Source organism: Doryrhamphus excisus, chromosome 12 (assembly GCF_030265055.1).
Source record: "Doryrhamphus excisus isolate RoL2022-K1 chromosome 12, RoL_Dexc_1.0, whole genome shotgun sequence".
Lineage (NCBI taxonomy): Eukaryota > Metazoa > Chordata > Actinopteri > Syngnathiformes > Syngnathidae > Doryrhamphus > Doryrhamphus excisus.
Genome location: NC_080477.1, coordinates 9464698 through 9536786, shown reverse-complemented (window position 1 = coordinate 9536786; position 72089 = coordinate 9464698). Strand labels below are relative to the sequence as shown.

The 72089-nt window shown below is 40.9% G+C and overlaps 4 protein-coding genes across 5 annotated transcripts in view; 3 read left to right on the top strand and 1 right to left on the bottom strand.

Annotated features, from left to right (window-relative positions):
- Nucleotides 1-14671: 14671 nt before the first annotated feature.
- On the bottom strand, nt 14672-18621 carry psmd14 (proteasome 26S subunit, non-ATPase 14). The gene is made up of 11 exons (XM_058089108.1): nt 18494-18621; nt 17864-17919; nt 17725-17796; nt 17528-17647; nt 16412-16482; nt 16121-16271; nt 15936-16043; nt 15618-15692; nt 15358-15483; nt 15027-15089; nt 14672-14838 (listed from the first exon to the last, which is right to left on the bottom strand). The coding sequence occupies exons 2-11, from the start codon at nt 17909-17911 to the stop codon at nt 14740-14742; spliced, it is 933 nt and encodes a 310-aa protein (XP_057945091.1). The 5' UTR covers nt 17912-17919; nt 18494-18621; the 3' UTR covers nt 14672-14739.
- Nucleotides 18622-22482: 3861 nt separating this feature from the next.
- On the top strand, nt 22483-41907 carry rbms1a (RNA binding motif, single stranded interacting protein 1a). Its single transcript, XM_058089514.1, has 14 exons — nt 22483-23034; nt 24377-24519; nt 27721-27779; nt 29052-29143; nt 30948-31105; nt 33589-33668; nt 33756-33856; nt 34130-34179; nt 34263-34353; nt 36355-36405; nt 37064-37165; nt 37279-37347; nt 38266-38340; nt 40043-41907. Exons 1-13 carry the CDS (start codon nt 22984-22986, stop codon nt 38332-38334), a joined length of 1116 nt encoding a protein of 371 aa, XP_057945497.1. The 5' UTR covers nt 22483-22983; the 3' UTR covers nt 38335-38340; nt 40043-41907.
- Nucleotides 41908-47373: 5466 nt separating this feature from the next.
- Nucleotides 47374-62129, top strand: itgb6 (integrin, beta 6). Its single transcript, XM_058088508.1, has 16 exons — nt 47374-47479; nt 49898-50099; nt 52249-52328; nt 52408-52606; nt 52677-52923; nt 53517-53682; nt 53747-53908; nt 53982-54077; nt 54166-54255; nt 56062-56196; nt 56897-57314; nt 57390-57612; nt 58892-58986; nt 60363-60476; nt 60545-60711; nt 61593-62129. The coding sequence occupies exons 2-16, from the start codon at nt 50039-50041 to the stop codon at nt 61689-61691; spliced, it is 2352 nt and encodes a 783-aa protein (XP_057944491.1). The 5' UTR covers nt 47374-47479; nt 49898-50038; the 3' UTR covers nt 61692-62129.
- A 227-nt stretch (nt 62130-62356) lies between these two features.
- Nucleotides 62357-72089, top strand: part of pla2r1 (phospholipase A2 receptor 1) — a 22350-nt gene continuing 12617 nt past the window's right edge. Inside the window, exons 1-12 of one of the 2 annotated variants that reach the window (XM_058088507.1) lie at nt 62357-62848; nt 63882-64262; nt 64339-64512; nt 65712-65876; nt 65964-66077; nt 67228-67377; nt 67991-68185; nt 68255-68418; nt 69169-69279; nt 71231-71343; nt 71602-71771; nt 71870-72078. In XM_058088507.1, the coding sequence (XP_057944490.1) occupies nt 62719-62848; nt 63882-64262; nt 64339-64512; nt 65712-65876; nt 65964-66077; nt 67228-67377; nt 67991-68185; nt 68255-68418; nt 69169-69279; nt 71231-71343; nt 71602-71771; nt 71870-72078 (2076 nt within the window). In that variant the 5' untranslated portion in view covers nt 62357-62718. The remainder of the gene's footprint in view (nt 62849-63881; nt 64263-64338; nt 64513-65711; nt 65877-65963; nt 66078-67227; nt 67378-67990; nt 68186-68254; nt 68419-69168; nt 69280-71230; nt 71344-71601; nt 71772-71869; nt 72079-72089) is intronic. The other variant, XM_058088506.1, reaches the window with a different exon arrangement.

The following is a 72089-nucleotide window of genomic DNA, read 5'->3' as shown; positions in this document are numbered from 1 at the left end:
CTGCATTTTGTTTTCAGTTGTATTGTCATTTCAAAAATAAAACAGAAATCCGGAAGGTGGCAGACATTTCTTTCAAACCACTATATCATTAAAACATTACTTGGGTTGCGCCGCTGCTTCCACATTCACACGTTCATTTGATGAATTATGTGTGTAGAAACGGGGAGGAAAAGAAAGTAAAAGAACATCTAAATATTTGTACACACAAAGAGAAAAAGAGTTCTGACAAGAATGGTGCATTTGGGGGCATGATTTGGATTCCTGGCCTGGAAAGTATCAGTATCAGATTTATGGTGTGTCTTTTGTCCGAGCATCTGGAAGCTTGCCTGGTTTGTATCACTGTGGTTATCTGTATCGCTCCATGTAGCTGTTTTATGTTTAAAACATTCCTGTTCCAACAACAATTATGTCCGCCGTGCCTCTTTTCTCAACGGTTTTGCAGTTTAGTGGACTACAATATGATGAATGTGACACAAAAATATAGTGCTGTATGTATTTCAATATTAAATAATACAGAAATGTGATAGCAGCCACAATTATGAGCTGCAAAAGTTGTCATCAAAAATTGTTGAAATTGCATATACTTATCGTGCTGCATGTGCCTGCCTACATGCATTCTTATGCAAAAGGTGTCACTGAAGTGAATATTTATTAGGCTGCAAAACATATTTTGAGGTTGTCAGCATTCGCGCTGCTTCTCGTCATCTCTTTCATTTGAGTCAGTCTGGATTTTCTGCACAGGATGTGAAGGAGCATCTGTTGTTGATGTGTTGACGACAAAGGCTAGAGGTCTCTGAGAGCGGGCACAGCAGCAACATGACTAAGCACTTGCCTAAGATTCCACAACACTGTGCTACAATACAGAGTTACCATGGAAACCTGATTGAGAAAGTGACAATAAAGGTTATGACTGACAAATGATGGGCAGTGGTGGCAAAGGGGGAATGGACAGTAAATTACTCGCACGTTAAGACTGCTTGTAAGCATGATCTTACCGATATAAAACATGTTGTCACGAGCTGGCTTGCGAGCTTTAAAGTTCGACCCCAGGATGCAGAGAGCAGGACCAAAAGTGTAGGAACAATGGATTTAATGGCATTTAAGCAATGTGGACAGCAACCACAGGCAAACCAAAAACAAAGACAGCAACTACAGGCAAACCTAACAAAGACAATGAAGCCACAAACAAAAGAGCACACACCTGAACTAAATAGGGAGAGTGGAAATTAGAGACAGGTGTGTGAAATGAGTCAGAGAAAGCAGAAGGGAACAAGAAAGGAAGTAGTACCAAAATAAGGGCATGAAAACCAGAACAGAGGCAAAGAAGGAAACTAAGAGAGCTGTCACGAGGGGGTTAAGCCCGCTCGTGACAGTACCCCCCCCTCAAGGACGGATCCCAGACGTCCAAAAAGTCCACAGACCAAGAGGGATGGGAGGCGGGGGGACCGGAGGTGGGTTGCTGGCCGGACCTCTCCGGAGGTCGGCCAGGGTGGCAGGGCCACGCAGGAGGGCGGCCTGAAGGGTGAGCAGCCCGAAGGGAACCGGGCTCCTCTGGAGGACGCCCATGACGGCAGGCCCAGCAGAAGCCATGGATGGACCCCTCTGGGGGGCGGCCAGGGTGGTGGGCCTGGCAGGGGAGGCCAGCCCGCCGTGGAAGAGGTGGCGCCGGAGGAGGCGGCGTGGCGTCCCGCCGTGGAAGAGGTGGCGCCGGAGGAGGCGGCGTGGCGTCCCGCCGTGGAAGAGGTGGCGCCGGAGGAGGCGGCGTGGCGTCCCGCCGTGGCATCGGTGGCGCCGGAGGAGGAGGCGTGGCGTCCCGCCGTGGCATCGGTGGCGCCGGAGGAGGAGGCGTGGCGTCCCGCCGTGGCATCGGTGGCGCCGGAGGAGGAGGCGTGGCGTCCCGCCGTGGCATCGGTGACGCCGGAGGAGGAGGCGTGGCGTCCCGCCGTGGCATCGGTGACGCCGGAGGAGGAGGCGTGGCGTCCCGCGTTTGTATCGGTGACGCCGGAGGAGGAGGCGTGGCATCCCGCCGTGGTGTCGGTGACGCCGGAGGAGGAGGAGCGAGTCCTGGATCTTGGCTGGACTGTGGAGCAGAGGAACAGCAATGCGAGTCTTGGGCGAATGGTAACATACCGGACAGCACATCCCGGTTAGCTGCTATAACTGGTCGTGCTGGAGGTCCGGTGGGCTGTTCCTCCTCGGGCGACCAGCAGAGGGCATCATCCCCACACTCCACGGACAGGGTCTGATGTGCGTCCTCCGACGCACTGCTGGTCCTACTAGCCCCCCCTTCCGAAGGCGGATTCCAGACGCCGTATGCTGCTGGATGTGGAACCAGGGACGGGAGGAGGGGGACCTGGAGGAGGGTCTTGAGTTCAGCCCGCTCTGCTGCCCGGACCAGGTCTACAAGGGACCTCAGGCGGGGTTTGGGCTCTGGAGGGGTCTGGGGCATCAAGCCGCTGGACACGAGAGCCAGGGGATGCTGGGGCTTGGGGCTGCGCGGCTTGGGCACAGGAGGAATCCGGGGAGTCACGCCGCTTGGCACGGGAGCCAGGGTTTGGAGACCCTTGAGGCTGCGTGGCTTTGGGACTGGAGGAATCTGGGCCGTCATGCAGCTTGGCACGGGAGCCGGGGTTTGGGAACCCTTGAGACTGCGCGGCTTGGGGACAGGAGGAATCCGGGGCGTCACGCAGCATGGCACGGGAGCCGGGTTTTGGGAAACCTTGGAGCTGCGTGGCTTGGGCACTGGAGGAATCTGTGGCGCCACGCAGCTTGGCACGGGAGCCGGGGTTTGGGAACCCTTGGGGCTGCGTGGTTTGGGCACAGGAGGGGAACGTGTGCCGCGGTCCTCTTCGTGTTGCATGGGGGGCAACAGGGAATCTGAAACGGTAGGCGGCTGGGGCTCAGCGGGCTGTCGTAACGGGGGCACCATCAATAGTGGTGTGATGGGCCGGCACACAGAGACAGCATGGGGGGTTAATTCCGCCTTGGCGTGGCATGGCGTGGAGGAAGGGGGTGCCCTCACCTTACAGCCACGTGAACCTTTTGCGGAGGTCGGCCGAGACGTGCGTTGGCGTCTTGGTCGGATAGGCTTGTCCATTGCGGGACCCGGATACACCCACGCCGTGGGGATGAGCGTGCCGTCCGGCCCCCAAACCATATCCTCCAGCTCCTCCGGGGTAAACATGGTTGATTCGTTCTCCATGGCCTTGAAGATCTGCCAAGTCCAGAAATCGCTCTCCGCGAGGTCGTCTTGTGGTGGCTTCATTCTGTCACGAGCCGGCTTGCGAGCTTTAAAGTTCGACCCCAGGATGCAGAGAGCAGGACCAAAAGTGTAGGAACAATGGATTTAATGGCATTTAAGCAATGTGGACAGCAACCACAGGCAAACCAAAAACAAAGACAGCAACTACAGGCAAACCTAACAAAGACAATGAAGCCACAAACAAAAGAGCACACACCTGAACTAAATAGGGAGAGTGGAAATTAGAGACAGGTGTGTGAAATGAGTCAGAGAAAGCAGAAGGGAACAAGAAAGGAAGTAGTACCAAAATAAGGGCATGAAAACCAGAACAGAGGCAAAGAAGGAAACTAAGAGAGCTGTCACGAGGGGGTTAAGCCCGCTCGTGACACATGTGTCTTTTTGTAGTACACTGGGGAGCAAAAGTGCTTTTTAAAAGAATAAAATGTTCTGTTGTACAACATGTGTTAGTTGTTTAACCGTTGTTGTGGCACAGCTAGGTTGTCCTATTTTCACTGTAATTAAAAATATGGCTCCTATATCCGTAGGAGGCCTCAGAACCTGCAATGTGCATAAATATAGTGAAATAATAATCCATCCGTGTGATGGACTATATACCCACTAATCCCAACAAGAAAAGGCAGTCTGTCTGTTAGTCCTCACTGCCATCTCAGAATCTGGTGTTGTCCCGGACTGGAAGCAAGGACTTCTTGTTCTTCTCTCCAAGAACCAGCAACCTTAGCAGTCTGTGCTAAGGTAGCAGTCTGTGCTCTCATGGGCCACATCCTTTTAACTGTGCAGCCATCTATGATGTTTGAAGTCTTTTGAGTGTTTAAAGAAGAGAAAAAATTCAGAAAATATTAATGCCTGTCTGAGTGTCTGTAAGAAAAACATATATAATAATTATAATAATTGACTACTTGTGGGGGCGGCACGATGGTCAAGTGGTTAGCGCGCAGACCTCACAGCTAGGAGACCAGGGTTCAATTCCACCCTCGGCCATCTCTGTGTGGAGTTTGCATGTTCTCCCCGTGCATGCGTGGGTTTTCTCCGGGTACTCCGGTTTCCTCCCACATTCCAAAAACATGCTAGGTTAATTGGTGACTCCAAATTGTCCATAGGTATGAATGTGAGTGTGAATGGTTGTTTGTCTATATGTGCCCTGTGTTTGGCTGGCGACCAGTCCGGGGTGTACCCCGCCTCTCGCCCGAAGACAGCTGGGATAGGCTCCAGCACCCCATGAGGAAAAAGCGGTAGAAAATGAATGAATGAATGACTACTTGTGGGTTGTTTTGGGAACCTATCCCCTGCAAAGTTGTATTTGACACTGATTTCTTTCATTTTTGTTTTATATCAGAAATATATATTCATAATTCTGCACACTAATCTTCATGCACACTTACTGTACTCAGGATGAGACATGTTGGACTGAACAAGAGCACTGTAGTTCAATAATAAAAAGAACACTATAAATAAATATGTGCACACAGTGTAGGCTATAAACCAACCATTAAAGGCTACAGACTGGGAGATTGAGTATTTAAGAAGTCCAGGCTGCCAATGCTTTCATTTTTTAACACATCGTGCAGGAAAGCGGAATTAAAAGCTTTTTTTTTTACTTTTTAGGCCAAAGAACAAAGGCCCAAAGACCAAATTTTACAAAATGTGTTTTGGAAGAAGCATACTAAAAAAAAATGTGTCCTGCAATTGCTTTCTAATGATGCACACACAGTTTCCATGTCGGGTGGGAAGTATCATTAACTGAGTACCTCCTGTCACCATCGCCCTTAGTCCAGCATCACCGTTAGTCACTCAATCCTGTCTAGACACAGTGAGAGTGTCAACTCACCTGGGGCACTGGAGGAGGGCCCATAGAGAGGCGAGGTCTGCCTGCCTCATCTCAGGTGAAGTCAGTATCATTTCGGGAAATATGGGAGCCACCAATCTTTAGGATTTTAGGATCTTTTGTCGATTGAAGCCTCAAGCTTGTGGTTTCACCCTGATTAGGGAAAGTTCTGGATGGGTAGGTAAGGTAATGGATTAGAGTGCTCAATTACACTGCCCCACACACTGTCAGAAATTTCCAGAAATGTACATAAATACACTCTTGCACCAACACAGACGTTGACGTCTCGGTCACCCACTCAAGGCTCTTGTAAAGGAACCATGAATAATAGAAACACCACAGTTTTTCATTCCCACTTCACCAGAATCCATCACCTTGCAGACACACTTGTGTTAGTGTTCTGTTTTAACACCACCATTCCATAGCACCCGTGCCAGCGGGAGCACAGCTTGGCTGGGGAGGCTTGAATCACAGGGTGAGTAGGTGGGGCGGAGGGGGGGTGTTGATGATGGATGAAGAGCCGGTGTGCTGAGTGAAGCATGGGTCACAGTTCACACCCACACAATGATTTGCTGGTGGCTGGCCGGAGGTGTACAATGGCGCTGTTTCAGTTTTCGTATGAAGGTGACAATGTGGGTGCTGTAAGTGTGTAAAGGCCTTGATATGAACAGCCAGTGCTGATGTTAGATTCTGCAGTGCCAACTTTTTACACAGGAGTACTGTGCAGTTAAGTTCAAAATGAAAACTGCAGTTTGACAGAAGTGGACTAAGAAAATCAAATAAGAATTAAATCTTCTTTACCGCTTATCTTTTTCTGTGTCACATATAGCCTGTCAATAGCCAATCACAGCACGACTTTGACATGGCCAATCCAATACTGAGTCTAATACTGAGTCAAATTCAGGCCGGCATTGATAATACCAATCCAAACCAATAGTGGTATATTTCAAACCATTGCATGGCTCATAGCATAAAAATACATCAGAGTATTTTTTTTTATTTAAAACTCTGAAGTACAATATATTGATGTAGCAGCGAGATTTGCAAAATTGTCAAGCTAGTATACAACAACAGAAAAGACAGAGGACAAAATAATATAAAATATATGACAAAAACAGACTGGGATTAATTAACGGAGGAGTCTTCTTCTTTCTCTTTGGGCTTTTCCCTTCAGGGGTCACCACAACAAATCAATCTCCTCCATCCAACCCTGTCTTCTGCATCTGTCTCTCTCACACCAACTACCTGATCCTATCCATCCTGGTCACTCCCAATGAGAACCTCAGCACCCTCATCTCTGCTACCTCCAGTTCTGCTTCCTGTCTTTTCCTCAGTGGCAATGTCTCCAGACCAAACAACATCACTGGTCTCACCACAGTTTTGTATACGTTCATTAACGGAGGAGTCTTCTTCTTTCTCTTTAGGCTTTTCCCTTCAGGGGTCACCACAGCAAACCAATCTCCTCCATCCAACCCTGTCTTCTGCATCTGTCTCTCTCACACCAACTACCCTCATGTGCTCCTTCACTACATCCATAAACCTCCTCTTTGGTCTTCCTCTACGCCTCAGAATCAGAATCAGAAAAGGGTTTATTGCCAGGTACGATCAAACACATACTAGGAATTTGTTTTGGTGAAGTAGGTGCATACACATCTATTAAAAAAGAATGAAAAATACAAAATATACAGAATACACAGTATAAATATATGTACACAGTCTGTTTTTTGTTTGTTATTCCGAAAGTGCAGTCTGATTGTTTTTCACAAGAGTCCAAACTGGGCGTTAATGTAACGCATATAGTGAAAGTGTCAAAGTGGCAGGGTGAGGCAGGGGTGGGGTGTGAAGAGTGTCGGGGGGGTTCCAAACCTTGTTGATGAGGCCGACCTGGCAGCTCTAAACGCAGCATCCTTCTATGAATATGCTCACTATCTCTCCTCTGGACACGTCCCAACCATCTCAATCTGGCCTCTCACGGCCTCTAACATGTAATGTCCCTCTAATGTACTCCTTCCTGATCCTATCCATCCTGGTCACTCCCAATGAGAACCTCAGCACCCTCATCTCTGCTACCTCCAGTTCTGCTTCCTGTCTTTTCCTCAGTGGCAATGCCTCTAGACCAAACAACATCACTAGTCTCACCACAGTTTTGTATACGTTCATTAACAGATGAGTGTTTCCGCATTAAGGGGTGGCACGCGGTTGAGTGGTTAGACCTCACAGCTAGGAGACCAGGGTTCAATTCCACCCTTGGCCATCTCTGTGTGGAGTTTGCATGTTCTCCCCGTGCATGCGTGGGTTTTCTCCGGGTACTCCGCTTTCCTCCCACATTCCAAAAACATGCTAGGTTAATTGGCGACTCCAAATTGTCCATAGGTATGAATGTGAGTGTGAATGGTTGTTTGTCTATATGTGCCCTGTGATTGGCTGGCGACCAGTCCAGAGTGTACCCCGCCTCTCGCCCAAAGACAGCTGGGATAGGCTCCAGCACCCCCCGCGACCCTCGTGAGGAAAAGCGGTAGAAAATGAATGAATGAATGAATCTCTATGAAGGTGTTATATCTGATGAGTCATCCTGTCGCAATTAAACGACTGATGCTCGCTAAGCTTCATGGATCCACTGGGAGCGGCAGACTTAAAACAACAGGTTTTGGTGAGCATGTGATTTTTTTCTCTAAAATAACTAAAGTCACTCGTAATACCTGTCAAGCATGGAAATAATAATGTTTTGGCATAAAGGGAAGCAGTTACATCCCAGCAGTCTCATCAAATAGCAACGTCACATGGGTGAGATTATCACCACCATTTCACCACCCCCGTGTTCCGATACACTACCTTTTTTGGTCTCGTTCTTTTCTCTCCCTTCAGCTTCTTGTGGAACTGACGTGATGTGCTAGCGTGATGTTGTCTTAGGGAAATGTCAGAATGCTCTGCAGTCCGTATCGCAGTCAAACTTGAATCTGGCTTTTAACAGTTTATAGTACATGTTGGATTTCACTGATGAATAGTTATTGGGCTTCAACAACCCAGTCCAGGTTGACCGTGACTCACATGAGTGGCGATGCAGCTAAGAAAAAAAAAGCATACCCTAACAATGAGAGAATGAGTCATGGCCTGCTGGAGCACAGACATTATTGCATTACATGACTTCCCAGCAGAATACTATTGTGCATGGAGAAAGCATTAGGTACGTGCAAAAAAAAAAGAGAGCGGACTTACATGTCTAATACAGCACATGGTCTTGGAAACCATCAAGAAATCATCTCGCACCAGAGCTGGAATTACTGGGTGTATCATTACTCAGTAGTTCCAGTAAGTGTCTGATCTGTGCTGCGTTTACGAGAAAATTCAACAATCCGACAATTGACAGCACCGCTTGAAAAATTGACACTGGCACTCAATGAGACACCTCATAGCTACTTATGACCTCTGACTCAGAATGACTTCAGGTCACGCATGACAAACTGTCAGCTGGGGCTCACTCTGCAATTTTGACTTTGACATTGTTGATGTTCCCAGGAAACGAGCGTGGCGTCATCACACATGTGCACACATGTGTGTCTATCTGTTTTTCCACTGGTTTAACAATCCGAATTAAATGGTTCTTGGTCCCCTGAGGGCGTCCATCAGATATCATCAGGCAGACATAAGTCAGCCAAATTGGCTGGAACATATTCACGTTTGCACATTCTAGAGGTTTATGCAATATGTTGTTAGCTCCTTGTGTGGCTCACTGGAGAGTATGAGCCAACGGTATGTGTGAAGTGTACATACAGGTAAAGAAAGTTGCATATCAGTGATTTACCACAACGCACAGCTTCCCCGATATACATACACTTTATCATGTTGAACTGTACTTGAACTACTGAAGCCACAACAAAAATCTGGCACCTTGTAAGAATAGATTTTTAGTAATTATGCAGGAGCCTGCCCTAGCTGACTTGGGGTGAAAGGCATACTACTGGTGTTCACTGGTTATCAACTGTCAAAGTCAACTATGTTGCATTACCAATGGCCTATTTAAATATGTTCATCATGAGGGGTGAAAAGAGTACTAAAATACTGGGGTAAAAAGTAAGTAGCAGTAAAAATACAGATCTTAAAATGCACTCAAGTAAAAAAAAAAAAAAAAGATTTGAAATCTACTCAGAATAAGAGGGTTATGAGTAAAGAGGAAGAAAGGAAATGGTGGTACAGGTCTACAATATCTTTGATTTAAAGTGCACAGTTTCCTGTCCATCATTCACTACAGTTTCCAGCTGCCTTTTCCCATGTGTTTCTATTATAGTTTTTTTTTTAATACTGAGTAAATGAAAAGGGAAAAAGTAAAAAAGTACAAATAAAAAAGAAAAAAACTGTGGCGTTTCCACCTCTGTGTAACAGATAATGAAAGGTGATTGTGAAAGTTGATGTTTGTTGTGGAGATGCTCTGGTCAGCAACGAGTGTCAAGAGGGAAGTGTGAAGGTTTTGCTCCAGATGAGACACCACATTGTTGGACTGTGTCGACTAAAAACAGGAAGTAAAAGTTGTATACTATAAATTTCATACAAGCAATGCATGATCAGCAGGTATTTGCCCTCAAGTCATATTTCTCCTGGTGGTGTTCAAGATTCTTTGCTAAATATAAGTATGAAGAGTCTTGAACCAGTCATGATGTGCTATACGTATATATCACTATATTGACACTTGCTATGGTACCCATTATGTCATTAAAATCTAAATAAAAATCAATAAATAAATCAATAAATAAATAAAAGGGGCAGCACGGCGGTCGAGTGGTTAGCTCGCAGACCTCACAGCTAGGAGACCAGGGTTAAATTCCACCCTCTGCCATCTCTGTGTGGAATTTGCATGTTCTCCCCGTGCATGCGTGGGTTTTCTCCGTGTACTCCGGTTTCCTCCCACATTCCAAAAACATGCTAGGTTAATTGGCGACTCCAAATTGTCCATAGGTATGAATGTGAGTGTGAATGGTTGTCTGTTGTGCCCTGTGATTGGCTGGCAACCAGTCCAGGGTGTACACCGCCTCTCGCCCAAAGACAGCTGGGATAGGCTCCAGCACAAAGCGGTAGAAAATGAATGAATGAATGAATTAAAAAATTTAAAAAAAGAAAAACAAACTGTATTATGGAAAGCAGGAAGTGAACAAATGTAACAGTTACTGATTGTAAAAGTACCAGATGGAGGGGTAGGATTTAATAAGCTTTGCTTCTTCCTACTCCTTTTGGACATGTGGAACTGTGAACTGATTATGGGATGCATTCAATTGTAATCTGATGCATGTTCAAATGAAATAAAACCATTACCATTACCAGATTCCACTGTAAATGATGATGATGATGATGATGGCTTGTTGAGGAATGGTGGAGACAGGGATCTGACCATTTCTGAGCCTGGTGATGTCATAATATGCACATGAGGTGAGTGAATTTGCTCCCTAACATGCATTTGTTTGGTTTGTGAAAGGAAGCTGGATCCCCAACAACATGATTACAATAGTACATTGTTTTAGTGCAGCACACACTATTTTTGATGACTTTGAACTACACTCTCACACACCTACTCACCCCTCCACACGGGCTCTCTGCTGGGGTGGAAATTTTTGGCATGGTGACATCATAATTCCGAGACCATGGGGATGAAATTAGCATGTGGATGAAGTGGACATGTAGTCCTGGGCAACAGGAAATATCAAAATACCAGACATGCTGTTACCGTCATTACTGGTCAACTGTAAAAGCCACAATAGTGGAAACAGACAGAGTAGAAAAAGTTAAACGTGAATTTATCTCATCTGCAATTACAAACCATGCTTTTTTTTTTTTTTAACTTGACCTTCCATCAATCCATTATCTGTCATTTGGCAAACATCAGTGAGGGGGCTCTGGCAGGAGGCGGGGAGCTGGTGTGTTTATCTGTGCTTTGAGTGATAAGAGTTTCTGGTAAATTCTTTGCTTTGACTTGCGTGCAGATAGGAAGCATATGGTCGCATTGCGTAACAGACAAAAGGAGAAAATGTGAGGGAATGATTCAATACAATTGTAAAAACTGCAGCGGTGTGTGACTGGTAACTACACACTTAATTAATTTCCCTGGAAAAACAAATGTGCATTGTTTTTTTCTTTTCCAGGAATGTGTTGTTAAATAGAGTTAGGAGTTACATTGCTGATGCTCAATATGCATGCATTACACATGTGCGCTGTATGGCGGTCGAGTGGTTAGCGCACAGACCTCACAGCTAGGAGGACCAGGGTTCAATTCCACCCTCGGCCATCTCTGTGTGGAGTTTGCATGTTCTTCCTGGGTTTTCTCCGGGTACTCCGGTTTCCTCCCACATTCCAAAAACATGCTAGGTTAATTGGCGACTCCAAATCGTCCATAGGTATGAATGTGAGTGTGAATGGTTGTTTGTCTATATGTGCCCTATGATTGGCTGGTGACCAGTCCACGGTGTACCCTCGCCTGAAGACAGCTGGGATAGGCTCCAGCACCCCCCGTGACCCTCGTGAGGAAAAAGCGGTAGAAAATGAATGAATGTAGTAGCATCCATTAACTACATATTGATATTGTCAATGAGAACAAGCCATTATTATTGACAAGACACTGAAATACTTAAACTCCACCTGGGGCAGGACCTCATTCCCAACCCGGAGGGAGCACTCCACCTCAGATTTGGAGGTACTGAGTCTCATCCCAGTATACACCTGAAGAGGCCATCAGGACCACATCGTCTGCAAATAGCAGAGATGAGATCCTAAGGCCCCCGAACCGGACTCCCTTGACGCCTTCACTGCACCTAGAAATTCTGTCCATAAAAATTATGAACAGAATCGGTGACAAAGGGCATTCTTGGCGGAGATCAACATTCACCGGAAACAGGCTCGACTTTTTGTGAGATATTTCAAGTCCTGCAAGAACAATTTGCATTCTCCCCCATGTTAAGACCCACACTTACAACAAAGCAGTAATGGTCTCCGTTTCTCCTGTTGTAGATAAAAGTACTTGGCAGAATCTATGCTGCAGGTCCCAGCTGCCCTTCAATTGTATGCTTAGCTCAGCAGAAGAATTGAGAGAGAATGTTCGCAGGTAAAGGGCAGAAAAGGGAGTCAAACTACGTCCAATTGATGCACATTAAACTGGCCTTAAGGAAAGGTCAACAGTTAAAGCGAAGATTTCGAGTAAATGTGGAATGCTTTGCAAGGGGGACAAAAATATTAACATGAAATGCGCTCTATGTGAAGGTTCATAACAGGGGACATGTTATCGTCCATTCATAAACACACGTAAGATAAAGGATCTGTGGTCTCAAGCAGACTTGGTCCTGTCCTTGGTCCTTCCTGTCTCTTGAGACTGCCCAGCAGAAGGAGGCGTCCTCACGCTCCGCTGTCGGTCCCTCATTGGGTTGAGAGCGGGGTTGCCAGGGGTGGCCCTTGGGGTCCCAGGTGGTCTGGGCTATCAAGCAACAAATTTTATCACACTTCATCACACACATGCATAGTCTGTTTTCAGCACCTTTTAGCCACAGTATATTATGATATTAACTGCCTTCATGGATAGACATCCTGGATTCAATCCAACAGGTCAGTGTAAACCATTTAGCAGACCCTGTGTTGAAACCATCTGTTTTTGTTTAGCATTACTTCACAAGGCAATAAATCACTTTCTCATGGTGGGTTTTTTTACGTCTTACGTCAGTTTCTGCAGGGAAATCATTCATTGTCAGACTCGTTGAATGTCTGCATAGTGATTGTTTACAACTGATTAACACTTATAGTTGGCTTTCAACAACATAAAGAGGAAAGTTTGCTGTGTGGCACAGTGGAAAAAAATTGTATTTGTTGATAACTTTGGCCGGATAACGTCTTTCATTGTTTCATTGTGGGAATTTGTTAGGAAATCCAGATGATAATCACAACATTGGTGTTTTCTATGTATTTTATTATTCTACTTTCAGGAGGTTTGTTCAGACTTGTGTCCTCCATGTTTTGTTTTTGTTAAAGCAATACCATTAATCTCAAACCCATAGAGATACCATTGTGTTGCAGGTGTATTATGAGAACATATGGCATGACTTCACTTTTCAATTCAGGCTGTATCTTATCTCTGGGAGACATCTGCAGGAATCTTCATGGGGATTGGTCGTATCTAAGAAAGTCTTTCTGATTTCAGCAGCTTAGAATGATAATACCACGATGATTCAGCACTTTTAGCACACAACAGAGGTTAAAGAAAACAGAGTTTTTAAGTTTTAGAATGTAGCCAATATTTTCAGGAAAAATGTGCCCTATAAATCTGCAAGAAACATTATTGTGCATGACATCCCAAATTTTTCGGCAACTCGGTAACTGTCAAAGGATTAATGCTGTGGGTGTTTTGCTTTTCTTTTGGCTTTATGGAAACACCAAATCAAAAAGCCACCCACACGGCAGCCTCGCGGGGATTACATCATATACAGCAGAGTGCTCTAATGTCGATCAATTTAATGGCCCTATATAAAATAAAACCAGGGCATTTTCATCACTTCATCACAGCCAGGACAGAATGTGAAAACAGGTCATGTCCTGGCAAAACAGGACTTTTGACCACCCTAAACTAATACAAATGACAGAATATATTAACCTTTTTTTTCGGCTTGAAGATTATAAGAGGGCCCTTGAAAAAAAGTTCTCTCCTGTAAGGGATTCATGGTTAAAAAAAAAAAAACATCGAGAACCTCTGCAGAGTACAGTTTCATATTAAAATGTTGCTCAACATGGGTGTCATGGAGCTTCAGCTACTGTATAGTTCAGATTTTTAAGCAGTGTTTTTTTAATTATTATCCACATAAAATTGGATAACATGTGATAATTTAAGGTTTTGTTCTTGAACAAAAATGATGTAACCGTAAAGCCTTTGGATAAATGGCAGATGACCACGTTTGTCCTGGCTCTCTTGTTAGGACATACTGGAAAGGGAGGAGAAAGAAGGCATGTTCTTGTTGGGATTTTTAAAGGAAAGTATAATAATTCTTTAGGAATTTACATGAATCACCACCTTTAATTTATCAATGAGACCATTGATTAGATTCAGTTGGCATCCTAGTGATCCTGCAAGGGATCCATTACAAGGGAATAGAAATGGCATTTTACTATAAGTGATGGCTGTAAGCTTAAAGACCTAAGAACTATTCAGCAACATTGAAGTTGAAAAGCTAAAGGAGAAAGGAGACACTGTGATGGTCACAGCAGTGGCATGGAAATGCCAACACATTGTTATTGCACTGCATGCTGTGACAAAGAGGGTGGTGTCAAAACAAAACAAAAAAAAATGTGTGTGTGTGTGTGTGTGCAATGCAGTCAATTGTGTCAGGACATTGCTGCAAATCACCTTTGCCTGATGGAATGTTCTCCCAGTTTATTCAGGAGCGATTATTCTCAGCCAATGCGATTTGATTTGTTGAAAATAAAACAATGACCTCTGAGCAGTTTACAAAAGAAATTCTGCCTTGATGGCAGATGAGCGACTCTGATAATACACAGCCCCCAGGGGATACAGCTAATGCATGAGATTTTTCGTATTAAAAACCCTCAATAAAAGATGAAGTCAGTCATCATCTATACATACATTTATTTTATATAAAAGGAAAAAAATGGTTGTATTTATTAACAGTTATAAACATCACTGGAAAACGACAGTGTCCAACATGGCGGCAAGACACTGGACAATGTTAGATGTCATTAACACGTCTACGTGCTCTTCCAGGTGCCTCTTGGGATCCTACGGGAGAGACACAAAGATGTCATTCACTACTAAACGATATATATATATATATATATATATATATATATATATATATATATACATAAAAAATAAAAAAATAAAAAGTGAGGATCTGCTGTAATACAATTGTCTTAAATTATCATATAAAGTGGAATGATCTATTCCAACTAAGAACAAAATGTTACCTGTTTGCCAACGTTCTTGATTGCCAGCTGTTCTGGTGTCATTTTGTCTTCTTCTTCAACAGCCTAAGCGGGGAAAGGGAAAGTTTTACCAGCTTTTTGAGTCATCCCAAACTTCTTTCAGGGCTCACTTCCAAATGTGCAAACCTCATTATCTGAAACTTTGGCATCGTTTGAAACGAGAATACAACATTCTAACTACATTTGTAGGTCAGAAAAGAGGAAGAGGCATAATAGGTCCCCTTTAAATTCCTTTCTAATATGTGTATTTTATATGAAGTATTTCATTTTATTCGTATCTGCCTATTAATCAAAGAAAAAGAAAGCCTATTACCTTGTTGTAGTTCTTAGCTAGTTCCAGCATTTCCTTGACAATGGTTTCATTCAGTTTGCAGTGCTCGCTGTAATCCTGAAGGGTGAGACCTTCCATCCAACTCTTTTTATGCAAGTTCAGCAGCATCTGTAGGAAAGCCAGTCAGTTTTTTTTCCTCTCGTGTGGATGGAGATTTTTTTTCGCCAATAATGTACCAGAGTGGGAGAAATGCGTGTATCTAAAAACATCCATGTTTGTGTGGACATGGCCAAGGGTCATACCTTTTGCTCCAACTCATTTTTCCTGTAATTAATGGTGATTGAGTAGTAGTGTCTGTTCAGTCCATGAATCAGAGCCTGAATATCAGGGAAATGAGAAGTACATATATAATTGGAAATACATGACAAATAATAGAATTCATATTTTAATCACTCACTAATAATCAACCATCAACAAGAAAAAATAAAGTAAATGTGTTTGTTTAAGGTCATGACTCCTTCAGGTCATGGTCACTTGTTAAACTGTGTTAAATTCCGATGGAGTCTTTGTATACTTAACACAATTATTGGGCTATTATGAAGGAATTAGTCTTGTGTTACCTGGATTGAGGGTTTGTTCAGATGACCCAGATTTGATGTGGTTTGTCTTGGTTCATGACCCAGCACCATCATATTGGCATTGATCAGTCTGAAGGCATCAATGACAACCTGGAAAGGAATTTGTGCAGATTTTTATATGGTTCAAAATAAGAGTGCCGTCGTATAATGCTTAAACGCATCCGCACCTTTCCTTTGACACTCTGAATGGGATCCACCACCACTGCAACAGCTCTCTCTGACAGCGCCTCAAAGCTCTGCTGGGTGTTGATGTCCACCCCAGATAACCAGCAGCCAAAACCAGGGTGACTGTGGTACCAACCCACCACCATCTCGGGCCTGATGAGCAGTGGACAGGCGTGTGTACAGCTAAATAACTAATAACCCCAACCGGAATTTAGCAACATCCCTGCTCAATTATGAGTTTATGATACTACTACACTATATCAGTGCATGTGAACACTGAACAGATGTCTTACCTGCCGGTCTGCTTGAGCATGTCCAACATCTTAGCTTGGAATACAGGATCCACTGCCTCCACACTCACACCCTGTGTGCCAAAACATAGTTGAATGTTTAATTCATCACCACACATTGACATTGTAAATACAGCGAAAACTCTAAAGTTCAACTAAAGAGACATCAACAAAGCTTGCAAGTCCTCAGCAAGCATTATCAGTATATTAACTCGTAACTGTGTTTTTTTGTACTGCTTATACTATGTGACTCTTATTCCAAGAGATGGATCTGCCTCAACAAGTTGTGTTAAGAGAAGGATAAGAATGTACACTAGTAGTTACACAATGGAAAACAGCATGACTCTAGCATCACCACTTTTGTTTTTACATTTTACTATTAAAAGTAGCTCTTTTACACTTGCTTGTATGTTGCATGTGAGGTACATAATATCACCTTCACATGACACCTTTATTGTAGGTTTATTAAAACAGTGTTTTATTGTCTGAACATTTCATTAATACAAGTGCTTAATTTTTATCTTTAATAGTTGTGCAGTTTGATTTGAAACCAACATTGTAAATTACAGTTGTCCCTTGCGGCGTCATTTTATCATGGTTTTTCATATATCTATTAATAAATGATGCTGAATACAGCCCATTGTTAATTTAAAATTTAGGAATTTACGCAAACTACATTTTTGCCCAAATAAAGCATTTTCAAGCATAAAATGGCTAAATTAACTAATATAAAAATACAAGGCATCATTTGTGAATGTAGTCACATTCACATTGGTCACTAGATGTCAGTAATTGCTCACTAAGACAAGCACCAGAATTTATTGAAGGTTTAAATTATCACACTATAGGAAATTTAAAATAATAATAATTCATATTTTAATAATATTCAATTGATAAATGAGGGATCCTACTTGGTGAAAATTCACTGTTCATTGTTGTATTTTGAAAGATTTATGGTGGCATAAATTGGACTCTGCACATTATTTCTATTTCTAATATTTCCCAAGTGGAAACCTGTCTAAAAATAGTAACAAATCAGAGGTTGATCAGCTTCCCATAATGGATTGTGTTCAATTGTAGAGGTTCCTATGTACTTAGTGTAGTACTATAAATACATACGGTTCCAGACTGGGGCATGGCAAACACATCGATAACTCGCACTGTGTAGTCATCAACAAATTCTCCCAGCATCAATCCCATGACTTCCATTGGAACACCCGCACGTCCATGCTTCAACATCTAAACATGACAACAACAGTGGTCACAGAACAGTATATAACATTGTTAAAATAAGTTCAGATGTAGGTGGCACGCACCTTGAGCAGTGCCAAAGATGAAATATAGACTTGCTCCGCTGTGTCCACAGCTGGTGCATCTGTTGGGGGGCCCTGAGCAAAGTAGATTTTCACAAGTCAATTATAACATTTCTTGAAACTATGAGTACAACTTTGATACCTGGCCAAGCCCTGGCATTCCACCTCCAAGTCTCAACAGACGGTCCATGTCAGGATCTGTTACACAATACACATTCAGGTGTAAAAATACTTTAAGTAGATCATGAACACCACTTGACAAAATAGGTAGTATGCCTCAAATAAGGCTTCACCACTATAATGTGTTATATGCTAATTGCATGTTTGATTATGGAAAAAGTATAGCATGGGAGCGCTAGTATAATCAATTATAAGTGAATACTATGTCTTTATTAAGGAACAACATTTACAGAACACTATTATAGAATCTTAATATTTAACATAATATTTGCCGGTTAGCATTACTTAGCATGATTTGGCAAATCTAACCGCACTTCACAACGGTATGCGGACAACCACAGATTACGACTGAAACATTCAAATTCGAAATATATGAGCTGTGTTAAATATTATATATGTATTCGGTTCAATCGCTACCCCATATAAAGTACCAAGTAACGCTATCATCCACACCGTTTACGGTAGCGTTCTGTTAGCATGCTCATCAGGCTAGCCTCTGCCATCTCGCAAAAGCGACAAATGACTTACAGATTCCAATTGCACCAAATTTAATGAATGCACATATTCGTATATATGACCTCGCTTTATTTACCTTTTGGTTGTCAGCTTTAAGAGATAACAGACCGCCTTAATGCAGAAAAGCTAATCAGCTCGACTGCCTACAATGAATCAGCCAGAATGTTTTAGATAGAACTGCTTCCGTCGCAAAAATGACGTCACATATCAGCTTCTTGTAATTGCAAAGACCAGACACAAAAGGGCGCTACATTCATTTTTGGTTAGTAATGCCCTAACATCCCAATATGCAATATTGTCGTATGCACGGTGGGGCGCTGGAGGAATGACATTCTCTGGATAACTTTAAGGACATGTATGATGGTGGTTTGCTGGTACCACTGTTTTCATATTTCTGCAACATTTGAAACATTTTCCATCCATTCATTCGTTTTCATAAGGATGGTGGGTGAACTGGGACCTATTTCACCTGGCATTAGGAGGTAGATGGTGTAGACTGGTCACTAATTAACTGGTCATGATGGAAAATGCAAAACAAATAATAACATAAAATAAGTATTTATATTTTTCTATTGAACTGTAATATAATTTATTTATTTATATAATATAGTTTATGTGTATGATTCCAGTCGGTTTTAACATTTCCTTAAGTAAAAATTGTTAAATTTGGCTTCTCAGCTTACTGGCCAAGGACTAAATGGATAATGACTTGGTTCATGGTGCCTGCCAGTTTCTGTTTGTCAGCATGTAATATAGTGTTGCAGAAATATTTATTATACACCATGACTTCCTACAGTCTTTATGATGTATTTAATAGAAGTGTGACATCATGATCGTCACACAATAAAATGCATAGAAATGTCATACGGGATGCACTTGCAGCACTTTTCATCCTGAAGGGTTCAGGCTTGTGTGAGCTGGAAGGTGCTTGTCACTGCCGTCTTTGCACAGAGGAAAAGGTCCATCAATTTTGTTTTTTGTTTTTCTTTCTGACAGTGCTAATTAAAAGAAATTTAAATGCATTCAATTTATTGAATGCATTTTGACTCTCCAGATGGAGGAATATGTACTTACACTCACCAGGAGGTCATCAAACTTTTACAACTAATATAAGAAATGTTCCTGGAGAATGAAAGGCTGCACATATATTATATATATGGGATGTGTGGCAATAGTGTTTTAAACCCTTGTCCAATAGGCCAAATTAAATGTTAAAGAAGGCATGTGTGACATGTCTGCATTGATATGGTATTGGAGCAAGGGGGTTAAATATTCTTGCAGTCCAAAAACATGGATGTTAGGTTATTGGAAGACTTTAAATTCCTTGTGTGTTTTTTTCCAAGTGAAGTAACACTAAAAATTGCCACAATGTTTGCAGGGTTTCTCATATTTCAAAATGCAAGCACTACAGTACACCCAGAGGAGTCGCAAATCCCTAAACCAAACCACATAAGCAGCAAGATTGTTAAAAAGCTTCACTGTTTCCTTTTGCTCTTGTCAAATAGTTAGATTCCAGCAGAGCAGCTCCCACAATCCACCCAGCGGCGTCACTGCCAAAGAGTGCTACCAGACAGGTCTGCTGGCAAGCTGAGGTCTTGGCTGGGGCCTGAATTCCTTGCTTATGCTGAGCATGATGAAGAACTCATCCACATTCCACAGTCCCTCCCTCTCCACACCCATGGGACCTCCTGCTCAACATGCAGTATAGGGCCCGCCAGGATGTGCTTCCTTGAGATAGGATTTACTACTCTCAACACCACAATGACCTACTGGCATTAATATATATATATATATATATATATATATATATATATATATATATATATATATATATATATATATATATATATATATATATATATATATATACATATACATATATCTATAAATATTATATATATATATATATATATATATATATATATATATATATATATATATATATATATATATATATATATATATATATATATATATATATATATATATATATATATATATATATCAGACAAACAATACCCTAATGTGTGCTGGTTGCTACTATTGTCTTCTTTATTTATATTGAAGTGACAGGTGTTCAGCATACATTGATCAGGGTCAAGACAAAGCAGGAAACAAGCAAAGTGTTTGCTGAATCATTATTGCTGACTGGGTCACCTCATTCATTTCAGCTCTGCACAGGATTGGTGGACAGTTTGCCATTTATTCAGCTCAAAATCTATTCATGTCATTCCTAAACAGAAAAAAACGCTTCACAAACGTTTGGATAAATCACATAAATACTGCAAATCAATTGACCTATATTGGTTATAGCTCCCATTTGAGCAAGTTTAAAAGCAGAACAAAGGAGAAAGACATGACATCAATGTATTTTATGTGTAAAATAAGCACATGAAAAACCTTTGATGGGGATCCTCTTCTGTCACTAAATCAGCAGCTGTGGTTCATAACAAGCACGGGGAATGTTCAGAACAAAGACTGCTGCAGTTGATTATTCGATTTGGGATGACTGGAGCTTGTAACTTGACACCAGTACGAAGCCGTAATCCCACCAGCAAGCAGAGAGAAGGCAGAGAAATGTGATGCTTTGAAAGCTTGCCTACAAACAGAAGAGATTTGGATTTGGTTCGAAATCTCTAGCAGTACCTTTCAGAATGTACATCCTGTAGGTATGTATGGATGTGAATATGATGGACAATAGTGTATTAAATAGTGCAGCATATATTTTGTCACATGATTGCATTCCCCACATGTCATGTTTAATGGAAGGTCATCTCATTGACAAAAATAAGTCTAACGTTGGAGTTTACGAGATTTAAAAAAACAATAATATAAAGGCATAGGCTCACATAGGATAGAGGTGGTTTAAAATGACTTTGGATTGATTGGGATTGGGGCACTGTGTACTGAGGTCGGTATTTCCCCCCCCCAGGTGAAACGCCTAAGAGCTTTGTTGGGCCAAGCCGATGGTCATAAAGGGTCAAACAGAGGAAAACACCAATGTCCTTTTCCCAGCATCAATACTAAACATCTTGAAATCAATACTGAAGACCTGAACTGCAGTGTGTCATTATTTTACTTATTAGAGTGACCATTTTGATACAATGCATGCTATGGTATGGTTTATTTGTTTGAGAACTCATTAATCCTATACCTCTTTCTCCATGTTTATCTTTTACACATTGCGATTTTGCACTTGCAATTTTGTCAGGAGTTTAATGTCACAGTTTTCTAATTAAGATATGATATTATTTGTCGTATTCACAGCGAGGAAACAAGTTTCCCTGTACAATGACAATGTCACTTTATTTTCCAACAGTTGGTAAATATATAGGCCATATAGTAAAAAAAAAATAAACTAAGAATAACTGATAAATATAAGCAATTAATAAAAATAAAGTGAACAGTGCAAAAATATATAGACTATGTGCCCAAATTATTTGTGCAGTGGTAAGAGATGTGTCCATAAAGCAATGTGCAAACATAAAATATGCAACTGCAGTAGCAGGTGTTTTAAAAATGGTAGTTTTAGAATAAGCAACAACCAAAGGGAAAGGAGAGAATGTGTATCAATAAATATATATAGCTTATTCGGTGAGGAAGGAAAGAAAACAAGAAGAAAAAGCCAAGCCAAGAACAACAAAACATGTACATTTGTATGAATATGCTGTCACAGTCACGTCAACAACTGCTGTCTAAAGTTATTGTTGAATAGATGCTAAGTTTACATTTTTAATTTGTCGTAAAAGAGCACATCAACCAACCAGGCAAATGTACTGATGCAGATGGTTCGTTTTCTTGATGCTAAATAGTCTGTATGTGAAACATACAGAATAGGTCATATCTGACAAGATGGTGTATATGTGTTATTATCAAGATGTGCAAATTCATTGTGGTTGTGCTTAGCTGTTTTGTAGGGGGGGAAGTGTGACCTCCAGCCCAGGCCAGTGCCTGCTTATATTTCATTACATCCTGATTCTCTGACATGTAGTGTGTGTGGGATGGGGGGAAGGGTAGGAAGAGGAAGCGTGTGTGTGTGTGTGTGTGGTTGGAGGAGGTGGGGGTGAAAAATGCTTGGTATGTGCGGACGACAACATCATGAAAGGCGTCGAGTGTGTCGAACACTTCGAAATTAAACCTGGAATCATTTCCTATTCTCTAATAACGGATCCATGGATCTCATACGACAACGTGCGATACACGACGAGGAAGAAACGTCAAATTTGAGCGTTTCATTGGGGGAACCACGCAGTCGATTGACGCCAAACACCCCCCGAGATGAGAGGAATGGTTTGCTCCGTAGTAGGTGGGACTGGCGAACGGTCTGCACCAGGACGTCGTAGATCAATGAACCGGACCGGAGGCTTGCTCGATCGTCCAAGTGACTGGATAGATGTGTCACTACCTATGCAAGAGAGAGGGCACACTGGCTTCATTTAACATAAACCGCCCGCTCATGATGCCGATGTTTTAAACAGACTGTTTTTTTTTAGCCTACATACCGCTTCCGACTTCTTCCGTGGATCTGCGATCTTGTCAGGAAATAAAATATCTATAACCTCCAGGATGATCTTTGCTAACACAGGCAACCCGCTGAAAACTGCCAATCGCAAGCAGGTAGGTCTTTTTTTGATTTCCCATTTCTACTCCCCCACCCACCCCCCCTCACCACCACCAGCTCCACCACTTTTCAATTAACAGCAGCCATACATGACATTGGGAAGCCCTTCCTGGTTTTCCTTTTTCTAATATTACACGAACAGCACAGAAGATGGAGTGATTCCATATGATCCTGTGATCAGGCAGGATGCAGATGAAAACAGCTGCCGAGCCCATCCAGAGGCTTTAATTGTTGTGTCATATATAACCTTGTTTGGCCAGCAGCTCTGCTCAACATGCACCACGGTTATTGTAGTCCTCGATGCATTCTGCCTCAAACGTGATCATGGCCGTATCCTTCATTTTGACCTTTCAGGTGAACAGAAAGGGGGGGAAAGGAGGGCCTCTATGCTTTCAGTCACGCCTTCTGATTGAGATGGAAGATTGATGATGAAGGGTGCAGGAGCAGAGTTTTTTTTTTTTTACGGCGGCTTGTGATTGAAATATGAGCACAGCTTCAGATGGATTGAATTATTCCAGCACATTCCGATTCCATCCATATTAATCAATCAAACCATGGTGATGTGATTGTGCTGGGAAACAGCGAAGGTGATTTTTTTTCTTTTTCATTGATGCTGTTCTCTCGTGGTCCCATGAGCCTTTGATGCTCCCCAAAAATTAGTGGAGTAGTAATTGCATACCAACAAAAAAAAAAGACCTTTACTTGGAGGCCTAGCAGATGTTCCCGCTACAGTGAAACATTCTCTAAAAGTGTCCTCCATGAAAATTCAAGCATCACATGACCGGGTAAGAGTATGTCAGTGTTTGAGGTTGGCATGACTGTGGTGGTATCCATGGCTTTGGGTCTCTGAGTGGATTGTCCTTGGTTACAGACAGATGGCATGATGCTGCCATGCTTTGTGTTTGAACAGATCTGGAGAGGGTTTGGGTTGGCTGGGAGCTATTTTAATGGATGAGTAAGGGGAAGGAAATGCTTTGCAGGGCTGTGCTGCATGATTTGGCTCACAAGAATGAAAAACAAGTAAGGTATCATAGAGGAACATTACTGTTCATGAACCACTATTTCTCATCCGGTATGAAATATCTTGATGTTGACTCCATTGTATAACAAAATATTGAGAAGTTATTGAGGCTTTTTGAATTTAAAATTGCTGAAAAACACGAGACATTAATGTGGAATGTGTGCAGAGGTTTATAGTTTTTTTTTTCTGTTCTGTCCGATGATTTTAATCCTCCCAGAAGAGAATCCATTGCGATAACAGTTGACTAGGGGGTTTAAATTTGATTATGTGCATCCTATATACACGCTCTAATCTAACAGTGGCCCTCCTGTGTGCAGTCGTACCCCATGACTCCGTCCAGTCCCAGCAGCAGCAGCAACAGCAGCAGCACAGGCCTGGAGCAGCTCAGCAAAACCAACCTGTACATCCGTGGTCTGCCTCCTGCCACCACAGACCTGGACCTGGTCAAACTGTGTCACCAGTGAGTGCAATTATGTATACCGTGTGTGTGTGGACGGGGGTGTCAACCGTAAAAGCTAGATTGCGGGGCTGTGGCCTCACATAATAATGTCGTTTCTTACAGATTTATAGAGTTCTATCTCTGACCTCCATTGCTGCAACCCTGGATCTTCTAATCGATTTAGCTGTCAAGGTTTTAAATTAATTGCACACACTTTTTTATATGTGCATCTATTTACTGTGCAGATGTGAATATATCGAAAAATATGTCAGATATGTCCAATAATTCAACAATGGAAATTATTGTTGTTGCATCACAATATGGACAAATGGATTGTGACGAGCAAAAATGTAATAAATATGAAGTTGGTCCTTTTGTGCAGTTATAACAGCTTTCAAGGGGTCACTGAGGACTCGGGTTCTTCCACACCAAACTCATCTAACCTTGCCTTTATGAGCCTCGCTTTATGCACTTGGACACAGTCATGCTGAAACAGAAGAGGGCCTTCCCCAAACTTCATTTTCTACCGCACGAGGGGTGCTGGAGCCTATCCCAGCTGTCTTCGTGCGAAAGGCGGGGTACACCCTGGACTGGTCGCCAGCCAGGGCACATATAGACAAACAACCATTCACACTCACATTCATACCTATGAACAATTTGGAGTCACCAATTAACCTAGCATGTTTTTGGAATGTGGGAGGAAACCAGAGAAAACCCACGCATGCACGGGGAGAACATGCAAACTCCACACAGAGATGGCCGAGGGTGGAATTGAACCCTGGTCTCCTAGCTGTGAGGTCTGCGCGCTAACCACTAGACCGCCATGCCCCTTCCCCAAACTGTTACCATAAAATAGGAAATTTTTCATAGGAAAATTAAAAAGAGCATTTCACTTGCCATAACACCTTTTTACTTGACAATTTGGAACATTTCTTGTTCTCTTTGCAGATTATATTGTACATTATACTAATAATACAGGCTAGCATATCTTACCAAATGGTTTCTGAGAACAGGTTATACAATTAAATGTCTATTCTTCCCAATTGTGAGTTAAATACATTTGTCTCTCTGCCCAAAAAGGGGAGTGGCATTAATGGCTGTCTCTTACTCACATCTCGTGCACAGCCACAGTCTAAGAGAAGCTCATTTCACCTTTTCCCTGCCTGTGTGAGTGTTGCGTGTAGTGTGGCTTGCATGCTCTGAGCAGGAAGACGGTGGGAGATGGTACATTTGAACGCTAGCACTCCCATTGCAATACCCAACCATGACAGGCAGCATCACTAAATAATATAGCTGAGATGCATAAACAAATTGGTCCAACATAGAATGTACCTGGTAAGAAACGTGTCTTACTACTATGAAATAAGTATTTTGGACCTTAAGTTCAGATATTTAACTAAATGTAGGTCAGTTCTTCTGGTTTTGGTTAGGCCAGCAGAGAGAGCCTTACTGGTATTGACTGCACACCACTGATAAATGGTCTCACCCAACCTTCATCCATCCATCCATTTTCTGTACTGCTTTTTCTCCCAAGGGTTGCGGGCATGCTAGAGTCTATCCCAGCTGTTTTCGGGTGCGAGGCGGGGTACACCCTGGAATGGTCGCCAGCCAATCACAGGGCACATATAGACAAACAACTATTCACACTCACATTCATACCTATGGACAATTTGGATAATGGATAATACTACTGTAGTTATTGTTTTAAATTAAATATTGTACACATGAGGCAGCAATTAAGCGATTGTCTGACAACAGATGTACCATGACTTTCAGTTTTATTTTCTGTCTTAGTTTTTCACTTTCATTTTGAGCAACGTCTTCAGTATCGTTCCTTCACAAAAAGATGCTGGAATTGTATTGTAATAATTGCTCAATACAAAAAAATTGAGCCATACTGTACACATATTGGGAAAATAAATCTGTAATTTTTTTCCTTATTTTTTCACACAGAAAAAAAAGCAAAAAAAATGAGGAAGGAAGGAAGAAATGGATAAATAAACAAGTAACTTAACTTTTACCTTCATTGAAGACTTTTTGATGAGCATTGTGATGAGTGCTGGGAGGATGGGCAGGGGACGGAAGAACCAATCAGTGAGTTATGTGTGGAAGTACGTATGTACTGTATGTGTGTGTATGTATACATGTACAGGTATCATTATAGGTTTATATGTGTGCCATGTCTGCATATACTGAATATACATGCATGTATGTACATGCACAAATTGTCATTGAGACTGTATGAAAGGTGAGGGACTGCTTCCTACCACCCAGCAAGCTCCGGCCCACACAGCCAGCACCAAGGAGGCCCCACGGATCCAACCCCCATGCCCCTAAATATAATCATGCATGCACACACACATCAACACCATGGTCACTCACATGATACCTGGAAGCCGTATTGTGGCACACCTCTTTGAGTTCAATGACAAGGCACACACACATACAGTAAAGATGATTAATGGTTTTCCTGGACAGATTTTGTCTACTGTGTCCCAAATCTAAAAGAAGTACGATCCATCACCAACGTGTGGATGCTTTGTTTTGGTACTCGATTTTGCTGATTAATTTGTTAGGCACACTGTTCAGCCGTATGATAAGTAAGACGGAATTGGTATTTAAAGTACAACATAAAGCATACTAGTCTACAGGTTACTTGATCCCATGGGCCATTGTCCATGTGGCTAGTTAGTGTGGTGGACACCATAATTAGCTGAGTTTGGTCTCCTCTGTGAGTCTTTCCCCACAAGCATATGGAGAGAGGCATTCAGCCATGTAACCAGCAGCAGCTGTTTGTGTCCTTTTCGCTTGTTTTGTTCGTGTTCCCGATGGTGTTTGCCAGCACAAAGCAGAAATGAAAGCGCTTTTTCGAAGCAACAAGGTCTGAATGGTGATGTCAGCTCGCCAGTCAGTATGTTTGGTTGTGTGTGTGTGTGTGTGTCCGTGTATATGTTTGTGTCAGTGTGCAGTGGGGGTCACATTTAAGGTTGTGATTTGTAGTACTAAAAATATGAGGAATGGAGCACCCGACCAAGGTTGGAACCAACTTACACTTCCTGATTTTTGAGCCTCAGTTACATTTTTTTGTTTTACTGAAGTACTGAAGTACATGTACATGTATAGAAGTTATTCTTCTGCAAAGAGATGTACAGTCTTTTGATTGATACAAATAGCATATCCAAGTATGAGTTTCACTATATCATCTGCATATTACTCTCCCAGGTATGGCAAGATTCAGTCAGCAAAGGCGATTTTGGACAAGACCACCAACAAATGTAAAGGTCAGTATAGTTATTTAGTGTTTTATCTCAGTTGTCTTCGGGCGAGAGTGGGGGTACACCCTGGACTGGTCACCAGCCAATCACAGGGCACATATAGACAAACAACCATTCACACTCACATTCATACCTATGGACAATTTGGAGTCGCCAATTAACCTAGCATGTTTTTGGAATGTGGGAGGAAGCCAGAGTACCCGGAGAAAACCCACGCATGCACAGGGAGAACTTGCAAACTCTGCACAGAGATGGCTGAGGCTGGAATCGAACTCGGATCTTTTAGCTTTGTGGCCTGCGCGGTAACCACTTGTCCGCTGTTTGTTTTAAAAAAAACCCGTCTCGTCTATTCCCTCTAAACTGGCAGTCAGAGGTCTCACTCTATGCATTGGTTTCAGCACCTGGCTGCGTTTGTTCCACAGAACAACGGCACAAACGGACTTGGAGGCAGGGCTGCTCGCATACACAGACTGCAGAAGAGTGTAACGTTGTGGAAATTATATTAGTAGATTTCCAACATATTGGCATATATTTTTTAATTGGACTTTTTTTTAAATAATGTTAAAGTCTTGTATGGTTGTCACGGGCCCCATCCCCTGTATTGTTTTGTCTCGTGACACCCCTGTCACCAGACATTAGAGTCATTCTCTAACATTCAAACAATTACATACCATAGTTTTCTGTGTTTGGAATTGATTCCAAGTAGTTTGTGTTGACATTCAGGAGGTATTATACTACTGTGTTTGCATACAAAAAGTCAATTCTTTTAGATTGCATGATATTCGGTGTATGATCTATACTGTAGATACACATGCTACTTTTTTCATAGCTAATTAACTTAAATGTACAGCCACATGAGTCTTACAGTCATTTGAACAAAAACTGCAAAAAGGTTGATGTCTCTTTGTGTCAGTGACCAAGTTGTGGCATGGCAACAGTGCTGAAAGGGCATAGTAACACAAAGCATCACTAACCCCACTGTTGTAATACTGTATGTGATATACTACACTATATCAAACAATGCTAGAATGACTGCTAAAAAATAAAACCGATTTGTCAGTCTGCAGGTGGATTTTCTTGTTATACAAATGTATGACTGCGTATTTAGTTAGTAAGTTATTCATACCTGTTTTGAAAGGCAAACAAAAGGTTTGGTCTTTCAAGAATAATTCAGAGAGTAAACCTTGTTCATGCACATATCAATAGCTCTTGCCAAATACTGCACCTTTTTAAGTTTAAGTTGTCCGTTCATGTAAATGACTCCTCTGCCAACTACAGGTTACGGCTTTGTGGACTTCGACAGCCCAGCGGCTGCTTTGAAGGCCGTGCATGCTCTGAAAACCAGCGGCATTCAAGCCCAGATGGCCAAGGTGAGGAGCTTGGTGTGTGTTTATGCATGCGTGTGTATTGTATGGATGTGTGTTTGTGTTACGTCTCCACAAGGTTGTTCTTCCTCAAAGAATGTGTGCGCTACATGCTGCAAAATGACACGAGACTGGTCACATGACCTCAGCTGACAAGCTGTTCTTACAGTGACCTCATTTACTTTTACTGGAGAACCAGATGTCGTGTCTCTGTTTGCCAAGTAACCTGTCAGTCATGTCGCATACCAAACCACCGGCTCACTCACACCACCCTTATTCATCCATGCTGTATGCAGTACATAAGATATTGTAGGGCGACACAATTCCTCTCTCATGAACTTATCCTATACTAAACTCTTTTGGGTCATGTTTTAGCTTCTGTGTATTTAACAATGTACATCAGGGGTCTCAAACACGCGGCCCACGGGCCAAATGTGGCCCGCAGGACACTAGTTTGAGGCCCCCGCCTTGATATGAAAGTTTAATGTTAGTGCGGCCCGCGCAAGTTTGGTATGGATGCTGTATGGTATCATGTACCCAGAAAAAATTATTACGTTTGATTAATGTTCATGTTAAAGTTAAATAACTGTTAATAGTTATCCTCCCTATCCTTGTGGAAGTGGTAAGTTTTTGGCTTTTTAAGTTTAAAGGAAATAACTTGAAGGCTACCGTTGCTAGGTCGCTAGCTCTCTAGTTTGCGAGTTAGCATGTGTCTCAAGACCCTGCAGTTGCGCAATATGTTGTAAATAAAAAGAGTATAAATGTGACTATAGTCGTGTTTTGTCATGTCTACAGGGCTCTAATAATGCTTTGTTAATTTTAATCTGAAAAAAATTTTTTGTCTACCCACCAACTATATGTGGTTTCTTAAGTTTTTATTATTTGCCGTTTTATTGTTATTATTATATTTATTTATTACTGATTGATTGGTTTTCTTTATTCTTGATTTGTTTATTTATTTTTCATCTTATTTTGTGCAGAAAAATAAAAATTAAGATATTTGAGAACAGTGGAATGTTTTATCAGACCTTTTATTGTAGAAAATCGGAACCAAAGCACTGAAAAAGTTTGTATATTTTTCTATTTTTAATAAATGCGTTTTTTGGGGGAAAAACCTGATGCGGCCCAGTCTCACCCAGACCCTAGCTCCAGTGGCCCCCAAGTAAATTGAGTTTGAGACCCCTGATGTACAGTATTTTAATGGGTGGAAGGCATGTTTTTATGTAATCATAAGTATGCAAACACATTATTATCAATGACTATAAGTGTTGTCACATCCTGTTGCAAGAGTATAGGTGCATAATTAAATCCGTGAATCATCCGTGGTTGTTTTTTCTGTCTCATAAGTGATTTTGTCACATTTCTGTCAGCCACTTCCCCAGCCCAGAATGTGTTGATGTGCTTGAATCCGCAGATAAGAGTTAATTAGTGAAAGGTTGCTCTCTGTAGACCTGCATGTAGCAGTGCTGATGAGAACAAACAGTGCCGTGTGTCGCTGTAGCTTAGCTACGCCACTCTCCCGATGTTTCTCAGGGAGGCCGACGAGGCACTGAGCTGCTGCAGTGCAGATGGATGTGTTTCTGTGTATGGTCATGTGAGTGGTGCTTATTACAGTGTATCACCAGATGTCTCTCTCTGAAGCTTAAGCTGACTGTCAAAAGACTGCAGAGAACGTTTGTTCATTTTCTCACAAAATAGAATCATGTTGCATTTAATTCAAAGAAAATATTCACACATTTTGGAATGTCATTTCACTGTATGGATCCTTCAAATACCGAATGCGCTTCATATTCTGTATTTCGTTGAACAGCAACAGGAACAAGACCCGACAAACCTGTACATCTCCAACTTGCCTTTGTCTGTGGATGAGAAAGAGCTGGAGAACATGCTACAGCCTTTCGGCCAAGTCGTGTCCACACGTATCCTCCGAGACTACGGCGGAAACAGCCGAGGCGTGGGCTTCGCCAGGTCAGTCACAGGGGACCCAATGAATCTATTTCCAAATACACTAATATTTTTCTTTGATATGAAAAAAATGAAACTACAGTCAATCTTTTTTATGACTGTAACAGTTGACAATTTAAGAAAGAAACTAATCTGCAAGGGGAAATGTACAAAAATAAAAACACCTAAATCCAGTTGACCTCTTTATTTTCCACAAAAGGAAAAATAAACTGTATTTTAACAGGGGTTGGCGTAGAGAGATACATACAGTACATAGGTACATAGAGTAGGTATATAATAAGAATAATATTGTTAAAACAAATATAACACATTACAAAATTGTAGTCAAACTCATGACTAGTTGAAGCCAGCCATGCTGCATTGCGTGTATTTCACCTGCACATCATGTATGTCCTGTATGACATTAGACTATCTCTACACTGCTGTCAGTAATCTTTTGTAAAGTCAAATGTGCAAATGTGTGATCTTTACACACGCAAGGACAACTTAGGTCATGTTTGCACGGCAACAGTTTGTGCTCCGCCCATGATTCAATCATTTATTGTTCAGGATTGTGGGTGAGCTGGAACCTATCCTGGTTTACTGTTGATAGGTTTTATACACCCTGGACTGGTTGCATGTCAATCACAGGGCACATATACAGTAGACAACACCCATTCACGCTCATATTCACACCTGTGGACAATTTAGAACTGCTAATTAACCTAACATGCATGTTGTTGCACTGAGAGGATACCTAGGGAAAACCTATGTAAGCACAGAAAGAAAATGCATAGACTTCACACAGAAAAGTCATTTGTACCGGGAACCTTCTTGCTGTGAGGGAGGTGTGCTAAAGACCTGCAACACAAGGCAACCTGATCATGTTTACTTATAATAATAAATAATGGTTATTTGTATAGCACTTTTCAAAATACTCAAAGACGCTTTACAGAAAAATTGAGTTGAATAAAAGCAAGTAAACAGACTAAAAGATACATTAAAATACAACATTCATTTGTTTATACACAGCTAAAACATAGGTAAAAGCGGGGCACAGCACTTATTGTCTTTAAAATAGTTTTCTGTGAATATCAGGATGACAACGCAGTTATATTTTAAAAGAAAACTGCACTTTCTTGGAATTTTGCCCATCATCCACAATCTGTATGTGAGACATGAACACGTCTGTGCATTCTGAAGATATAAAAACAGATAAAAAGAGACAGCCCATTACTGCATGGAATAGGACCCACCAAGACCACTATTATAGATAGATAGATAGATATAGGTTGGCTGTTCCTGCGACTTATACTCCAGAGCGACTTCTAAATGAAAAAACTGTTTATGTTACATAAACACTGGACACCTTTTCTGTTCATGTTTATTTTTCATGTAGCTGAATAACCATTGTGTTAGCATATCTTACACCTATTCAACCTGTTCTCTACTATTTTATTGTTAGAACTTGCCTTCCAAGATGATGTAATGTCTGTTTTGGTCAAGTAGTTTGTAAAATAAATTACCCGCAAAAAATGTGACTTATACTCCAGTGCGACTTATGTATGTTTTTTTTCTACCTAATGATGCATTTTTGGCCTTGTGCGACTTATACTCCGGAGCGACTTGTAGTCTAGAAAATACGGTACATACTTTATTCATCTTCAAGAGAAATTCACAGATCCAGCAGCTTACAAAAATAAGGGAATGGTACTATGTAAAATAGTATAGTAAAATAAAATAAAGTACAAATGGCAAATACAGTAAAGAGCAAAAATATCAAAAATATAATAGCAAAGCAAGCAAAATATTATTATTAAAACACAGGAGATATGTCACATTACACATATCTGTATCGGATGATATTGCTATCAGAAATTTAGAGTTGGACAATATTGGCATTTCGATAATCAGCAAAAAATCCAATATCGAGCATCCCTAGTTAATATGTAAAGGGAGCGTTGTGGTGCTTTTTCGAGTCTGTTTCAAAAGGCTTTATAGGCGGAATAACTCTTTCCCATTAAGTCCATTCTTAGCAATGTCTTTTTAGCTGTTTTTAGAACTCACAGAAAAGAGAAATACATTCATTATGTGTTATTTCTCACAAGATTATGGATAATGGGCAAAATTCCAGAAAAAAATTTTCCTTTAAAGATGCTCATTTGCTCCAAATTGCACTTTTCACCCCCACAAAATATGAGATTTGTTGTTTGGTCCAAATAAGGCAAATGCCGTTAAGGGACTCACCTCTCATTCAAGGCTTGTGCAAAGGTACATGCCCATAGTGTACACGCACATACACGTACACACTCAGAGAAACTATCGACGATTAGCACCCATGACAGAGTGGGAAGAGGGCGGGATATTGTACATTCTATCTCGAGTGCCCCCTTTGCAGTACCTAACCATGACAGACATCACTTTTTAAAAGTGCTTATTGCAAATAAATTGTGTGTTTTGTTTGACTTACTGATTGGCGGTTGTTGCATTCTCTCCTCTCCCTTAAGGATGGACACAACCGAGCAGTGTAACGCAGTGATCTCACACTTCAACGGGAAATTTATTAAAATCTCCTCCGGAGCTCTGGGTAGGAAAGTCATTCCCCTTTTGTGGAGACGGTGATGAAAGTGTTTTTGAAAACAATTTTAACCAGGTCCCTCTGCTTTTCCATCAGCTCCCTCTCAGCCCTTGTTGTGCAAGTTTGCAGACAGTCAAAGGAAGAAACATGCTCACAGTGGATTTGTTCCCAATGGACAGACAGGAGATCTCAGACTAGTATGTCTCTTTCCTATAAAGTGAAAAGTCTATTTAATAATATTTTACACGAGATAGATAAACCTACTATTAATTGCTTAAATAATCATTTGACAATATCCGCCCTGCGATTGGTTGGCGACCAGTCCAGGGTGACCGTGCCTCTCGCCTCAAGTCAGCTGGGATAGGCTCCAGCATACCCCCGCAATCCTAGTGAGGATAAGCTGCATGGAAAATGGATGGTTATATGGATTGACAATATTTGATTCAATAATGTGAATTTCCTCATTGTAGAGTGCAATGACTCTTACATATGATCCCTCTTCAGCAGCTATGCATAATGGGTAAGTCACTTGCACAATATGTAATTATTATAAGCGTTTTCCTATCATTCTGGAGTTTTATTTTCACATGCTCTGTTACCTAGGTACTATCCATGCCCATATCCAGTGACCAACAGGATAATGGCCGTGCAGCCGACCATGTCTCCCTACATGTCCCCTGTCTCTGCTTACCAGGTAACACCAATCGTGTAATGTATCCTTGCACTTCCTCTCCATGTTGCTTCTCAGATTAGGGTGAGTGTCTGGGCTATAGAGGTACACAGATGTGAAAAGGGCTGGAACTTTTATTAATTATATAATTCAACCAAAAACGTCCTTATTCATAGGCCCCATCCTCTCAGAACATCCATTTTTACCATTAGCTGAGCTATACTATATGTTCCCCGATAACCTTAAACAACAGTATAGAAAATGTATAGATGGACTTTTTTAATGAGATAAGAATCTGATGTTGCTTGGTCTTCCGTGTTGTGACGCACAATGCCAGGTTTGAATAGTACTCTGGCAGATGGTCTTCAGATAAAACCCTCTACTGGTCTAGTACTACACTGTTTTTCTAAGAAACATTGATATGGGTCAAGACGATTCACCCCATCTTCCCTTGGGAATCTGTTTTTTAACCAATTATCTGGTGGCTTTGCTCGGTTGTAAATGTTGGCTCTATCAAATACAACAGTGTTTGTTTGAAACTTGGGGCTGTCTTCTTTTGCACGTTGAGTATTGCCTTAAGCCTTTGCTTCAAGCATGTGACTGTTCTGTTACAATTAGTCATAATTTATGTTGTATCTCACAATGTAGAGTCCAGACAGGACTTAAAGGAGTCTATTATGCTCATTTTCCGACCCTTTTGTATTGAGTTGTGGTCTCCTATAGAGCAGCTACACACAATAACCAGCACAGAAAACTTTCTAAATCTATTCCAGCTCATTATCTGAAATTTTGGCATTGTTTAACACAAGAATACAACATTCTAACTACATTTATAGGTCAAAAAAGTGGAAAAAGCACAATAGGTCACCTTTAGATAAAAGTACAAAAGTAGGCAGGTGCATAAATTCAATCAGAAACGAGACCCTCATTGGAATCTATATGAAGCATTTATTTCTTTATTTCTTTATTTATTATTATTATTATTATTATTGATGTCATTTTTTTGTTGGGGTGCACAAATTTATGCACCTGCCTACTTTGGTTTGAATAATTATTGCACACTTTCTGTTAATCCGCCATACAGCATTTATTTAATATTGGCTTTCATTTTTGGGAAAAAAATCTGATACCGATGTTTACCGATATCATATTTTTTATGCTGATATTATCGGTGAACCAATATTATTGTCCACCCCTAATAATAATGCAATATTTCCTTTAACCGTTCACTTTCTAAATGAGTGGAATTGCCATTTGTGACATATAGTTCATCACAGGCAATTCGTACTGTCTATCAAACATTTGCAGCATTACTTGAGATACTGACTTTTCAACTGTATGAAAAAGGAGCATTTCTTTTTAGTAATCTACAATGTGTGAACGTTATCATTTTGCACTGTTGTGTTTGTATTTACTTTGCCGATTCAACGCCTCGGTGAGTGTTGACTATGTGTGTAGTTTTTTTCCCAAATGAGAAAACTGGGTCGGGTGGATATGTTTGAGTTTGTTTTGTTGCCTTTTCTGTTGCCACCACCAAACAAATTCGGCACACTGACTGTGTTGATGGGCTCCTTGCTCATGACCACACATGAGCTGTGGCATTCGGCTTTGCAATAATATGTTTCCTTTTCATTTCTACTACGTTACCTTAGGTGGTTCAACATTGTAATATTTGAGAACACTTGGCAATAAATTATATAAATTTTACATGAGGTTACATGTAAAAATGAGGTAACGCCATTGATGTTCTGGGCGTTGCAGCACATAAACCACAGTCTCCACTTTGGTGCAGGAGTCCGCTTTCATGCTGCCCTCAGTCTCCTCTTGAATTCAAAGTTCTGTCCTGATCATATTCATATTTAATGTTGATGACTGAGTGACATGTTTTGTTCTGTAAATTTATTTTGATAAAGTTGAGGAATTGTGGAGTTATTTTCTACGGTGGTCTCTCAGCAGTCACACAACAAATGATTTTGATGCACAATAATTTCTCTGTGCCTGACTGTGTCTCCTGTCATTCCTTAGGTGCAGAGTCATTCTTGGGTGGCACATCAGCCATATATCATGCAGCACCCGGTAAGGCAACATGCACTTACACACCAAGTCCTTGTGCGTGTGTGTGTATATGTGCAGGAAATGGGTGTGTGCCTCCACCGCAGCTACAGCACAGCTACTACAGCACTAAGTCATTACTTTAATTCAGCCTGTTCTGCTGACACAGTTAAAACATCAACTTCCCCCAAATAGAGCAGGATGGTGTCTTGATCAATGAAAGCACATTACATGTGGTGCGGTGAGCATGCGCGTGCGGGAAATGGAACAACTAGAAAGACTCTGAGCCCCTCCAGCAATCTTCGCTCTATCTGAATCCAGCAGGAAATGCCTGAAGCAGCAACCGTTGTGACTCTTTGACTCTTCCAACAGATGGTTTCCTATGGAACAAGTGTCTGTCTTGATCTGCCCCTCCTCCACACTGTATTTCCAAAAGGCGACACATTGAACTGAATATGCACCACCTGAATCTATTTGCTTAATCTCACCCACGAACAGAAGCACTTTTTTCTATTATATTTGATATGCTCTCCAAATAACTTCTACTTGTATATTGTGCATGTTCCTTTAAACAGAATCTGCCTGCCTTCATTGTTGCATGTTACATTTGTTATATCAAGTAGATTTCATTGGAGGAACTCTTATCATGTGATCTTGAGTCAACAGCCTCTTTATCCTGCAGGCCCCGGTGATGTCTCCCTCTGTGGATCCATCCATGCCATTGCACCCTACAACCATGATTACTCAGCAGATGGGTCAGCTGTCCATAGGAAACACTGGAGCAGTGAGTGGAATTCTGGGATAATCTTTTATGGCTCCCAGCATTAATAAAATAAGCTTTAATGTGATTGGATATGTTCAATATGGTATAACATTATAATGTTGTTTTTATTACAGTATATTGCAGCCAATGCGGGGGTTCAAGGTGCTTACATGCCACAGTATACTTCCCTGCCCGCACCACCGGTAGGTCCATTCTGCATTTCCACAAGAGTGAGCTATATAATTCATATAATTTCATTCAATAGCCCCTCTACCTGCCCACATGCACAACTTGAAATTATTATTATTTATTATAAATTATTTAAATTGTTTACGCTGTACATTGTTCATATCTGATGTCATATATTTATTCTCCACACTATTATTTATTATTTATGATTATACGGGAGCCAGGCAACGACATTTTGTTGGCAATTTCACTGCTGTGTTATTGTGCAATAACAATAAAGAAAGTCTATCTATCTATAATCAAACTTGCTTAAGATTTGTCAGATCAATACACACAGATTCTTGTCTGCACCCTTAATCACTAAGCAGTTCTATTTATGCAGTTTTGCCCGAGCGTCAACTTCATAACACACCTCATACGTACAAGAGAGTTTGTGTATTAAAAGTGAAAGACTGGAAGTGTTTTTTCCATCATGCATTTATTAAGTAATTAAATACAAGTAGTCAACAAAGGTGGAGTATCCGCAGTGCAAAGCACGGCAACCCAACCCTAACTAGCGATAAAGCCAAGAGGGCAGAGATTGGACACACTCCTCCATCCCCTGGCAACACCTCATCTTGCTGGTGAAAACATGCATGGGTGTCTAAGGTGTGGCACAGGGGCCATCTCTGGAACGTAGCTCATTGCAGAGAATAAAATAAACAAAAATCCAGCAAAAGTGGTCAAATAGAGCAAAAAGTCATAATATAATAAGAAAAAGCTGAAAGCTTTTGTCCAGTTATATTTCTTTCACTGTACTTTTCTTAAAATTTATATTAAATCTTGTCCGATCTGGAGCATTGTTTGTGAGTTGGGTGCCTCATAACACCGTTATTAAAATACATCTCAGTATGTTTAGTGTTAAGTGCCAATGAACCTGTTTTGATTTTCAGGAAAACAGCACGCCCCAACAAGTGGATTCTTCCAACAACTCGTCCCCTTACAGTCAACTCAGCAAGTAACCACAGGTACTGTATGCGTCGGAAGCGATGTTGTGTTTTTTCCAGTAACATAACTGAACTATGGACAAGATTAATTTCTTATAAGTGACGTGATATGGAAGCAAATCTACAGTGATATGAATAGGTGCGGCCACCCCTGATTGTCACGATTTTCCTTTATAAATCACTGGTTGTGGCACGGCGGTTGAGTGGTTAGCGCGCAGAACTCACAGCTAGGAGCCCAGGGTTCAATTCCACCTTCGGCCATCTCTGTGTGGAATTTGCATGTTCTCCTTGTGCATGCGTGGGTTTTCTCCGGGTACTCCGGTTTCCTCCCACATTCCAAAAACATGCTAGGTTAATTGGCGACTCCAAATTGTCCATAGGTATGAATGTGAGTGTGAATGGTTGTTTGTCTATATGTGCCCTATGATTGGCTGGCAACCAGTCCAGGGTGTACCCCGCCCCTCGACAGCTGGGATAGGCTCCAGCACCCCCGCCACCCTCGTGAGGAAAAATATATCATATAGCTGACAAACACGGTGATAGATGAGAAGTGAAATGAAGTTTATAGGATTAACAGAAAGTGTGCAATAATTATTTAAACAAAAGTAGGCGGGTGCATAAATTTGGGCACCCCAACAGACAAATTACAAAAATACATAATTACATAAATATTTAGTAGATCCTCCTTTTGCTTCCTATAGCTTCCAATGAGGTCTAGATTCTGGTTGAAGGTTTTTTTGACCTTTCATCTTTTCCAAAACATCTCCAGTTGAGTCAGGTTTGATGGTTTCCGCATTGACAGCCTGCTTTAAATCACACCACAGATTAATTCATTTTCTACCGCTTATCCTCACGAGGGTTGCTGGGGTGCTGGAACCTATCCCAGCTAGGCGGGGTACAGCTTAGATGGTCGCCAGCCAATCACAGGGCACATATAGACAAACAACCATTCACACTCACATTCATACTTATGGGCAATTTGGAGTTGTCAAACAACCTAACATGCAAACTCCACACAGAGATGCTCTGTGGAATCAAACTCGGGTCTCTTAGCTGTGTGGCCTGCACGCTAACCACTCGTTCACCATGCAGCCATATATATACGTATGTCTGGGGACTGAGATAGCCATTCCGGAACGTTACACTTGTTCCTCTGCAGTAGAATTTGAGCAGTGTTTAGGGTCATTGTCTTGTTGGAACTATCCAATCCCGACGCAACTTCAGCTTTATCACTTTGTCACATACAGAGCTGTTTCTAATATACATATCTATATTGCCCTACTCATGTCACTACTTACATGTTATTAGTAACTAACTACACACGGTGGCCGAGTGGTTAGCATGTTGACCACACAGGAGATCGGGAAGGCCTTTGTTTTTGAATCTCCGCTTGGGCATCTCTGAGTGGAGTTTGCATGTTCTCCTTGCACATGCATGGGGTTTCTCCAGGTACTCTAGTTTCCTCCCACATTCCAAAAACGCAACACACAATTGTGACAATTGTCCATAGGTTTGACTGTGAATGGTTGTTTGTATATATGTGCACTGTGATTACCTGGCGACCAGTCCAGGGTGTACCCCGCCTCTGACCTGAAGTTAGTTGGCAACAAGAAACTGCCCCGATTAAAAGGCCAACAATATAATGATAACAACACATAATAATCAGATGCAAAATTTGACTTATTTTCAAATTTGCCTGTTCCTACTGTGTTTGTATTTTTAGGCTCTGTGACCACTGAGTGAGCCAGAGGGAGGTGGGAGGTGACTGATGACATCACCTCGATAGCAAGCCCTCTCTGATTGGACCAGACACACAAACTTTTTTGCACAGCCCCGACGCTTGTGTTGGAAAAACAAGGACAGTGAAAATGCACTCAAGCAGTTGGCTAATCACAAAAAAATAAACAAAAAATAGATTTATTTTGATAAGAAACTACATGCTCTTCATAATTTTCTTTTTTTTTTCAAGAAGGATTATCTAACACAATTCCAGAGGACACCCACCCCACCCCCATTATCCATAGTATGATGTGATTTTAAATGCATGAGATTGAGATTTTTTCCCCCCCTTTCTAGTTTTTTATGGTTTTATTGTTACTTTATGTGTGATAATACACAATCCCATGCAAAACCTTATTTGCACTGACATTTAAAGTTTTGGAATCCACAGAATCACGTGCTTAAAAACAGGTGACCATGTTTTTATTAGAACTTCATGAAATTATTCTCAGAAAAGGTGCCTTCCTTATGTCACGTCTAACATCTTCTAACATTATTGAACTCAATCAGGTGTCATATTTTCATTCTATTTCTATCTGATGGATCCCATGTGGTGTTTAAAGTCATTGGGGAGTGTGTCGCTATCTAGTCTTCTGGTAGCAATAATGACAATGAGAGTCCCACTGCAATACTTAGGGGAAAAAAAAACAAACAATGACAAACTCAGAGCAATGTATTGCTTATTTTTCTTCTCTTTGCTTTTTTTTAAACTGCCGAAATTACATGAAGCAAGAGCTGTGCTTTTATGGAATTACACCAAATTTATCATCTTTTTAGGTGTAATTTTGTTATTTTGTTTCCTCTTGTGGTCAGCGTGACCTGTGATCTACCTCATGGTTCTGAGTCTGCTGGTGTTGTTGGGTTTGCAGGTAAAGCCCTTTGCACCAGAGTGGATGAAACAGAACAAAAGCCACGCTCAGGAGCTGGCTAACTCGGACTTCAAGCGTTTGTCTCCCACATGCAGCAATTCTGTTACTCGCTTTTTTCATCTTTATTTGTCATTGCTTGTGTTTGTGTTTTGTTTTTTTTTTAAGAATGTGAGTAGTTTAGTTTTGATGCTCCATTTTAAAGAATTACTTTGACTTAGTTGCTTAAATAGCAGCATTCTTCAACAAATGAATGCTGGCACCATGCTTTTTTTTTATTTTTTATTTTTAGGTGAATGTTTCTGCCTTTGTCAATCTATCAGAGCACTGCCCCTGAGCTTGTCTGTAAGGTCACTACTCTAGGTCAGACAGTTGCTATGAAGCGCTCTATAAGCTTTATAGTACCAGAATTGTTGGTCACTTGCTTATGCAAAAAAAGATTTGAATGAGTGGCACTCTTTGAGAACTAATTTTTATGCAGTATTTGATTCAAAACTGCAATTAGAAGTCACACGACTTCGTGGTCAGATCTAGGTCGGTTGTTTGGTTTGGAAAATAATACAATTCTACAATATGAATTGGTGGCCAAATGTGGAAAAAGAATTGATAATTATTGTTTGCTTCACTTTTCTCCTTAACTTGTTGAAAGATGAACTTGACACTGCTATGACACATGACACAAGGTCATAGCTAAAAGGTCACAGTGCTTCACACACTGTTAAAGTACTTCTTCAGAAATGTATGCAGATACTACAGTAACCAATATTTTACTGGAAGTGATTTCATATCCTGCATTTATTCCTGAGGTAAAAAAAAAAAAAAAGTTGTGTAAATTTTTATCCCCATTGTTTGCCCCTTCACCCTGAACTGATTCTCAAACAATCATCTCCTTGTTCTCTCCTTTGAAAACATTTGAAACAGTGCTGAATAAACTCTTCTCTTTCTCTGACAAGTGTTTGGCCTCTTTAATGAAGCCACAGTCCAGCCGCTTAACACATAAGTCACATGATGTTTATTGATATATTTCATATGTGCTGTTAATTCATTTCAAGTTCTTTATCTTAGGTCCAGGCAATGTGAAAAACTGCCACCATGAATCAAATTGTATTTTATGTATGCCAATTTTCAGGGACCCGGCAGTATTGGGCTATTTAGACACAACTCTAACTGTAGTATAACAATATTCAGTTTTAGACTTTAATAAAAAAGATAATTGACATTCGTTCCGTTGAAATGCCTTCACCTGCCTTTGCTTTTTCTCTTCTGTAAGTAAAAAAAACATCCTCTATTGGCTTGCAATCAGGTCACAGGCATGACCGTTAAAGAATATTCATTTGCTTTGCCTTCAAAGGCAAATTAAATGGTGTCGTGTGTTACTTTCACAGCATGTATAGAGTCATTATTCACCTGCACATGCAGTCAAACGCCAGGCTATCAATTTAGTAGCATTTGTCTGAATGGGAGAAGGAAGCATACCTCTCTAAATCTCACAAATTAATGATATTATGTATAGTATGTCACATACAGAATACTCTCTACCACAGGGGTCTCAAACACGCGGCCCGCGGGCCAAATGTGGCCCGCAGGACACTAGTTTGAGGCCCCCGCCTTGATATGAAAGTTTAATGTTAGTGCGGCCCGCGCAAGTTTGATATGGATGCTGTATGGTATCATGAGAAACCCAGAGAAAAATATTACGTTTGATTAAAGTTCATGTTAAAGGTTAAATAACTGTTAATAGTTATCCTCCTTATTCGTGTGGAAGTGGTAAGTTTTTGGCTATTTAAGTTTAAAGGAAATAACTTGAAGGCTACCGTTTAGGTCGCTAGCTCTCTAGTTTGCGGTCCAGTCTCACCCAGACCTGAGCTCCAGTGGCCCCCAAGCAAATTGAGTTTGAGACCCCTGCTCTACCATGTTTAACACATGGTGTGGTATGCTTCGGATCGTGAGCTGTTCCTTTCCTTCGCCATACTCTGATCCCAGAACATTGGAGGCTTTTTTTTAAATGAGAATGTGTAATATGTATTTTCCGTTCATCAATATTACCTAAAGAATTACCTTAAAGAATAAGTCAGAATCCTTTATCAGTAAATATATTTACTGATAAAGGATTCTGCAATCATCCACTTTAATTGTATTCTGCACTGAAAAAAATATTTGTTGAAGTATGCATCCATTTTCTGTGCCGCTTATCCTCACTAGGGTTGCAGTGGTATGCTGGAGCCTATCCCAGTTGACTCAGGGCGAGAGGCAGGGTACACCCTGGACTGGTCGCCAGCCGATTGAATGGCACATTTGTTGAATTAACATAATTTTTATTATTGTAAGTGGTTGCATGAAATAATTTTTTCTTTTGTTTACATTGACTGAACTAATCATTTTTAAGTCGAGCCTAAATAGTCTCAAGCTCAACTAGTTTGAGTAGATGATACTCAACTTTTTCTAGTAAATCAAATTAAACCCATTTTAAATGTACTTAAGGGCTGCACGGCGGTCGAGTGGTTAGTGCGCAGACCTCACAGCTAGGAGACCCGAGTTCAATCCCATCCTCGGCCATCTCTGTGTGGAGTTTGCATGTTCTCCCCGTGCATGCGTGGGTTTTCTCCGGGTACTCCGGTTTCCTCCCACATTCCAAAAACATGCTAGGTTAATTGGCGACTCCAAATTGTCCATAGGTATGAATGTGAGTGTGAATGGTTGTTTGTCTATATGTGAATAAATTGACTTAAATAAATTAAGCCTATTCTAGCTGACTTTGCGAAAAAAGGAGGGTATATCCTGGACAGTTTAGCTATCACGCAAACTCCACACAGCCCAAGCAGAGATTCAAACACAGCTCTCCTAACTGTGTGGCCAACATGCTAACATGCTAAGTTGATTCCTCCAAAACGACTACTGTTTAATTGAAATATGTCGTAAGTTAATTCTAATGAACAATTTCTACTACATTAATGGTGGTTGTGTACACACATTTTGTGGTTCTGTATGATGTATGATAGCTGAAAATATTTCATTTGAATCAAATTAGGACATATTTCAATTAAAAGGTAGTTGTTTTGGATGGAACCTGCTGTCATTGTTTAATTAGAATCAACTTAGCTGCATGGTGGACGAGTGGTGAGGTAAAATGGGTTTAATTTGATTTAGTAAAAAGTTGAGTATCATCTACTCAAAATAGTTGAAGTTGAGTTTTATAATATAATTTATTTGACTATACTTAAAAATTATTACTTTAGTCAACACAATCAAAATATCTAGTTTCAGATCAAATTATATGTGGTGTCAGGCATTGTTATGTGAGACTTGTGTTGTTTTTTCAGCCTGATAATGATAGAGATCTCCTTGGACTTCATATTGGTAGCTCCAGACCAACAGCTGCCAAATAATCACTTAATACCTGATATTAGGTCCACTCTTTTATCTCCATGGTCTGTCTTGAAATAACAAGGGAATTGGGCTGCACCTGGCCAATTAATATTCAATACTTTGGAGCGTCGGAAAATAAAGGCCCACTGCATAAAATGATTGGGATTCCTTTATTATGAAAGTCATATTTTGAAATCTGCAGCTGAATTGCATCTTTCATTTAAATTGTGGTGGTGTATAAATGCAAAAAGGCACAGTAACTGTGCACAATACTGTATGTTTAAACCAATATACAAAAATGCAGCCTTTATATTTTTAAATTTTAAATGTGAATGACTTTTAGCTACATTCATGTACAAAAACATGTGGCCCCAACATTAATTATATTTTATTGTATGTATTTTATGTGGTGTTTAGGGTCTGTTTTAGTTTTTTATAAATGTATGTTGTGTTCACACCAAATGAATAAAACTCCTCTGCAATAGAAACGCGTTACATGTCATCTACCAACAGAGGGCGCTGTGAAACCACAGCCAATGACCCGCTTGAGGGTCTTTGTACTGTATGCTACACTATTTCCGGCATTCCACCTTGGTCATTTCATTCTAAGGCTGGATCTCCCTATTTAAGCTCTGACTTAAACACAGCTGATCCCTGAGACATAAAGGCACCACGCTCCATCTCTAACAAGTCAAAGGGATCATAACCATTGGGGTGAAAGATTAGCAGTCACACCCTCTGTTGGTTGTACAACACACACACACACACCATCTAATGTCATGTCCAAGAATACACATACAGTACATACAGAGTTCCTATACACCCAACACACACAGATGTCAATCACATTCCTTTGTTAATGGCATCAAGCCTGTGAGCGCGTAGAACATACCAAGTATCTCTCCCTCTTCCTTTCCTCTCTGACTCTCTTTTAATTCAGCACAGCTGAAGGGACACATGGCACTGATCCCTTGAGAAAGCCCAAGGTTAGACACAGGGCATCAACATGAAAAGGGGGAGTCCGCCACTCTGTCTAATATGGTTTATTTAGTGTCATACATATCAGTAATTTAACAATTTAACACATGACTTATATCTCATATATATATATATATATATATATATATATATATATATATATATATATATATATATATATATATATATACATACACACACACATACATACATACATACATATATACATAAATACATACATACATATATACGTATATACATACATACACACATATATACATACATACATACATATATATATATACATACATACACACATATATATACATACATACATACATACATACATACACATATACACATATATACATACATACATACATACACATATATATATATACATACATACACATACATAAATACATACATACACATATATACATATATACATACATACATACATACATACATACATACATACATATATACATACATACATACATATACGTATATATACATACATACACATATATATACATACATGCATACATGCATACATACATACATACATACATACATACATACATACATACATACATACATACATACATACATACATACATACATACATACATACATACATACATACATACATACATACATACATACATACATACATACATACATACATACATACATACATACATACATACATACATACATACATACATACATACTTACATCAATAGAACAAGACTCATACCAGTAGTATGTTATGCCGTATGTAGCTTATTAATATGCATTGGCATTTGGTTCACATATTTAATATTGCATAGACTTCCATTTTAGAGTGAACGATGCTCTTCTCTTTCTCTTTTTTTTTCAATATGAATTTACAACATAGTCTGGCCAATTAGGCTGCATGTCAGACAAGTGGTTAGCGCACTGGCCTCACAGCTAGGAGACCTGAGTTCAATTCTCTCGGCCATCTCTGTTTGCATGTTCTCCCCGTGCACGCTTGGGTTTTCTCCGGGTACTCCGGTTTCCTCCCACATTCCAAAAACATGCTAGGTTAATTGGCGACTCCAAATTGTCACCTCACTACCTCTCTGCCCTTTAGTACTGCATGACAATGCAAGTGTTGCATGCTATTGTAAAACAACACATACCATCATATGCAGACACCACAGGAGTGCCTGGCCACTTTCACTACTTGATGCTATGTTGCTAGGTGATAGGAAGCTAATTTACTCATGTCTAAAGGCAAATACACACATGGCATTATGCAAGGACACTATCGGACTGCCTTAACACTTTTAGGACTTGGTGCTTTCTTGCTAGATGCTACCATGCTAACTGTTAGCATGTTAGCATTTTAGCTAATTTACTCATGTCTAAAGGCAAATAGACACATGGCATGATGCAGGGACACTACGGGACTGCCTTGGGACGTTCGTCGCTTAGTGCTATCTTGCTAGGTGTCACCATGCTAACTGTTCTGTTCATGAAGTAAGTATCCATGTAAAGTGTTGCATTCCTTCAAAAGCAATAGAAGTTATGCTGAATACACTGAGACTGACCATAATCATTAAGCTCTATTATTCATTTCCCCTCACCTATACGAGAATGTGTACACCTGCATTCCAGCCATACCAAGGAGGCTGTATTCCAACACTGGCACTCCTCTTTGGCTGTCCTCCTCCTCACCACAAGAAAGAATTAAACTTGAGCAAACATGTGGACCTTCAACATATCCAAATAATATTTTACTCTGGTCATTTCAGTTCATTCTCGATGAGACACTGCAGTGGAGCTCTCATAGGCAGCAGTTGCTACTGTCACTCATTGTCATCTCACACACACACACACACACACACACACACACACACACACGCAAGCAAGTTGCAGCCTGTTCAAACACCCACACATGACCCCAGCATGCATGCACACACACTCACCCACGTTCGGACACACGCACACATGAGCCAAGTGGCATGGGCAGCGGAGTCACCCCATGCTTCATAAAGGGCGCCGTTACAATGGCTTTCCTGTTACGCTCACCACAGAGCTGAGATACAATAGCACTTAGTGTACAAGTCCATTTCACACCATTTTTCACTGGATGACAAGGACGACAGAGGCCAGCATGTTTCCAGAGGACGCCCCTGAAGGTGAGCTGACACATTGCAGGGTTCCTTGCATATTCTTCCATTTCTATGCAAAGTGCTGTGAGGGGAATTTTTAATGAGTGACCCAAGTCACATTGTCATTTGCAACATTTTAAAATATTATCTGGAGTGTGGCCAAAAGAGCATTTTGTTTCAGGCTTACTGGTGAGGCAAGTAAAAGTGGTAATTAATGAGAAGAACAAGCTTTATGGAGCTTCATGAACACAATCATTCCACACAGTGACGCTTCAAGATGGTAAGGTGGATCAAGATACAGCAAGCTGAGAAGGCCTGTCAAGAAAATAGAAAGGAATTGCAGTCATGGGATTAGTCCAGGGGGGTGGATTCTGGGGGTGACAGATAGGACTCACCCAGATCCACATGGGTGTGGTGCTGACTGGAGAGATTCAGCCGAGCGGAGAAAAGCGGTGAAATTTGCCCTGCAGGTGTTAGCAGTTGAACACCTCCCAAGCTACACAGTCTTCTCCTCACTGATGTGGGCTGTCTTGTTTTTCATGGGAGTTCAAAGTAAAGGCTGATGAATGTCTGACGAGACTGTGATTCATATTCAGGTCGCTGGTGTTGTTAATAATTGACATATCTGCTGTTATGGTGCCTGGGTAATAAGGCCTGAAAGGCGTTATTTACAAATGGTGTGGCCTGTCTGCCTTTTATTAGTCTCCTCCAACTATAGTTCACTACTATTAGCACCGGAGCTTCATATCAACCACACTACCTTCAGAACTACTTTGACGCTCTGATTCTCAGTCCAAAGCGAACGTTGTCAAACGTGAAGGTTCCTGATGTGTTGGCTGGTGAGTGTATGAGCTAAAGAATACCTCTTGTGTGTGTATATACAGTAGATAGATACAGTATAGATAAATCAATATAATGCTATTCATGGACATATTTGAAAAAGTTACAAAATATAACTTTTATAATGTGTAATATATGTGAATGTGAGTGAATGCATGTTTGTCTGTGTGTGTCCAGTCAATGATGTGTCAGCTGGGGTAGGCTCCAGGTCATTTACATAAATATGTAAATAGATGTGAATGAATATTTCACAGATTAAAATGTAATGTGGCAATAAAATAATAAAAATAATTTCATCTGAAACTAGATATTTTGTTTACATTGACTGAACTAGTCATTTTAAAGTAGAGCCTAAATAGTCTTAAGCTCAACTATATTGAGTAGATGATACTCAAATTTTTCTAGTAAATCAAATTAAACCCATTTAAATGTACTTAAGGGCTGCACGATGGTTGAGTGGTTAGCACGCAGACCTCACAGCTAGGAGACCAGGGTTCAATTCCACCCTCAGCCACCCTCTCTGTGTGGAGTTTGCATGTTCTCGCCGTGCATGCGTGGGTTTTCTCCGGGTACTCCAGTTTCCTCCCACATTCCAAAAACATGCTAGGCTAATTGGCGACTCCAAATTGTCCATAGGTATGAATGTGAGTGTGAATGGTTGTTTGTCTATATGTGCCCTGTGATTGGCTGGCGACCAGTCCAGGGTGTACCCCGCCTCTAGCCCAAAGACAGCTGGGATAGGCTCCAGCAACCCCGCGACCCTTGTGAGGAAAAAAGCGGTAGAAAATGAATTAACAAATTGATATATGGGTGGCACGGCGGTCGAGTGGTTAGCGCGCAGACCTCACAGCTAGGAGACCAGGGTTCAATTCCACCCTCAGCCACCCTCTCTATGTGGAGTTTGCATGTTCTCCCCGTGCATGCGTGGGTTTTCTCCAGGTACTCCGGTTTCCTCACACATTCCAAAAACATGCTAGTTTAATTGGTGACTCCAAATTGTCCATAGGTATGAATGTGAGTGTGAATGGTTGTTTGTCTATATGTGCCCTGTGATTGGCTGGCAACCAGTCCAGCGTGTACCCCGCCTCTCGCCCGAAGACAGCTCGTGAGGAAAAAAGCGGTAGAAAATGAATGAATGAATGAATGAATTAATATATGTGAATGTTTGTCTGTATGTGTCCAGTCAATGATGTGTCAGGTAGGCTCCAGATCACGTGATAAATAAATATGTAAATAGATGTGAATTAATATTTCACACATTAAAATGTAATGTTACCTTAATGTTGCACTTAACTTTTTAGACTATATGTACTGTATTTGACAGTTAAAAGTAATATTTGACGGTAAATATAAATATATATATATAGCTGCATTGTGCGTGAGCGCATGCGTGTGTTGGACTTTTTGGCAGTGCGCAATTGCTTTTTTTTTTAAAGCTTCCTCAATAAACGTGTCAGCAACATGACGTGCTAGACTCCTTAGCGGTCTTAGCACAGGCGGCTTTCTCACTCGCTGCCTCACCTGGACGGAAGTGAGCATAAAAGGCAGCACAGGTGAGGCAGCAGCTCACCTCCTCTTCCTCCGCCTCCTTACTCCTGCCCGCAGGTAAAACTACACGGCGGCGCCTCTCCTCCAGTCCACCTTCGATTGAAAAGAGCAAGCATGAGGCTGGACTTTGAGTCGTGTAAACATGAGACAACCTGAGAAGTTGTTGTACATCCTACCAACAAGACACGTCACGGACTAATGGGTCTTCTCCTGCTGGGCCTGAGCTTGATTCTCCGCTACTGGATCACCACCGTGGAAGGTGAGTATACTCTGATACTGTATGTAGTGCAAACAAAGAGTTACACCGCATCAAGTTGTGTTTATTATTTTCAACTCTTTGCGTTATCATTCGTAGAAACATTAATTAAATGCAAATGATGCTGGCACTCATTTAAACACAAAAATAATTAATGTAATATGTTTATCATTGTGGTAGTAGTTTGCAGTTTTTATGGTGTTACTATACTACATCAATACAATCACTAACATGTCAACTTAATATGACATAATATGACATGTAGAATGAATTACATTGAGCAGGTGAGCTTAATTGCGGCTGGTGATTCCATACAGCATGCATATTAACATAAATAAATAAGCACATTTTCCTTTATTTGCAGGTTTATAAACTTGCAGTACTTTTCGGTGAACAAAAGTAGTCACTATTTAAGATAGTGATATTCAAAGTACAGCCCAGGGGCCATTTGCAGCTCATAGCTTGTTTTTTTTTTATTAGCTTGCACCTTATTCCATATATAATATTAAATATAATAATAATAATTATTATATTATATATTATATTATATATAATTATATAATATATTATATAATGTATTATATTATATATTATAAATAATAATAATAATAATAAATAATATAATATTAAACTTGGAATTAAACATAGCCTGCATGCAAACATTCTAAAAGATAGGGCCACACACAAAATACAAAACTTGAATGGATCATACTTCCATACATTATGAATAATATACCAATATAAATAATGTAAAGCTGAGATGCTTTTACCTATTATGTCTGGAACTAGCAAATCACATTAACCCCCCCACACACACATGCTATTATTATCACAATAAGGCGGCACGGCGGTCTAGTGGTTAGCGCGCAGACCTCACAGCTAGGAGACCAGCATTCAATTCCACCCTCGGCCATCTCTGTGTGGAGTCTGCATGTTCTCCTCGTGCATGCATGGGTTTTCTCCGGGTACTACGGTTTCCGGTCGGCTGGCGACCAGTCTAGGATGTACCCCGCCTCGCGCCCAAAGACAGCTGGGATAGGCTCCAGCACCCCCGCGACCCTCGTGAGGAAAAAGCAGTAGAAAATGAAACTCCTTCTCTGAGGAGTTTCCATTGGACACCCTAAGTTGTCCACAGGTGTGAATGTACAGTAAGTGTGATTGTGTGAGTTTGTGGTTGTATGTGTTCACTGTGTGTAGCAACCAGTCCCCAAATTAGCTGTCATCGGCTTCAGGTTACCCATGACTCTGAATAGCATAAACCAGGGGTCTCAAACTCAATTTACCTGTGGGCCACTGGAGCTAGGGTCTGGGCGAGGCTGGGCTGCATCAGGTTTTCCACAAAAAACAAAAAAACGCATTTATTAAAAACAGAAAAATTAATAAACTTTGCTTTGGTTCCGATTTTCTACAAGAAAAGCTCTGATAAAACATTCCACTGTTCTCAAATATCTTAATTTTTATTTTTCTACATAAAATAAGATCAAGAATAAAGAAAATCAATCAATAAGTAATAAATAAATATAATAATAATGAAACGGCAAATAATTAAAACTTAAGAAACCACATATAGTTGGTGGGTAGACAAATTATTTTTTCAGATTAAAATGAACAAAGCATTATTAGAGCCCTGTAGACATGACAAAACACGACTATAGTCACATTTATACTCTTTTTATTTACAACATATTGCGCAACTGCAGGGTCTTGAGACACATGCTAACTCGCAAACTGGAGAGCTAGTGATCTAAATGGTAGCCTTCAAGTTATTTCCTTTAAACGTAAATAGCCAAAAACTTACCACTTCCACACGGACCGGGAGAATAACTATTAACATTTATTTAACCTTTAACATGAACATTAATCAAACGTAATATTTTTTTCTGGGTACATGATACCATACAGCATCCATATCAAACTTACATTAAACTTTCATATCAAGGCGGGGGCCTCAAACTTGTGTCCCCGCGTGTTTGAGACCCCTGGCATAAGCAGTATAGAAAATGAATACATGATTATTATTATTATTATTATATGCCAAGGTTTTAATACTTGTTTTGTTTGATCTCACTTGATTTTGTATGAAATACTACATGGTGGAACAGCAGTGCATATTACAAAGAACTGTATGTCAATATTTGTGTGTGTATTGCAGGTTCATGTTCAGATGGAAACGCTGTGAGTTGTGATGAATGTCTTCAACTTGGTCCATACTGTGCCTGGTGCACACAGGAGGTAGGCAGCAGCAGCAGCGTAGCGTAACACTTGCTGATCCTAACATTATATGTTTCATATGTGGTCTTTTTTTCCTCAGAATTTTACAAACTGGCTGTCAGTCAATGAAAGATGTGACACAATTGACAACCTCTTAGAAAAAGGTTGTGCTAGTAGTCTGTTGGAGTTCCCTATTTCCAAAGCCCAAATTCTTCAGGATCAACCACTTGGAAAGAAGACTTCCAACATGAACCGAACTCAGATCTCCCCACAGAAAATGGCACTGAAGCTACGACCAGGTAATTTGGAATCTACCAAACATCTCCGGCGATGTCTCCTTGTTGTTATACTGAAATATGTTTGGGGCAGGCAGTCAGGTGACTTTTCAGGTGAAAGTCCAGCACACTGAAGACTACCCTGTGGATCTCTACTACTTGATGGACTTGTCAGCATCCATGATTGATGATCTGAACACGATCAAGGACCTTGGCTCCACGCTGTCTAAGGAGATGGCGAGCCTCACCAGTAAATTTCGTATGGGCTTTGGTTCTTTTGTGGAGAAACCCGTCCTGCCATTTATCAAGGTGACAGAAGAAGAGCTTGCCAACCCTTGCAGGTAAAACAGAGACAACACTTGTATTTTTTTTCAGTGAATTGAATCACAATTAAGGCAGCACGGTGGTCGAGTGGTTAGCGCGCAGACCTCACAGCTAGGGGACCAGGGTTCAATTCCAACCTCGGCTATCTCTGTGTGGAGTTTGCATGTTCTCCCCGTGCATGCGTGGGGTTTCTCCGGTTTCCTCCCACATTCCAAAAACATGCTAGGTTAATTGGCGACTCCAAAATATGAGTGTGGAGACTAGCTAGGAGACCAGGGTTCAATTCCACTCTCAGCCACCCTCTCTGTGTGGAGTTTGTTCTCGCCGTGCATGTGTGGGTTTTCTCCGGGTACTCCGGTTTCCTCCCACATTCCAAAAACATGCTAGGCTAATTGGCGACTCCAAATTGTCCATAGGTATGAATGTGAGTGTGAATCGTTTGTCTATATGTGCCCTGTGATTGGCTGGCGACCAGTCCAGGGTGTACCCCGCCTCTCGCCCGAAGACAGCTGGGATAGGCTCCAGCACCTCCGCGACCCTCGTGAGGAAAAAGCGGTAGAAAATGAATGAATGAATGAATCACAATTCCTTGTTTCTTTCAATTTAACAGCAGCGCCGGCGAGACCTGCATGCCGACGTTTGGCTACAAACACGTCTTGTCTCTGACGAGCAACACTGACAAGTTCAACGAGATGGTCTCCATGCAGCACGTGTCTGCTAACGTTGATGTTCCAGAGTGCGGCTTTGATGCTGTCATGCAGGCAGCGGTTTGCGGGGTAAGTTTCACTTTTGAACACAGAAATGGGATTCCAGTTAAAATACAACTCCTCTTTCTGATAGGACAAGATAGGTTGGAGGAATGATTCCATGCGCCTGCTGGTGTTTGTCAGTGATGCTGACTCACACTTTGGGATGGACAGCAAAATGGCTGGAATTGTCATTCCCAACGACTGCCAGTGTCACCTGGACACCAACAATGAATACTCCATGTCCACAGAGCAGGTTTGATAACATTTTTATTTTGTTGACAGTAAAGAATCACATATTTTTTTTCACATATCTCATTTATCTTTAGGAGTATCCAACTCTAGGCCAGATCATTGACAAAGTGGTGGAAAACAATATCTTATTGGTTTTTGCTGTGACAGAAAAGCAGAAGCTAAACTATGAGGTAAAGCATTCCTTGGGAAAAAAAAAGATTCTGCAGTAATGACGTTTGCATTAAACTGTGGGACTGTTGTTTTTTCTTCCTCTCTTAGAACTACGCAAGTCTCATACCTGGCGCCACTGTTGGAGTCGTAGCCACAGATTCTCGCAACATCCTGGAATTGATTTTAACAGCATACAAAGTAAGTGTGAGAAAAAAAGTTGTTTGTGGTTGAAACGTCTTTGTGTTTTTCTCTCAATTTTTCCTTTCATTCTCTCTTCTATCACTTTTGCTTCCTTCCTCTTGCCCGGGAATTTTGCGTCAGCATGCTGAACAGCGAGTCTCAGCTTGTCCCGGACGTTTCATCTGTTTGTGCCTCTGATACTGACTTACTCGTTTTTCTCAGGCCTCTTGTTCTTCTCTAGTGTTCTCTTGTTCTTGGCAAATTTAGCATCAGTCAGTTGACAGTTTGGTAATTTGTGACTGATTCTTTAGCACTGAAGAGGTGGACATCCTATAATTTTAGTGGTTAATGCATCTAAATAAAATAAGTTAATTAATCTGGGGCTTGATCAAAAACTCTTGAATCTAATGCGTAGCATAACATTGTGTCCGCAATTCTGTGGGAACAGCCTGAAAAGTGGATTGAAATGGTAAGTCAGCACACCCTCTCTCAGGTCCAATATCAGTCACTCCTGTTTTCAAAAATGTTCTTCTAAGCCAACATCTTGTCTTTCTAGAAGAGTGGAAGTTGATACAGCTGCATATTTTCTTCCATTTTGTGGGGGAAGTTACTTTTGATACATTTTTTCCACTAAAGAGGCTAAAACCAATTAATTGTAAGTGAATTATTCTAAACTATCCATCCATTTTCTATACCGCTTATTCTCACTGTGGTCACGGGTATGCTGGAGCCTATCCCAGCTGTCTTTGGGTGAGAGGCGGGGTACACCCTGGGCTGGTCGCCAGCCAATCACAGGGCACATATAGACAAACAACCATTCACACTCACATTCATACCTATGGACAATTTGGAGTCGCCAATTAACCTAGCATGTTTTTGGAATGTGGGAGGAAACCGGAGTACGCGGCGAAAACCGCACACAAAGATGCCCGAGCGGAGAATCGAACGTGGGTCTTCCCGATGTCCTGACTGTGTGGCCACTATGCAGCACTATGCTAAACTATCTGAACAAAATATCAACATCTTATCTAATAATACAATATATCTCATTAGCAATGAATTAATGTAATGTTTATTATGTTTTGAGAATAATAAAAAATGAACTGCAGGCCAAAAATCACCACTAGTGTAGGGGCAATGGGCCGATGTGTCCCAATACTTGTAGCAGCAGTAATACTAAATAGTGATGATGGCAATGTCATGGAAAAGGAGAGTTCATCAGGGTTTTCTGAAGTTTCGCTCTTCTAATATTTACCACTTGTCTTCAGCCTTCAATCATCACAAACCTTTCTGCACAAAATAAGATGAAAAATAAATAAATCCTTTAAATCCTTTCAACTTAAATAGCCAAAAACTTACCACTTTCACACGGATAGGGAGGATAAATATTAACAGTTATTTAACCTTTAACATGAACATTAGTCAAACGTAATAATTTTTTCTGGGTACATGATACCATACAGCCTCCATATCAAACTTGCGCGGGCCGCACTAACATTAAACTTTCATATCAAGGCGGGGGCCTCAAACTAGTGTCCAGCGGGCCACATTTGGCCCACGGGCCGCATGTTTGAGACCACTGATCCAGACAGACCGTCACAGAGTTTATTTGTAAAAGTTAGCCTCTCCCCATGCTGAGGTGAGTCATCACTCTTTCTTCAGGTTATTTTTTTATGTCCCAGCACACCTGGGAAAGTGACTCACCCTGGAAAGCAGATAAAGGCAGAAGGCTTTGCGTGTTAGAGGTCAGCGCAGAGTAAAATTGTACTTAAAATATATGCAAAGTGATGTGATGTTTGTTTCTTATTAAATGATGATTCCCAGGAACTGCGATCAGAGATTGAACTGGAGGTCCTTGGAGATACAGAAGAGCTCAAGATGTCCTTCACTGCCGTTTGTCCGGATGGGACCGTCTTCCCAGATGTGAAACGCTGTTCCCATGTCAAACCTGGAGAGACGGTCAGTTCTGTTTATACTCAGTCACTTTCAATGTGTCCAGACATTACAGTGTACTTGTACCTTTCATGCACTATTTTTCATATTATTCTTAAAACTAATAGAAACCAACACAGCAGTTAGTTTTCAGTGGTTAAAAAGAGGCATATAAACTAGGGATGCTCGGATCTGGGTTTTAGGCTGCTGATTCCGATACCGATCATCCATGAGTGAAATCAGACGAGAGCAGAATACTAAAAACTAAACTAAGATAAGATAAGATAAGATATGCCTTTATTCGTCCCTTAGTGGGGAAATTTGCATTGCACAGCAGGAAGAGTACAGAATCAGTTAAGCAGTACAAAATACACAATATAGAAAAATAAACAATATAAACAACCCAAGTATTAACAAAAACAGTTTTTCCCAAGTACAGTATGTAGATAATATGAAACGAGATGTGATATATGACCAGTCTATACACTGAGATCTTGTTAGAGAGTTAATATGAGGCATTATGGAAATACTTCACATAGAACTTAGTATATTGCATTTAGAGCCCTTAATATTGCACATGGAGGTTGATCAGATATTGCACAGTGAATGGGGTCTGGAGTAACTATACTGACTATAAAAGCAAGTATTACACAGATGTACATAAACTAAAAGAAAATATTACCTTTCTGTTTTGGTTATTTACTTTCTCCACATCTGCTCCACTTAGGTGGTGTTCAGGGTGTCGGTTGAGCATCCAGGATGCCTCTCTGGAAGTAGACACTTCTCCTTAAAGCCAGTGGGCCTGCAGGACACTTTGGACATTGAATTAGAGTCCCAGTGCTCCTGTGAGTGCCTGCAGCCTCCCGAAGCCAACGGCAGCCAGTGCACTGAGGGTCAGGGGACTTTCCAATGTGGCGTTTGCGCGTGTCAACCAGGCTTTTCAGGAGCCGAGTGTGAATGCAATGAAGAAAACGCAGTGTTGAGTAACTGCGTTGCAAACAATGACACTGATATCTGCAGCGGACAGGGGCAATGCTACTGCGGAGAGTGTGTGTGTGACGCATCCAGCTTTGGTCACATCTACGGGTCTTACTGCGAATGTGACAATTACTCATGTGTTCGCTTCCGTGGGGAACTTTGCGGAGGTGAGTAATTCCATTCTTGTGTGTTGTTCGTGTGTTTCTATGTAACCCTTTTGATTTGTTATGTTGGTGTTTCAGGCCACGGAGAATGTGTCTGTGGAGAGTGTCAGTGCCAAAGTGGCTGGGTAGGGGAGTACTGTAACTGCAGTAGCAGCAGTGAGGCATGCATGTCCGAGGATGGAGTCCTGTGCAGTGGCAGAGGCAAGTGTGAGTGTGGCCACTGTGTCTGCTTGGTACCAGGAGCATCAGGAGATATGTGTGAGAAGTGCCCGACATGTGGAGATGCCTGTTCCATTGCAAGGTGAGCGCACATTTTTAAAGTATATAGTGCAAAAAAAAAAACATTTTTGCAAATTACTGTCACGGCGGTATAGTGGTTAGCGCGCAGACCTCACAGCTAGGAGACCAGGGTTCAATTCCACCCTCGGCCTTCTCCAGGTACTCCGGTTTCCTCCCACATTCCAAAAACATGTTAGGTTAATTGGCGACTCCAAATTGTCCATAGGTATGAATGTGAGTGTGAATGGTTGTTTGTCTATATGTGCCCTGTGATTGGCCTGCGACCAGTCCAGGGTTTATCCCGCCTCTTGCCCGAAGACAGCTGGGATAGGCTCCAGCACCCCCCGCGACCCTCGTGAGGAAAAGCGGTAGAAAATGAATGAATGAATGAGTGTTGGTTTCATTTCATGTAAATTAAATGTAAAAAAAACAAAAAAACACGTCTAATCTATCAAAAAAATATTTTTTTTGCAAATTACTGTCATGGCGGTCTAGTGGTTAGCACGCAGACCTCACAGCTAGGAGACCAGGGTTCAATTCCACCCTTGGCCATCTTCAGGCACTCCGGTTTCCTCCCACATTCCAAAATGGTTAATTGGCGACTCCAAATTGTCCATAGGTATGAATGTGAGTGTGAATGGTTGTTTGTCTATATGTGCCCTGTGATTGGCCGGCGACCAGTCCAAGGTGTACCCCGCCTCTCGCCCGAAGACAGCTGGGATAGGCTCGAGCACCCCCCGCGACCCTCGTGAGGAAAAGCGGTAGAAAATGAATGAATGAATATCACAAAGAAAAACACCCTTCCCATTATGAAAAGTTGCCACAGCCAAATTGGACTGTTTGTATCGGTTCCAGGTCCACAAAATTTTTCAAACTATAAAAGTGCGAAGGGTACAAAGCAGTACCCTTGAGACTAGAACCCCAGTGACAAGCCTTTGTACCCCTGATGGACTTGTTTTTCAGAACGTGTAACATATAAGATGTTTTATCCTTACGCCACACAATCAGTCTGAATTGTCTTCTCTTGAGTACAAGCATATCAGGTTTTGGACTCCTTGTTCACATGTGTCTGCACCATGCAGGTGACATCAAAAGACGAGTAACGCAGTGAAGGATTTCCTTTCTTTATTGTAAAGCAGCTGTTGGTTCTCGTGCCATTCGATAGCTTCGTTAAATGGGAGAGAGTAAAGCTTTGTGAAAACCGACTAAAGTGAAAGATACATTTAAATAAAAGGTTCTCGCTGCGTGTCAATCATTGAAGCTTTTATGTATTCAGTTATGCGATTTCTGTTTCACAACAGGACATGTGTCGAGTGCCATCTCCAGGCAAAGGAGGATGCTAAGCTGTGTGAAAAAAATTGCAGCCTCCCTAAAATTTACATCAACAGAACAACAGGTACGATAAAAGCTTGTTTTTTTTCTGAGTATGTCTGGAATATCATGTAAATTCTAAATTCATTTAAGTAGAAGTGCAAAAATTATGAAAAAAAAACAGAAAAAGTGAGTAATATTGTGGCATTTATTCTAGTATCTCTAACAAAACTTTAGTGCATGGGTCTCAAACACGCGGCCCGCGGGCCAAATGCGGCCCGCAAGACACTAGTTTGAGGCCCCCGCCTTGATATGAAAGTTTAATGTTAGTGCGGCCCGTGCAAGTTTGATATGGATGCTGTATGGTATCATGTACCCAGAAAAAAATATTACGTTTGATTAATGTTCATGTTAAAGGTTAAATAACTGTTAATAGTTATCCTCCTTCTCCGTGTGGAAGTGGTAAGTTTTTGGCTATTTAAGTTTAAAGGAAATAACTTGGAGGCTACCGTTTAGGTCGCTAGCTCTCTAGTTTGCGAGTTAGCATGTGTCTCAAGACCCTGCAGTTGCGCAATATGTTGTAAATAAAAAGAGTATAAATGTGACTATAGTCGTGTTTTGTCATGTCTACAGGGCTCTAATAATGCTTTGTTAATTTTAATGTGAAAAAAAATAATTTGTCTACCCACCAACTACGTATATGTGGATTCTTAAGCTTTTATTATTTGCCGTTTTATTGTTATTATTATATTTATTTATTTATTACTGATTGATTGATTTTCTTTATTCTTGTTTTGTTTATTTATTTTTCATCTTATTTTGTATAGAAAAATAAAAAGTAAGATATTTGAGAACAGTGGAATGTTTTATAAGAGCTTTTATTGTAGAAAATTGGAACCAAGGCAAAGTTTTTTTGTTTTTAATAAATGCGTTTTTTTGGAAAACGTGATGCGAGCTCCAGTGGCCCCCAAGTAAATTGAGTTTGAGACCCCTGCTTTAGTGCATGCGCTATGAGTGTTAAGGTCTAAAAATGGTTGAGATGAATTGTGACTGCTACGTCCTTCAGACCCTCCCTATTTGATTGTGATCCATGTCCCTTCAGCCAGTGTCGGACAATGGACAACATATTCTTTACCTCGTTATACAGGCAAGGCATGTGAACGACCAATGGAGCGTGGTTTCCTTTAAAGACGAGATTATTTTAAACATGCTAGACGTGTGCAAGCTGAGAACTATATCTGATCATCATTGAGGATTTTCAGGCTTCAGATGTGAAATACAATGGTGGAGGCTACACACTCGCACACACACACGCAGATTGTAGTCTTTGATATGGAAATCACAATGACAGCATAACAGAAGTGAGGCTATCCTTTTACATTCTCACCACAATGTTGAGAGGGAAGGCGATATACAATTCATTCGTGCCTTCATTATATATCTTCAAATTTCCCTTTTTAGGAGAAGACAAGAGCTCCTCTATGCAATGCACACTGATGTCTGAAAATGAGTGCTGGATCTCGTTTAGCGTGGTCGCAAGCGACACAACAACTGTCTACAATCTGCGCATGTACGGTAAGTTAACAAGCAAGATAAGGTGTTGTACTGGTGGGTACCCGGTCTGATCATTTGTACTTGACTAGGTTGTCCTGAACCGCCCAACATCCCCATGATCATCCTGGGGGTCTCACTCTCCATTGTGTGTATTGGGCTGATCCTGCTGGCAGTTTGGAAAGTGCTGGTGTCAGTTCACGACCGTAAAGAGGTGGCCAAGTTTGAGGCTGAGAGAGCAAAGGCAAAATGGCAGTCGGTGAGAATCTGGAATTCCTTATTCAAATCAAATCAAATCAACTTTATTTGTATAGCACTTTTCCTGCAAAGACATGCAACACAAAGTGCTTTACAGAATTAAAACAATTACCACAATTAAAAGGAAAAAACTAAGAAACAAAAGAAATTATTATTGTAATATAACATCCAAAATGTAAAAATATCATAACAATATTAAAATATGATGATTCTACTTCATTGATCACAATTATCTTAAATTTGGCACCCTAACTTGTTTTCTGTTGTATGCCCAACTTATGAGAAACTGTTTCCCAGTGGTTCTCAGTGTTGTGGTGTGAGTGATAGGAAGAAAAGCTCTGAATAATTTGGTGGGAAATCATTACAAAAACATTATTAGACCCAAATTAGAAGATCCATATTTTTTTCCCGGAGAAAATGACCATCTTATAGTCAAGTCACTACAGCATTATGCAATATTCTACTTAATATGCCAAGAAAGTGGTGTATTGCGCCAAAGTCCAGTGCAGCAGAACTGACAGTGTACCTGAATGCACCTGAAAAAGAGAAGGGAAAGAGATCCCAGGCAAGGGGCTCAGCACATGGCTGTTGATCCTGTCTGCAGGATGGCTCACCACCTAGTAAGACTGACATAGATGCCATAAACTGAAGAACCTCACTGACCTTTGGCCTGATTAAGGTCAACCATGAGTCTATTCAATGGTTAATGGCCGCCTATTGGATGAAAACCTTAAACATATATCAGCCACATTTTACCTGCTCCAACTTTAGACATACTGTAGATTCATTTAAACATTACAGGTGTACAAAATGACATATATTTTTTTGTTCTTCATTTCTGCCTCTTATGACTTCATTATGTGTTTTTGTGTTTCTACTCAGGGGACCAACCCACTGTTCAAAAGCTCAACATCTACTTTTAAAAATGTTACATATAAGAGCAGAGAGCGGGACAAGATAATAACAATGGATCACTACTGATTATTAGCTGTAGGCAATGCCATCCAGCATCTGAGTGCACTTAACGTTTGTATGTGTGTGTTGTGCCTATGCGTTTGGGTGTGAATGTGTTCTGTGGGAAACAGATATTTTAAAACACATCTTGACAAACCTACGTGCAGACGAGACTCTGTGAAATAGGCCTACATTTGCTGCTGTTTAAGTGCAGTTTGCCTGCAGCTGCACACACGGATCTCTGCTGCTGCATGAACCTACAAGCTTCCAAGATGCAGCTGCGGGAAGAGAACACTAAAATATTTGAGTGATCGACTACTGAAACAAAATGTTCTTGTGTCCAGCCAATGAATGTAAATGTTATGTCTATGGTTATGTTTTTGTTTTTATTGTAAAGTAAGGCTGAGCCTTCAATGCTGATAATCAAATGTAATGATGTGGCACAATAAATATGACTACCCAGTCTATCTATCTATCAATCACCATTTCAGTTAGAAAATTGCTACATTGTTCTAATCACGTTGTGTACATCGCGTTTTAATGACGTCATTCAAACTCAATATAAACAGTATGTACTATACTGAACTGTACTGTTATTGAACGCAGCACCATGATTGCCAATGAACAGGTAGGAGTTAGCTAACTCGTAGCATATTGTTTACATGTTGTCATAAACTGTATCTAAACAGAACATATAATTCGAAATTAATTAATTTTTATTATTTTTTTTACTGACAATCAACCGTACTTGAGAAGAGGCCATGGTTTCCAAGCAACAGTTAAATTGCGAGCACATGGTGTTTTTGTCGTGTTATATCTAAAGACAGGACAAATGTTCCAGGTTTGTCCAGTTCGGACGGGTGGTAGTTCATTTTTCAGTCCAGTGAGCTGCAGCAGTTCCTCCGTCAGACGTGACGTCGCAAACCCCCCACTGAAACTCTAGAAAGTCTGCTAAAGTTTTGTGTGAGCGGGGGGAAATCAACAAGCCGGAGTTACATATAGAACCGGAGTCTCGGAATGTTTGGATATTTGGATCTTGCAAAGCGCCGTCGAAATGTTTTTCCAGTTGTTCCGCGTGGTGGCGGCTATTTGTGTAGCTTTGTTGTTGCTGAAAAGATGTGCGTGTTCCGCCCAGAAGGAGGACAACGAAGTCCTGGAGCGAGAAGAGCTCACGGAGTTTTACAGTAAGTCCACTGCTGGTCATAGTTGCATTAGTGGGTCCTGTTTTAATCTACGGACAAATCATCTTGGAAGACGAATGACGTGTCGTACATGTAAAAAAAAATTATATAATGCATATGTTCCATAGTTTTGACACCCATCGGCTTTGTATGGTCACTAATTGAGTCTATGATGGAAATATGTCTTCGGGTTTCTTCTGTTCAAGATTCTGTGTGTCTTGGTGCATTCATGGTCACAATGAAATATATTACATGGACAATTAAAATGCAGTAATCACTTTGTTTATAAGGTATAATGAATCAGAAAGTATTACAAATGTTGTTGTTAGATGCATCTAAATCATTCTGGAAGGTGTGCCTAATTATTTGCCCCTCGTATTTCAACGTAGGATCTCCATAATATTAGGAACAGGCCTCAGCATGATGCATTTGTACTGTCAACCAAACTTGACATCTCTGTGTCAGGACAACATCTCTCCAGGATAGCGAGATATAATATAGGCCATCTTTTCAGACTTTTTATACGGAAAAACACCCAATGAGTGTTTTTTTCCCCGACTCCAGTAAGAAATGTATTATTTTATATCGATTATATTTGATGCTAGTGGTGTTTGAATGGATGGACACAATGTATATGTTTAGGAAATGTAAACTATACCAAGCGGTGCAGGTATTAAAGCAGGGGTGGGCAAACTTTTTGACTCGCATTGATTTAGGGAAATTGACGGGGGGCCAAACTATATATTTTACACCTATAATTCCAACAGTCCACCTGTAATTATTGTATCTATAAAAGTGTCATGCAATCTGCTATACGTGCTTGTGTCCCTTTTTTCAGTAGCACTTTGTAAACAGCAGACCGCATCAAATAACCAAATTGATTTAAAAAAAAAAGCTACCTGGTATAAAGACACCTTTCATGTTGCAGGAAGTAGGTTCTGATGTCACATTTAGTGACAACATTGCTTTGTGACTAAAATCCTTAATTTATCTTCTTCTCCTCCTCCCCGTAATGTCCGACCCACATCTTCTTTAGAAAAGGGTCTCTTTGTCCTGGAGAGCGAGCCGCTAAAGCGTTGTGTCACAGTGGACCATTCTAACCTGGTGCTCAGGGACTGTCAGCAGCCCACACGCCGCATGCTGTGGAAGTGGGTCTCCCACCATCGCCTCTTCAACTTGGGTACCAGCACGTGCTTGGGCCTCAACATGTCTGAAACCACACAACCCCTCGGTATGTTCGAGTGCGACATGTCCCTTCCTGTGCTGTGGTGGCGCTGTCGAGGAAACATGCTGTATGCGGCTTCTCGCTGGAAGGTTGCTGTGTCTGGAAATACGGTGGTGGTTAAGAGAAACTCTTATCATGAGTGGAAAAGGTACAACACACCCAGAGAGGGCCCTTGCTCAAAACCCTATGAAGGTAAACGAAAGCAGGTGGTGTTCAAAAGCAACATAAATGATGTATGCATTTATTAATGCATACTATGTGTTTACAGATATCCACACTTTGTTAGGAAACGCACATGGAATGCCCTGTGCTTTTCCCTTTAAATACAACAACAAATGGTACTCGGAGTGCACCACGGAGGGCCGTGAAGATCATCTTCCTTGGTGCTCGACCACCACTCGATATGATGAGGCAGAAAAATGGGGTTTCTGTCCTGTGCATGGTAAATGACACATGCCCGTACATACTATAAAACACACTATATGGACAACAGTATTGAGAAACAAATTTCTCCATGTTTTTGCATTTGCTGGTTTCAGTTTTGAGTTCAGTCTAATAGACAGATAAATAGATATGATCAATTTCTCAATTGTATTTCAAATCAAGGGGGCATGAAAGTATTTCTGCACCTCATTGGAGGTGTGACAGAAAATTATTGAGAACCACTGCCCTACAACACACATATTTTGGATTGGATTATTGGCTCATTTTGAGTGACATTAGCTTTAATAACTGAAGTAATTATGCCTGCAAACTGCAGCTGCGATCGGTTTGTGAGCATGATTATACAGTATGTTACTAGATTTCCTATTCACTTTAATTGGCCACAGGTCTGTAAATATAGTATAATATAATATAATTATAATTATATCATATAATTATATATTATATAATATATATAATAATATATGAAAATATAATATAATTTTTTTTGCTTTTTGGTTGGTGTCATGTGTAACATTGTCTCAAACCTTATTTACCAATAGAATCTGAAGTTATTGATTAATGAGTGTTGGTTTTGGGCGGCACGGCGGTCGAGTGGTTAGCACGCAGACCTCACAGCTAGGAGACCAGGGTTCAATTCCACCCTCGGCCATCTCTGTGGGGAGTTTGCATGTTCTCCCTGTGCATGCGTGGGTTTACTCCGGGTACTCCGGTTTCCTCCCGCATTCCAAAAACATGCTAGGTTAATTGGTGAGTCCAAATTGTCCATAGGTATGAATGTGAGTGTGAATGGTTGTTTGTCTATATGTGCCCTATGATTGGCTGGCGACCAGTCCAGGGTGTACCCCGCCTCTCGCCCAAAGACAGCTGGGATAGGCTCCAGCACCCTCTGTGACTTTCATGAGGAAAAGCGGTAGAAAATGAATGAATGAATGAGTGTTGGTTTCATTTCATGTAAATTAAATGTAAAAAAAAAACACATCTAATCTATCTGTGGCGGACACATTTTTTTATGGTCGGCCATCACAAATAAATGAATGTGTGGATAACACACACACACACACATAATAATACGGCTTGGTGTTGTAATACTTTTGTCCATATAGTGTTTTACTGTGCACACCCTTCTTATATTTTCGTGAATAATTTTTATTATAAGGCTAAACCGTACTTTTAAATTCAAACTTTCCATGCTAGATTACAGCTGTCAACATTTCTGGGAGTCAAACAATGAGCTGAATGCCTGCTACCAGTTCAACTTGTACACCATTCTCACGTGGAGTCAAGCACTGCTGACATGTCAGGCTCAAGGTGGAAATCTGCTCAGCATCACCAGCCTGGCAGAGCACAGATACATCAGAGGTTTGGCTCTGTGAGACGATCATAACCGTGTACACAATTCTCTTACAACCTATTTTTTCACTCAGATTTGTTTGATTCTCACTGTAGATCGGATGGTTAGTGTTGGGGCGATGGTGTGGATCGGGCTAAATCACCTCAAGGATAGGCAGGGGTGGCAGTGGTCTGATGGAGCACCTCTAATGTTGGTTAATTTCACAACAGGTATGGATCGCAGTCCACCGCCACAATAATAAACAAAACAGTTACATGAACACCGCCTGGCAGTGTCAGTCGGTTCTATTGGATGTCATTTGATGATGCAAGCGCACCTTAGAGGTACACTCTGTCATGAGACATGAACACACATCTTTACCTTTTCTGTGCATTCAAAATAGTGAAAAACTAGCATGGGGCATCACCTTTGACTTTTGAAAAGTTAATGCTAAGTTATGAATCATGTCTTGCAGTTTGTGTCAATAAGCCGAAAAGGCGGACATCATTGAGATAAGCTACCAAACAAAAATCTGAACGAACTGAAGCAGGATACTGGCTCTCAACTTAGACTCAGCTACTGTAGGTACTTGCTCTCCGCATTTTTAACGGTCTACACCGAATTTACCAGCTCAACAGGGAGCCCAAGTGTCCGTCAGCATCCCACTGACATCGGACATTGTAAATTACTATTTTATGTTCTTATTTTGTTTAGCGAAATGTTTAGCACTAATGTTGTTGAGGGAAGAAGCGTTGCTATGGGCTTTGTGAAATCAATATGTCCAGGATAGAAGCTTAAAATTCATTCATTCATTCATTCATTTTCTACTGCTTTTCCTCACAAGGGTCGCGGGGGTGCTGGAGCCTATCCCAGCTGTCTTCGGGCGTGAGGCGGGGTACACCCTAGACTGGTCGCCAGCCAATCACAGGGCACATATAGACAAACAACCATTCACACTCACATTCATACCTATGGACAATTTGGAGTCACCAATTAACCTAGCATGTTTTTTTGGAATGTGGGAGGAAACCAGAGTACCCGGAGAAAACCCACGCATGCACGGGGAGAACATGCAAACTCCACACATAGATGGCCGAGGGTGGAAGCCTAAAATTATGTTAATTTTTTAATTCAAGCTTAAAATATGGCATAATATATAAGATGTTGATGTTGTTTTTTTACAGGGATTTGTAAGCAGAACAGGTGACTCCGCAGTATGTGTCCCCAGTTTCAATATTTACAGAAAAAGGACAGATGTGTGTTCAGGTCTCACATTTTGTAGATGATGGGAAATTCTCTCAGACTGTGCAAATTACACAATTTTGAAAATGCAACAATGAAAATGTTGGTAGAATTCTCCTCTGAATGTGTTTCCATCAGCGCTGCCGGCCAGACCTCTTGAGGATGATAGACAGTGTGGAGTGTACAATTCAGGCCCCGATGGACTCTGGCAGAGTCTTTCATGTGAATCTGCCATGCCTTATATCTGCAAGAAGACACCCAATGACACACGCAGAGCTGAGCCATTTGGTGAGAACACAAGAAAAACATAAACACGTGAACGTCTTAGTATTTTCAGAGTACATGAGAACTGAAGAAGAAAGTAGAAAATGTTCAAGATTTGCTTAGCTGGTCTGAACAGCTGCTAGGCTCCTGGAGAGAAAACCTCTGACCTTTTTTTTTTATAGCAGCAAGACCAAAACAATGTGCAGTGAATATGTATGGTTAAAAATGTAGACAATCCGTGAAGGCTCTAATTGCGTGGCGAAGGGTGGTGCAGTGTGGCGCAGCCCACATAGTGGTAATTTGGTCCAGTGCACCGCTATGCACAGCCCATTTGGTAATTTGGTAGACTGGACTGCGCCAAGATGGGCATAGCGGCGCACCAGGGGTGGAGTCTACATTTTCAGCTTGACAATTTTGTGACAAAAGCTGAACAGCTGTGTTAAACCATCTCTTTGCCACTCGCGCTGGTTGAAGAGATGGAGGCGTTGGTGCGCGCCGTTGCGCCAGACTGCACTGCTCACGAAATTTGCAAAGTGCGCTGGCCACACCCCGTTGTTGTGGCGTAGGCATGGCGCAAGGCAGGTGTGTCCAAGTCTATAAAATTACACCCCTGAGTGTTTTGATTCCCCCTCTCCAGAGAACTGGCAGTACGTCCATACGGTGTGCGATGAAGACTGGCTCCCTCATAACGGTTTTTGCTACCACGTTCTGTCAGTAGCGGATGCAGGAAGCTGGGAGGAGTCGTCTCAGGCATGCATCTCTCACAGGGGAAACCTGGTCAGCCTACACACTCTGTCTGAGGTGGAGATGCTGCTTAGCCTTCTGGCTAACTGTAAGATATGACCTCCAATGCAAGAGTTTTATTTCATACAGTTTTATGTAGAAATGCTATGTTTTGTAGTTTCTACTGACAGTTCAGGCGTGTGGATCGGTCTTCGAAAACAAGAATCGTCACCAAGTGTAGAGTGGTCTGATGGCTCGCCGGTAACTCTTACAATGTGGCATCAGTATCACCCTCCTCATAGCCTGACTGGCGCAACTCTCTGTGCTAAGGCAGACACAAAGGTGGGCAACTCAGTTTAAGTTTTTTTTGGTTTTTTTTAATAATGCACCTTGCACCGAAGTACGAGGTGATATGAACATCCAATGACATAATGGGTACCATAGTAAGTGTCAATATAGTGATATATATAGCACATCATGACTGGTTCAAGACTCTTCATCCTTGTATTTAGCAAACATCAACTGCTTGTATTGTTTCTTGAATTGGCTCATCGTTGTGCATTGTTTGATTTCCTTACTCAATCCATTCTTTTTAACGTAGTCCTAGCATATAAGTGTTTTAAATTGAGTTCTTCCCTGAGATCATATTTCTCCTCTCTTGTAGAAAAGAATTGAATGACATTTTTAGATAATTGGTTGTTTTTATCCTTATGCATTATTTTAGCTGTTTGAAAATTAACTATATCAGCAACTTTAAGTATTTGTGATTTTAGAAATAAGGAGTTAGTATGTTCTGTCAAACTACAAAAATATTCAAAAATATTGAAGTTGAAACTATTGACTATTCTACGCAGATTAGACGAAAAATGTAATCAATTCTCCCACATTGGCTTGGAACGCTAATCCCAACTATATGATTAGGGACATGAAAAGGTTGAAATATTTGAGTCATTTCTCATGATACTGTGCAGTTGTACAGCACTGCAAACTACAACCACAAAGATAAATATGTTGTCAAACTAATATCTATCTGAGTGTCAGTCTAATAAAGCGTCCAGAGAGTCTATAAGTTCTTTTACTTCTTCTTCACAGGAAGGTACCTGGCTTTTGGTGTCATGTGATGAGCAACTTCCTGCTGTGTGCAGAAGAGAAAGTCAAACATCAATTCATGAACCCGGAACCTGGGATGAAGGTTGCCGTGAGGTGCAAACATAGACACATGCACGCACATGCATGAACACACACACACAAAATTGTCTTTTTTAAAAAATTGTTAATTACGTGGTGTATCATAACATCAAGTTACAAGGTTTAAGTCAAAGCAGTTATTGCTGTGTCAGCACCAGGCGGAGACACTCACAGCTCAACTTCGATGCAACCTGCTGGTCAACAGAACAATGAGCTCATTCACTGGACTCATGACGCCATTTCTGGCATTCATGTTGCTCCTTGCCTCAACTCGACAGAAATATCAGACGCCTGAGTCATCAGGCCATTTCATACAGGGAAACACACAACCATAATGGCACAGAAGCCACAACGTCAGCAGATGCAATGACGCATCTTGACTGTTAAGTCTTCTGCTTAAGTCTGCGTTTTACTCACTTCATGCTATTAACAGCGTGCTGTGTTTTTTTCTGTGGTAGTTTTCACAGCAACATGACTCATATTGGGGGGTGAAAAACAGAACTACTTATTTTATTCAACGTCAGTATTTTTATTTTCAGGAGAAATGGGGTGAAACCTTTTGACTCAAAGTTGAGGAAGGGTAAGGGGGAAAAGGGACGCTCATGAAGTGGGGGTGGGGTATAAAGGGGGGCTGCAATTGACACCACTTGTCAAAACACCACTGAAACTACAAACAAACTTGCACAAGCCGATCATTGTGCAAATAAACACAGAATACAAGTTTTAGTCCATTCATGTATGCCGACATACTGCACATACATACTGTCCGGGTATAGTTTAAAGGTACACTATTTTTTTCACATGAAGTTGTATCACATCCTTGTTAGCAGTGTAATGGTAATGGTTTGATTTTATTTGAACATGAATACAAGATACAATGGAATACGTCACATAACTAATCGCAGTTCAAAAGGAGAAGGAAGAAGCAGAGCTTATTTAAACCTAATCCCCTACCCCGGTCCACATCTGTTGCAGTTCATTTATTGACTTCCTATATTCCATATGTGATATGTGATTCCAAATGTGGCCCGCAGGACACTAGTTTGAGGCCCCTCCTGGATATGAAAGTTTAATGTTAATGTAAAGTTTAATGCACACGCAAGTTTGATATGGATGCTGTATGGTATCATGTACCCAGAAAAAATGATTATGTTTGATTAATGTTCATGTTAAAGGTTAACTAACTGTTAATAGTTATCCTCCCTATCCGTGTGGAAGTGGTAAGTTTTTGGCTATTTAAGTTTAAAGGAAATAACTTGAAGGCTACCGTTTAGGTCGCTAGCTCTCTAGTGTGCGAGTTAGCATGTGTCTCAAGACCCTGCCGTTGCGCAATATGTTGTAAATAAAAAGAGTATAAATGTGACTATAGTCGTGTTTTGTCATGTCTACAGGGCTCTAATAATGCTTTGTTAATTTTAATCTGAAAAAAATAATTTGTCTACCCACCAACTATATGTGGTTTCTTAAGTTTTTATTATTTGCCGTTTTATTCTTATTATTATATTTATTTATTACTGATTGGTTGATTTTCTTTATTCTTGATTTGTTTATTTATTTTTCATCTTATTTTGTGCAGAAAAATAAAAATTAAGATATTTGAGAACAGTGGAATGTTTTATCAGAGCTTTTATTGTAGAAAATCGGGACCAAAGCACTGAAAAAGTTTGCATATTTTTCAGTTAATAAATGCGTTTTTTTGGGGGGGGGGGACCTGATGCGACCCAGTCTCACCCAGACCCGAGCTCCAGTGGCCCCCAAGTAAATTTTGTTTAAAATTTAAAAGTTTGAGACCCCTGACTTACACTGTTGATGGGGATGTCATACAACTTCAGGTCAAAATAGCGTATAGGTCAAGTATGCAGCTATTTTTAACCCATTATTATATGTATCTAAATATGGATTTTGTAGAAGAGAAGATTTGAAATGGGAAATTTTATAATTTTGTGGATTTTTGTTGATGGTGTAGGGCTGGAAGCGCCATGGCCACTCCTGTTACACCATCACCAGCCATGAGCAAACTTATAAGGATGCACCAAGCGGCTATTACTGCAATGCTCCCCTCCTTACTGTGGAAAACAGGTGGTTTATTGATATACACATTTTGTATATGGTTTATTAGTTCATATTGTTGGCATAGTATTGTTTTTATTGTTGATTGTTGTTGACTAGAAGCCACACCAAGTCTAGTGTGAGTTGTATCTTGTATCTTATAGTATTACTGTATGTACCTAGTTCCTTGATATCTTTGACAAATAGTACTTTGGCTTCCTACATTTGCCTTCATTTAACAGAATAGCTACTTTTTGTTTTTTTTTCACATTTTTCCCCATCCAACAGGTTTGAGCAAGCCTTTGTCAACAGTCTGCTGAGTGCTAATGGGGCCAACAACAGCATGTATTACTGGATTGGCCTTGTCGACGTGAAGAATGAGGGGGAGTACAGTTGGCTTCATCTCAATGGGTCCACACTGCCTGTCACCTTCACAAACTGGAACAAACATCAGCCAGGTACACTTTAGATTGCTATCAATGTAAAAAGAAACTATCTTCATTATAGTGAATCTGGAAATTGTTTTATCAATTTATTTTCTTGTTTCCTCTCTTAGTCAGTGCCAACGGCTGTGTTGCAATGTTCGGTGGCGCTGCTCTCGGTCACTGGGAGGTCAAAGACTGCAATTCCTTTAAGGCCTTTTCAGTCTGTAAGCAGAGCATCAGCAACTACCAGGATGTCCAGTTGCCAGAAAGCCACATTGATGCCTTTAGCGCTTGTCCTCCGGGATGGGAATCACAGGATGGAATCCTTTCCTGTTTTAAGGTGAAATCATT

Bases quoted from the DNA above. Each gene is read 5' to 3' on its own strand.
- psmd14 (XM_058089108.1), bottom strand. From the start codon at position 17,911: ATGGACCGTCTGTTGAGACTTGGAGGTGGAATGCCAGGGCTTGGCCAG. The intron at 16,272-16,411 runs GTAAGACATCTG...ACTGCTCATCAG, and splicing joins ATGCTCAAGCAGACCGGCAG to GCCCGAGATGGTGGTGGGTT. The intron at 15,090-15,357 runs GTAATAGGCTTT...TTCCCCGCTTAG, and splicing joins TAGCTAAGAACTACAACAAG to GCTGTTGAAGAAGAAGACAA.
- rbms1a (XM_058089514.1), top strand. From the start codon at position 22,984: ATGATCTTTGCTAACACAGGCAACCCGCTGAAAACTGCCAATCGCAAG. The intron at 27,780-29,051 runs GTCAGTATAGTT...TGCCAACTACAG, and splicing joins GACCACCAACAAATGTAAAG to GTTACGGCTTTGTGGACTTC. The intron at 33,669-33,755 runs GTAGGAAAGTCA...CTTTTCCATCAG, and splicing joins AATCTCCTCCGGAGCTCTGG to CTCCCTCTCAGCCCTTGTTG.
- itgb6 (XM_058088508.1), top strand. From the start codon at position 50,039: ATGGGTCTTCTCCTGCTGGGCCTGAGCTTGATTCTCCGCTACTGGATC. The intron at 53,683-53,746 runs GTAAGTTTCACT...TCTTTCTGATAG, and splicing joins TGCAGGCAGCGGTTTGCGGG to GACAAGATAGGTTGGAGGAA. The intron at 56,197-56,896 runs GTCAGTTCTGTT...TGCTCCACTTAG, and splicing joins ATGTCAAACCTGGAGAGACG to GTGGTGTTCAGGGTGTCGGT.